Source organism: Ziziphus jujuba, chromosome 4 (assembly GCF_031755915.1).
Source record: "Ziziphus jujuba cultivar Dongzao chromosome 4, ASM3175591v1".
Lineage (NCBI taxonomy): Eukaryota > Viridiplantae > Streptophyta > Magnoliopsida > Rosales > Rhamnaceae > Ziziphus > Ziziphus jujuba.
Genome location: NC_083382.1, coordinates 14,623,455 through 14,684,042, shown reverse-complemented (window position 1 = coordinate 14,684,042; position 60,588 = coordinate 14,623,455). Strand labels below are relative to the sequence as shown.

General features: G+C 28.2%; 5 protein-coding genes and 1 pseudogene across 6 annotated transcripts; all 6 read left to right on the top strand.

The window, feature by feature from the left end:
• The first annotated feature begins 7,228 nt into the window (after positions 1–7,228).
• LOC132803552 (wax ester synthase/diacylglycerol acyltransferase 4-like) lies at positions 7,229–12,158 on the top strand. The gene is made up of 3 exons (XM_060816772.1): positions 7,229–7,378; positions 10,256–10,609; positions 12,009–12,158. Exons 1-3 carry the CDS (start codon positions 7,229–7,231, stop codon positions 12,156–12,158), a joined length of 654 nt encoding a protein of 217 aa, XP_060672755.1.
• Positions 12,159–15,607: 3,449 nt separating this feature from the next.
• LOC132799356 (uncharacterized) lies at positions 15,608–17,169 on the top strand. The gene is made up of 3 exons (XM_060816625.1): positions 15,608–15,723; positions 16,281–16,499; positions 16,595–17,169. The coding sequence occupies exons 1-3, from the start codon at positions 15,670–15,672 to the stop codon at positions 16,676–16,678; spliced, it is 357 nt and encodes a 118-aa protein (XP_060672608.1). The 5' UTR covers positions 15,608–15,669; the 3' UTR covers positions 16,679–17,169.
• A 7,756-nt stretch (positions 17,170–24,925) lies between these two features.
• LOC132803551 (protein ACCELERATED CELL DEATH 6-like) lies at positions 24,926–27,627 on the top strand (annotated as a pseudogene).
• A 5,028-nt stretch (positions 27,628–32,655) lies between these two features.
• On the top strand, positions 32,656–36,359 carry LOC132803550 (cellulose synthase-like protein G2). Its single transcript, XM_060816771.1, has 3 exons — positions 32,656–32,703; positions 35,396–35,746; positions 35,838–36,359. Exons 1-3 carry the CDS (start codon positions 32,656–32,658, stop codon positions 36,357–36,359), a joined length of 921 nt encoding a protein of 306 aa, XP_060672754.1.
• Positions 36,360–39,873: 3,514 nt separating this feature from the next.
• Positions 39,874–42,290, top strand: LOC132803549 (wax ester synthase/diacylglycerol acyltransferase 4-like). The gene is made up of 3 exons (XM_060816770.1): positions 39,874–40,176; positions 41,667–41,804; positions 42,147–42,290. Exons 1-3 carry the CDS (start codon positions 39,874–39,876, stop codon positions 42,288–42,290), a joined length of 585 nt encoding a protein of 194 aa, XP_060672753.1.
• A 2,222-nt stretch (positions 42,291–44,512) lies between these two features.
• Positions 44,513–47,879, top strand: LOC107417298 (uncharacterized). 2 transcript variants are annotated; one of them, XM_060816582.1, is made up of 4 exons: positions 44,513–44,740; positions 45,573–45,731; positions 46,274–46,492; positions 47,626–47,879. In XM_060816582.1, the coding sequence occupies exons 2-4, from the start codon at positions 45,630–45,632 to the stop codon at positions 47,845–47,847; spliced, it is 543 nt and encodes a 180-aa protein (XP_060672565.1). In that variant the 5' UTR covers positions 44,513–44,740; positions 45,573–45,629; the 3' UTR covers positions 47,848–47,879. The 2 variants fall into 2 exon arrangements, with proteins under 2 accessions (XP_060672565.1, XP_060672564.1); XM_060816581.1 differs by lacking the exons at positions 44,513–44,740; positions 45,573–45,731 and having other exon boundaries at positions 45,761–46,492.
• The last annotated feature ends 12,709 nt before the right edge of the window (positions 47,880–60,588 follow it).

Here is a 60,588-nt window from a genome sequence, read left to right as displayed (position 1 = left end):
AATACAAATTTGCGTGCAAGTAACAATTGCATACCCTGAAATTAGCATCTGGAGGGCCACTAGAATGCTCCTCAGCTTTGGACGCATCTTTAGTGCCAACATCTTTAGCGCCGACATCTTTAGCGCCAACTATTGGTGCTACAAGTGGAGGTGACGTGTAGCGCACTTCATGTATGTTAACTGCTATTGTTCACCAGTAATCCATAGTCTTCTCCTCATCGGTAGCATCTAAACTCCAGTGCACAACATACTACATGAAATGAAGAAAGGAAAAAAAAGTAAATTTGGAAACTGACTATGGTAATGTAACTTAAATGTAGTTGTACCATGTAGTCTAAAAAAAATTTGCCTTACATTGTTATTTGAGGTGAACCAATTATGGACAGCAAAATGGTTCGGTTGCCTTGTAGTATGCCATCCAAGGATCCTTGGACAATGGTTTCCCACCGGTCGGCAAATTGGTTACCAAAATCAGGGATTGCTTCAAACCCCCACAACTACAAAATATAAATTATAGGTTATTAAATATAATTTTTAAGTAAACGCTACATGTATTAAATATATTACCGTACCTGAAACGCTAATGGAAAACCTTTTAGGTCATAATACTGTGATTTATTCTTTACTGCACGTCCTCTATGCTGGAATGCATTGTGGAATGAGTTGATCGTCTCCTTGTAGCTCAGAATGCCCCAAGGGTAGGAATTAAATACCTCGATATCAACAACCAAATCAATGAATTTTCTGAGTACACCATGAACTAAGAAATATAGTAACGCAATTCTTACAGCATCCCAATCATCCACAAAAAGTGTATCCTTGAATAATCATTTCAGTTCAGGCGGTTTCAAGTCAGTCCTGTCATCTAGCAACCTCGTTCGCAGCTCATTTCCTTTTGGATTTAGCATATCACACATCGAAGGGTACCTACAAAATTTAAGCCACTAATGAGTGCGAATTCCCACTTCGTAAACCGCACTCCAGATCTGCCGAAGTTAAACTCCAGTACTTCTGGATTGTTGGACACAACTTGTCTGCAAAGCAGGTGATGCACTACCTGACCAGAGAACCGGAGGTTCTTCATGTCAAGTAAGTGTCCAAAACATGTTTGTCTATACTTTTCCAGCTGCTCACTTATGAGGACACTTGTAATTACTTTGTTCGCTTTTATTGAATTCCCGAATGAATGTGCCCTAACTTTAAATATATCGGCATCCTGCAAGATCCGTTCCTTTGGAGCATCGATGGGCTGCAAAATGAATTACATAAATGGAATTGACATCAACGATTTAATCATACCCTATTTTTCCACCCTAACTTGATAATAATAATTTCCAACTAAATCTTAAAACATATGGGTTCACATTTTTGGACAAGTGGTAATTACCGATGTAACCATCGGTAATCAACCTACAATGAACTAAAAAAAATCCCAATGGCCTATCGGCAATTACCGATGGCCATCGGGTGAAGTTTTTCTTGAGTTTTCACATTCATGAATAAATACTGACAGATGTCTTATCATATACCGCACAAAACAACATAAATGAATATAAAACTTACCATATCAGATGGGGGGAGAGGAAAGTGGAACGTGCCCTCGAAGTTTGGCTCTTTCCATCTCAGCTTTGGATTTCTGCCTAGTAGTTCGTCGACGCTTAGAGTCGGGTGCTATTGTGCTACCACCGCGTCTCTTACTTTCCACCTTCTGAACTCCCTTCTTCAGTTGATGTCGCAAGTTCCTCTTTGGTGCCATTATAAAGTACAACCTACAAATGTACATTGACAACATTAATAAACTTTTATCTAAATTTAACAACATTGTCAACTATGTATACATACATATATAAATATCCACAATCCTCAATTTCATACGCTCTCTTCCTAAGGATATTGTGTATGCCATCTACAAAACATTTACTGAACATTTACTGTAGAGCAGTGTGTTTACTTCTAAATCTTTCTATCTTCTTCTTCTTTAATTTTTTTTTCTTTTTTGGGGATAAAGTGTTTGCGTGTTTGCTTCTAGCTAACCATGTACCTAAAATTTTATGCACCGATCTTCTCTCTCTCTCTCTCTCTATATATATATATATATCTATACCTTTAGAAAGTACTAACTCTGGAATTCTCAACTTCAATTCTAATTAATCATAAAGTATTTTTCTCTTATCTTCAAGTACTGATTTTTAGTAATAAATTACCCTAGCAAAAAGGAAGAAGAAAAAACTTAAGAGAAAAAAGAAGGTCTGAAAAGCAACTAAGATTTCTAATGCAGCTATAGTCTAAAGTGGGGTTTTAATAGAGCAACCCACAATTGTGGCCAATTATGATGCTACATGCAGAAGCAGATAAAATGAAATATTGAAATGACTGGAGAGGAAGTAGTCAATTCACCCAAAATAGAAAAACAAGAAAGTGAAGTATAGAGGTGGAAGACTAGATAGAAGCGACGCAACAGCCAGATTGTTATAAGCCAATCAAAAGCAGCCCTTAGACTGTATATATACATATCATATTCATGTTATATTTAATTATTTCTTACCATACAATATATGTCTAAAAAATGTGCACAGAAAGTTGCAGACTATAATCTGAACATATAGGTTAAGCTGGACGGCAACATGTCCACCACTTCTATATGAGTATGTCAACTAATGTAGCTACATCTCTTCCCCATACTGCTTGTGTTTAACTTGATTTGGTTATAAAAGCTCAGACCTACTGACACCTATATATGCTATACAAATCATTCACTTTATATTTATTTTATCTGTATACAAATCCAAAAAGAAATATAATTAGTTTCCTAAGGGTCAAGTACGTTTTTAAAAAAATTCTTCTTTTCAACCCACAAAAGCAGTTTTCTAGACAGAGTTTGAGTATCATGCACTAGTGAGATAACACCTTTAGCTTAAGGATTTAAACTTCGATTAGGGTAAAAATCCTTGTATCCCTAAGTTGTAACAAATACATATATATACATATATTATGTTTTTTTTTTATTACAAACTAACATTATTACAAACTAACATTATTCTTCATCAAATTCATTGATTTCCCTGCCTTCATCCTTTATTTATTTTCCATGCTCAGGGATGTCGATGGAACCCAAAAAAATTTTTTTTTCTATAAAAATTTTTAAAAAAATTTAAAAAAATTAAAAACGACGTGTCATCTGGGTGTCGTTCATCCCAGATGACATGTCGTTCAATCCATCTACAACCTTTGTCCGAGTCGACCCGAACTCGCCTAAACCAGTCCCGATCCGATTCTTGACTCGGTTATTTCTTCCACCTCCGGCCACCGTTCAAGGCCAAACCGGTCCCATTTTTTTTCTCTCTTCATTTCCTACTAATATCCAATATTAATCTATCATAAAACCTAGGTTATAATCACTTCCATACAAAAACCTAAATCTTCAAAAATTCCACATTTTTAACCGGTTCTAAACACTAAACACAAATCACAAGTTTCAAAGTCTCATTGTACTAAATTTGTAAGTATTTAACGGTAAGGCAACAAATAAATACAAAAAATAAAAATAAAAACGCACACGGGTCCACGGCAAGGCAACAAATAAACACAAAAACAAATCAACACCGGTGACGGTAAGGCTAAAAATCCACACAAAAACAAACCCACACCGGTCCCATGGCAACAAATAAACAAAAATATTCAACCAAGTACTTCGGACAATGCTAAGATGAGATGCACTTTTGTTTGGTTTTTCTACGGCAACTTTGGTTTTTTATATTTGTGTATATTCGTGTAAAGACAACTTTGTTTAGAAAAAGTAGATTTTTGTTTTGCTTAAAATATAACAGGATATGTAAGTAATTTTTTTTTTATTTAAGATTACAATGGATATTAAGGGGGGTAGAAAAAACAATATCAAATGAGAAGGCAAAAATCATTAATCTCGTCCCTATGAGCATATTGGGCCAAATTTCCCGGATAGGGTTGGTATGAAAACAAGTTTTTCAATGATATGTACGTACAATTATTGTAGATGTTGGCACTTGTCAGCTCCTGGCTTTTAAAAAGCTGTTTGATGATGAGTTTGACAAGGGTGAACGATTGTTGTGTTTGGACCATAAAAATTATAAAATTATCTTCTTCAATGCATTTTAAAAATTTTGTTGACCAGTGGATGCTGGGAAATTGTCTGCTACTGGGCTTTTGAAAAGCTGTTTGATGATGAGTACGAGGAGGGTGAGTTAGTTTTAGCTAATAAATAGTTAGCTAATAAACAGAAAATGCAATGTTCGTTGATGAGTAAGAGAAATAACTTGGTTGATGGTGTGGGGGGCATGATGAAAAAGGAGCTTGGTCCAGTAGCCAAGCTTTATTTATTTATTATTATTTTTTTTTCAGCCAAGTTATTAGTATTATTATTATTACTATTTTTTCACTTTTTCTACGGTTAAGTGTTTTCTTACTTTTTTTGTTTTGTTTTTTTTTAATAATCAAGTTATATTTTACTTTTCCAAATAGCCAGGCCTTTTCTTAATTTTCCAATAGCCTAACTATTTTTTTTTTTTAATAGGGCTTTTCCAATAACCAACTTTTAATAGAATTTGATATTGCTTTTTAAACATTTGTGCTTAAAAATCTACTTTATATTTTGATGATTATTAGAACATTTATTAATGCAAGAACAAATATGACAAAAACACCATATTTACAAATATTAGGGTCCTCATTCCACCATCCATTGCTTCTAGATTATAACCCTTGTAGTTAGGTTCTTAATTTCATTTTTGTCATCCATTCCACTTTGCATAAAACGACATTCAACTTGCATATTTTCGTTTTGTCTTTGTTAACTGGTTGCATCATCATAGCAATTGAACTTTTCATTATCAAGTGTCCAAATAGAGTAGCAGTTGCATTTTCATAGAAAGCAAAATAAATACAGCTTAGATAGATTGGAAGTTGATTATGAGATTCTTACCTTTGTCTCCTTTCCACAAAAAACTTTCATCTTTTGAATTTTATTAGGTCTCCATTAATTTTACTACTAGCACTTGACGAATGCATTATATGTATGCATTATTATTGTCTTGAGATTTGAGGTTCGATGTATGGCGTTTATATTTAAAATGGGTTGTACGGTTGTAGATGAATATGACCAAATTCGGAGCTACTACTATTGTTGTAAATGACAAGGTTTTGTAAGTTATGTTGGAGCAATCCTACTTTTATAGGTGTAAGGAGTTGTGCCTATGAAGAATTCTGCAAAAAAAATTCCAACGAGGGGTGTGAATGGTACTTTATAAATCTAATCATAGGACTCCAACATTCATTTCTAGCTTTCAAAATTTTTTATTGCATTATCCCAACAATAATGCATTTTCAAATTTTAAGGGGCATGATTGATATATTTTTTAGTATTTTATATTTAAAACAGCTTAAGGGTATTTAAGTTATTTTACAAGGCCATGTAGAAGAGAAAAAGTTTAATTCTGAAGGATGAATAGAAGTTAACACCAGGGAAAGATTTTAATATTTTTTAAACCTAAGGACTAATTCCTAGTAACATTAAACCTGGGGGGCTGGTGTAATATTCCCCTTTCAATATTTTGCAATTTTTGTTTTCAACATTGAAAAGTACAGGTTTAGTTGTTCAATTTTTCAATTTCTGATAGATTTAGTTCAATCTCTAATTTGGAATAAACGAATGGCTAATGGCTTGCCCACATAGATGGGGTTTAGGGATGAAGTTTTTTATATTTGGATTGAGGGCTGGGGTCACGTGACATGTAAATGAATGGAGCTATTACTCATCCATTTCTCAAATTGGAAATTGGATTAATCTACAATAAATTTAAAAATTGAAGCCCTAAATCATTATTTCTAAAAATTGTGGATTTAAATTGCAAATTTTGAAAATCAATATAATTAGTCCAAAGATATGTATCATAGAACCTTCTTACATATATGCCTAAGCAACTTCGTGGTACTAACATAATAATAATAACGATAATTAATAGTTATTAATGCAAAAATTAACAATCAAAGTTGTTCATCCTTATTCACCATTAATGAACATGTAATGGTTGAAAATAAAAAATGTAGTTAGAAAGTCTTTGGAGGCATTGGTGTGGCAACAGCGAAAGACCTTCCAAACGGTCTATTAAAAGATCTCTTTTTTTTTTTTTTTTTTGAAAATTCTATTAAAAGAGATTTTAGAGTTTACATCAAAAACAAAAAATAAATAAAATAAATAAATAAACATGTAAAATTATTATTTCTTCTTACCTTGTATGACCAATTAAGCGTCTTTTACAAGCTTAAATTATGGCTCAATAGGAAATAAAATAAATAAATAAATATATTATTTAGGGATAGAAAATATTCTAATTAGTATTCCTAATCTATTTAAATTTTGACAATTCAAATAAATTTGACTATAGAATCCTAGTTATTTTGTAAGTTGAGTAATTTAGATGTATCTTTTTTTTTTTAATCTAAATATTTACGAAATGATAAATATACCCTGATAAATTATTCTGTAGGATGGGTTTATAATTGAGGTGGTAGGACTGTTAAATTTGAAATTGTCAACTTATTAAGATTTAACACATCACCTATATATATATATATAGATATATATATATCCATATAATCAATGTAAAATTGAGAATTTTTTAATAACAAATTAATCTTGCTTAATTATTGCATGTTTAACATATTCAATTTTCTTATAAAGAATTTTCACTCAAAAAAATATTTTTTTTTATAAAGAATACTTTTATTTTGATCTAAACATTTTGCTGTCCAAAGAAACCCTAAACATTTAACCAAAAAAAAAAATTATATCAAATTATATTTTGCATGCTTAAGGTACATGCTTTTTTTTTTTTTTTTTGGGGTATAATACTTAAACTTTTGTTATGATATATAATACCTATATGTCATACATGTATATATATATATATAGATTGTAGGAGGAGGTATTGTACAATATACATATTTACACTAGTTTCTGTTATGCAAAATAAATTTTCTACTATATGTTCTTCTGTTATACTTTTATTTTTGTTTTAAACATTTTATTTTGACATCTCTCTGCTTTAAAAAGAAATTAAATATGTTAAACATGCTAGAATTAAGCAAATTGATTTGTTAGTAAAAAAACTTACCAATAATAAATTGATGATGTGGATATATAAACAATGTGCTAAATTTTAACATTACTATTATGGAAAAAACAGAGAATAGAATGGAGGATTTTCGAGAGGAAAGAATATTGTTAGAGCCAGTGAGTCCAACAGGGGAGTTCTTGAACAACTCAGTGTTATCAGTTTCAATTCTTGCTGTTTTGGAAATTGAGATTCCCATTACTATTGATATTTCGCAAGCTATGTCTTTGGTTTGTGGTGTTGTGCTTCCCATCAACCCACGTTTCTGTTCCATCATGATGTGCTTTTCCACTCCCTTTTCTTTTCTTCACATCTTTCATTTTAATAAGATTATTATACAATTCTTTTTTTTTTTTTTTGGGGAAATTCATTATTTATTTATTTAGAATTGTATTACTGTGTATATACATATTAAAAAAAATTATATATATATATATATATATTTGAATCATGAGACTTGACCAATTTATTTAGAAAAAAAAAATAAAAAAAAAGAGTAATACTTGCACTTTGACGTACTCTAAAATCACTTAATTTTGTTTTAAAAGCTTTAAAATTAATTTTACCACATTAATATCTTCATTTTCAAAATTGTTACAAATTAATTCAACTCAGTTAAAATTAACTGAGTTCATCAAATAGATATCGCGTGCGGTGCATGTGGCTTGCAAATATAATTTTTTTATTTATTTTTCACATTTTTCCATTTAAAATTTTCAAAAAAATTTAAGATCCCCAAAAAATATATATATATATATCTCATGTTTAAAAAAATTCTTCAAGCCCAAAAAACATTTGGTATTTTTATTGAGCTTTAGGAATTTCTTTTTATTGTCTGTTATTTTTTCTGGGCACTCGAAACTTTTTTAACCACATTGTATTTTTTTAGACCCTTAGATTTTTTTTTTTTAACCATATGGTAATTGGGCTCTCAAAATTTTTTTTACCATGTGATATTTTTGGAATATATATATATATATTTTTTATCTCAGATTTTTTTGTGAATATTTGGCATTTTTTTCTAGCACCCAGAATTTTTTTAACCATGTAATTTTGTTTTTTTTTTTTTTTTTTTGTGCTCTTGGATTTTTTAGAAAATTTAGTATTATTATCGAGCCCTCAAAAAAAAAATTTAAATATCAAGTATTTTTTATCATGCTCTTGAAATTTTCTTTTACCATCTGGTATTTTTTTGAGCTTTTAAATTTTTTTTTTTTGAATATCTGATATTTTTTTGGAGTTTTCAATTTTTTTTATCATTTGGTATTTTTATCATGCTTTCAAAATTTTTGTACCATCTGATTTTTTTTTTTTTTGCTCTCATATTTTTTTAATATTTGATTTTTTTTTTAGCATCTGGTATTCTTTTAGGCACTTAAATCTTTTTTTAATCATCTGATTTTTTTTTTTTTTATGATGTTGAAATTTGTTTTGAACATTTGGTATTTTTTACTATGCCCTCAAAATTATTTTTTTTACCACCTAGTACTTTTTTGAGCTTTTGGAATTTTTTTTAAACATCGGATAGGTTTTTTTGGGGCTCTCAAAATTTTTTTAATTTTTTAAATGAGAAAATCTAAAAAGAAATTAAAAAAATCAGATTTAAAGGTCACATGTGCCACATATAACCCTATTTGATTCATAAATCATGTTTTCTTTAAAATGCTTGGTTTAATTCATAAATTTGTGAAGTTATATATATATATTGAATATTCTTAATTATAGTGTTGCCCACAAATTTTAATCAGAGATAATTTTAATTCGTCGACCTAATATCTCCTTTAAAGATCTCACCCATACATTTTTTATTTTTTATTTTTAGTAATCTCACCTATACATTTGAGTTCTTGTTTGTAATGTTTTTCATTTTTTGACAAAATACTTTAATCTTTAATACGATCTTGTTTAATATCACTAATATCTTTAACACGAAATCATCCAATCAAAACACCAAATGAATTATACTTAAATAGTATATTAAATAAGGAAAACATGCATATACTTGCATAAGGTTTGGTTCGTCTTTTAGTTTTGTTTAGTTTAGTTTGGAATTTTTTTTTTCTTCTTCTTCTTATTTTTATTATTTTACAGTCATTTCAAAGAATTAACTAATAAAAGCTGTACATACCAGGTTGAGGATTCCAATGGAAACAAAAAATGGCAGAATGTGGAAGTGAAGTTTGAAGATCATTTAAATTTCCCAAATTTTCCCTTTGGACTTTCACCAGAATCATATGATAAATATCTTGATGAATATTTATCGAAGATAGCTACCAAAAAATTTCCATAAAACAAACCTCTATGGGAAATTCATATAGTAAAATACCCAACTAGCAAAGCAGCTGGTAATATCATATTCAAGTTTCACCATGCACTTGGCGGTGGCTACTCTTTAATGGGTGCTCTTCTTTCTTCTCTACAAAGAGCTAAAAATCCTTCTTTTCCTCTAACATTTCCTACATGCCAAAGCTCCAAACTTAAAACAAATGGAAGCATAATTCATCGTCTGCCTCAAATTTTCTCTTCGATATTATATACCATAACAGATTTCGGTTGGAGTCTTATAAAAAGCAACTTTTTAAAAGATGATCAATCACCAATAAGGTCTGGGAATTATGTTGGAGTTGAATTTCAGCCAACAATATTAACTACCATGACATTCTCTCTCGATCAAGTGAAATTAATCAAGAATAAGCTTGTAGCCGTAAGATTTGTAGCCGTAAGATTATAACTAACTCTATATAATATATAACAATAAGGCTCTTATCTATGATCTTGAATTAAATTTAATGTTTACGAATGACCTAACACTAATAGGTGCTTCTAAGTGCTAATAAAGGAGCCTATAAGGGTTTATAAACCATTTCTAGACTTTACGTTAATGTAGAATTTGGATAGGAGAATTTATATATATATATATATAAAATTTTGTCAATTTTTTCCCTTAATTAGTATTATGCTTTTTTTAAGAAAATATAACTATTTGAATGCATGCTTGCATGGTTGTTTAAAACTTTGTAAATTATCTTATTTAAATCATTAATTTATTTTGTTAATTAATATTGTATTCATAACTGAATTAATTAATTTCTATTTTAACATGACAGACTATAAACGACAAGATTTGTGGAATAATAATCTTTGGCGCTCAAAAATACATGCAAGAGATTAACGAAGAATCAGCAAACTCGAATTGCACAGCAATTGTGTTGCTGAATACAAGGATGCTTATGGATTATGCTTCTGTTAATGAGATTATGAAACCTGAGTTCAAGACGCCATGGGGAAATCAATTTGCTTTTTTGCATATACCAATTCCCAAATTTGGAAATGATCAATTTTCAAATCCATTGGATATTGTTCGGTATGCCCAAAAAGTAATCGGGAGAAAGAGAAAATCTTTATCTGTTTACCTCAACGGCAGGCTATTGGAGATGGTGAAGAAATTGAAAGGCTATGAGGTGGGTAATTTTTCTCATTAATTAATTTTAAGCTACATATCTAATTTAATTCTAACCCATTAATCACCATTAGAGGATACTTATAATGAGTAAGTTATAGTGAATAACTATGTTAACTTGATATCGTATTCATTATAAGTATCCCCTAATATAACCATATTTCTCTTTTATAAAAACATAAAAGAACCTATATAGTGTAGCCCCAATTTGATTGGACTATACTTAAAATAATCTAGCTTGCCTATTCAATCAAAAGATCCATATTTTATTAGTTTAGCGTCAACAACATTTAAAAACATGAGATGATCGTGAAATTTTCGTTGAAATTTTTATATTTTCAAAGGATGGATAGAAAATTTTAGCCCCACCTAAAAACAGGTTAAATTTTCAAAAATTTCACAGAAATTACTAATATTTCCACAAAATTTCTATTGAAATTTCTATATAATATCCACGTCAATTTTTTTTTTCATAATTTTTATGAAAGTTTCATAAGTTTTCATGAAATTTTTGTGAAATGTTTTCAAAAAATTGAATAAATATTATTTATGTTTAATTGTTTAACTATCCATTATATTTTTTACTATAATAAATTTAATATTTCTATAAATATTATAAAGTAGATATAAATTACAATATAGGCAAACATACAAATATATATGTGAAATAAATGATAAATATTATATTATAGTAATAAAGTATATAACTATTATAAAAATGTGCATGAAATATATTCAATGCAAATATAATTAAATGGATTGATGAAATGCTTATAGTATACAAAATCTATATAATTGGCATATTTACAATTATATGCACAATTATGAAGGAAGTATAACTTTTAATAATTACTTATCATATAAAGAAAAGATCAATAATTTGCATCCACTTAGAAATTTTATGTGGTATTGAAATGACATTCTATGATATATAATATAATTATAATAATTATTTTATATATTTTAATTAATAAATAATTTTACCAAATATATATTTTTTTATTGATAATAATATATTTATGATTATTAATGCTTACAATACATGATTAACTAAAAGAAATACAAAATTCATCCAATAGTTTTTATTTTTATAGTTAGTTTGACATTTAATTAATTAAATAAGTTAATCCAAAAATTTCAATAAAAATTTTTATTTTTTAAAATAATTTTTCATTAATTTTAATCAATTTTATAATTTTTATCCATATTAAATCATTTTTGATATTTTTATAAATATTTTCATATTTTATACTTTTAATATTTGGATCTATATCGATTTTTTGAAAGCTGTGTTAACCCATAATTTTTTTGGTTCCTCTAAGTACAACAAAAGTAACAGGATAATAAAATAATCTTTTTTTATCTGAATTTAAATAAATATGAAAATTATTTTATTCCAGGCAGCAGCAGAGGTCATGTACAACACGGTGACAAATGCAAGCATGGTTATCTCAAATATGATTGGTCCGGTGGAACATATGGCTTTGGCTAATCATCCTTTAAGGACTGATATTATTCCTTGGACGGGACACCCGAGGTACATAAATTGAATCTCGATTTCTTTATTTATTTATTTTTATTTTATGTTTGTGTATACTTGTGTTTCAAGAACTTAAAATACATACTTTACATATGTTTAATTGTAAATTTTTTAATAAAATGGTTTTATATTATCCATTAAACTGGCCAATTTCAGTTGGGAATTTTTTTTTTTAATCATTAACAGTATTATATCATTTTTGTGTGTTCTATTTTTTTATTTTTTTTGGGGGGAAAATTTTTTTTGATGTGTGTGTTGCTTTTATATTAAGTTTTTGTTAGTTAGATCGGTTTTTATTTTATATTATTGTGGGATTTTATAGGACCTGAATATAAGCATTGTGAGTTACATGGGGAAGCTGAGCGTTACCTTTGGAACTAAAGAAGGACATATAGACCTGCAGAAGTTCAAGTCATGCATTGAACAAGCTTTTGACACCATCTTCAAAGCAGCACAAAACTCTTACTAGAACTAGGATTTTTTTTTTTTTTTTAAATGAATAAGGGGACAAGCCTTTGAAAGATAAAACTTAAGGCATAAATTAGTTTCCTTAATATATATTGGATTGCTTCACGATGGACGCTTCACGCCCCATTATACTTGCTAAGACGCATAATTTCGATACATTATTATTATCATTATTTTACATTCTAGTTAGAGTGTGAAACTTCCCCTATAAAATAAATGTGCAACTCTATGTACGGATACATACATATATATATATATATATTTATATATGTATCTATCATTATTATTATTGTTGTTGTTGATATTATTGTTATTATTATTATTATTATTATTATTATTATTTGGTGTATCGTTCCATTTATATATGGAAAAACTTTATCACGTGAACGTAAGGCTAAGTCAAGGTTTTAAAAAAAAATTATAGAAATTTTGTTTTTCCAACAAATAGAAAAGAAATTTAGATCTCGAATGAAAATTGATAAAATTTTTATAATATCTATGAAATTTTTTTATATTTCTTCATAATTTTTATAGAAGTTTTTATTAAAATATCTACATTAATCATTTCATAATTTGGTTAAAAAATTCATAATTTCCATATAAATTTTAAAGTAGAAATTTTGAAAATATCAATTAAATTAATTTTTTTAATTTTTTATTAAAAACTTTATAAACATTATTGATGTTTAGTAAAACTTTTTACTCAACTAAATTTATTGATAGCTTTTTTTTTTTTTTTACATTTTAATTGCCTTACAAAAATTAAGCAAATAAAATATAAAATTTATCAAACAAGTCTACTTATCCCATTCGTAGGAAAAAATTAGTGTTACAAGTCATAGGTCTACCTACTTATTATTATTTTTTTTTACAATAATAATTTTAATATTTGTATAAATATTCTAAAGTAGACAAAAATTAGAGAATAAATAAAAATTGTGTAAACTAAATTTATAATTGTGCATACAGTCAATCAATATCTAATAATAATTATCATCAAGTATAGTCATATTTAATACAAGATCCATATAGTTGGCATATTAACAATTGTATACAAAATTATTAAAGAAAATCTTTTAATAATTACTTCACATATATTATATTTTAAAATAAAAATAAAAAAGAGACTAATCATTTTTAACTATTAAAATGTCTATATTGTATTGAGATGACATTTATAAAATATAATGTAAATGTAATAATTATTTTATATATATCTTAATTAATAAATAATTTTATTAAATATGTTTTTTTTTGTTTTTTTTTTTGCATATTTCTTATTAGCAATTATATATTTATAATCATTAATACTTATTATAAATTAATTGATTTTAGAAAAATATAATATCCATTCAATATTTTTGTAATTTTTATAGTCAATTTGATAATTAATTGATTGAATAGAATAATTCTAAAGTTTAAATAAAAATTTTTATTTTTAAAAATAATTTTTCATCAATTTCTATTATATATATATATATAAGTTTTTATTGATATTTAATAATTTTTAATATTTTTGTGGATATTTTTATATTTTGAATTGTTAATTTTTTCTTCGATATTGATTTTTTAAACTTTGAATTAAATGAATTATATATTTTATAACATTTTATTTATTTTAGAAGATTGGATATAAAATCTTTATATTTTGAATTTATAAAGTAATCAATTAAGTTGTCATATATATATATAAACATTATTGGTAAAGGTCATTGTTAGTAACTGTTCTACATTTGCTACAAAATTGAAAATTAAGAGTTTTAATTGGAAAAGTTTTAAAACATAAAGCCTCCATTGCACCAAAAAAAAAAAAAAAAAAAAAAAAGGGGTGCAAACGAGATGGTAGAGGTAATAAATGCATTTAAACATTTAATTTTATTTTTGCTATATATATATGATATTAACATTGTTTAGGGGGGGAAAAAAATGTCTTTCAAATAGAAAGGCCTCTCTCTCTCTTCTGCCACATTTGTACCGTCCATGCAATGGGTTTTTTCTTCTTCTGCACCAACCAATAATATTGTACAGTATTAGGGGCTATGATATTACCTATTAAGGAGATGAATCGAAACAAAAATATAATATGAGGGGTTATAGTCAAATCTTTCCAAATAGAGATGTTTTCTGCTTAAAAGAAAACAAAAGCAAAAGGGTTGAAATGAAATTTAACTTTAAGAAATTAAAAATTAAAAAAAAAATCCAAAAAATTTATAGCTGCATAAGAAAAGAGAAATGAGAATTGTTTCGGCGACATTGTCTTATTATGCATTTAAATGGTGGAGCAGAAGAGCAAAATAAAGAGGTTAGTGCGAAATGATATTAGTGCATATACATCCTCTTTACCCTTCCAAACTTAGAAGCGAATTCTGTAAACCCCAAAATTCCTTTCGATCTTCGACTACACTTTTCTGTTCCTCTGGCTTCAGTTTCAAGCTGAGCTCTATTGCTTCTTTCCGGTGCTTTTGCAGCAAAAATCATTCACAAGGTGTTTCTGCCAAAGAAAATTTGGAAAAATTGTATTATCTTACCTTGTGTTTATTTTATAATTATTCCCTTTATATTGTTGCATATATGAATGTGGGCAAGCTAATATCTCTGACAATAAAAGCAAGGGCTGATTCCATTTAGCAAGTTGTCTTTTCAAAAAAATATGTTCTTGGCTGTTAAGTAGGTATCCAACAATAATATTGTATAAATCGTAATCTTAACAACTCAAAACTTTTCATTTCATTGCTTATGCACGGTTATAACTTATATGTACCTACTAAAGGGGCTGAGATCATATTGGTAATTTGTTTATCCAATACCCTGGTATAGGGAACATTCTCCAATAAAGAATATGCAAGTGAAAATTTTATGTTAACTACTCAATGTACTTTGATTACGTCTTTTCTTTGTTGTGTTGATCTGAATATTGAATTTGATTCTTTGTGATTCTGAATTATAGAGCTTCTCGGCCCTGGCAGCTGATTCTCCATAGGACAGGGGGAGTGTATGGAGCACTATGGCCTTTTATATTTTCAGTTTACACATTCCTTTTGAGTTTTGGAGGCATGTCTGTGGTTTCTCAAATATTGCAAGAGCCTAATCTTGATCCACAAACTGAGGTCAGCATATTTCTTGACTTTTATGATAATTCTGATTACAACTGCATTCATTTACACTCTTTGATGTTGGATAAATGTTAGACATGATAAGAGAATGATAAAAGGCTTAGTGGAGTACTTTCTTTCCCCCTTACATCTCCACATAAAATTTGCTTACTATGGAATGTTAGACATGGTAAGAGAATGATGAAAACGCACATAAAATTTGCTTAATATGGCAATATCCTCACTCCATGATCATCCATGTAGCCAGGTATGGATTGACAGGTAAATTTTCAGTTTCTATGGTTTGATCTGGGATGGCATCTGCTTGTGTCCCTTCCAATCTTCACTTTTGGAATGAATCTGCTTCTCACGGTTTCTTAAGGCATCAGTTGTATAAGCAGCTATGCAGCTTTTATGACAGTTACGGCTTTCAATGGTGTATGTTAATCAGTCTGTCTCAAACTTTTCAAACTTTACTTTACCTTCTTTTCTTTTTTTTTTTTTTTTTTTTTTTTTTTTTGGTTCCCTCTCTCTCTCTCTCTCTCTCTCTCTCTCTCTCTCTCTTAGTGCAGGCTATATCACTGTTTGTAGCAAAAATTCTTGAGCTCATTGGAACTTTGCTTCTACTTAAATTCACTGTCAAGCCACAATATAATTTCATGAATTTCTTCAAATCTACGGAGTCGTCAAAAGATAGGAACTGGCTGTTGGCATCAGCTATTGGATTTGGGTTTCTTGTCTCATTGGTTTCTATTACATCGTTCCTTGCGGACAAAGCTGTTGAACCCAAGGTTGGTATGACAAACTTATCTCCTTCTGAATTTGTTTTATAAACACTGACTTACTAAAATGGGTACCAAAATTTTTGGACCTGTTACTTCTTCAGCTTATGGCCATATTTTTACGATCATTATTTGGAGATATGAAAGCCAAATGTAGTAGCATTCTCATTTTCAGTCTCAAGAACTGATTAGGTAAATGTCGAAAACAAGTGAAGGAATCATGTCATTTCGTTTGCCCACTCCGCAGGTTTCTTTTGTATTGGTGGATAAAATGTAATAGGCATACAAATTTAATTGGAAGGGAACATGGAAAGTGCTTTTGACAACATTATGATCTCATTTGGTTGTGTTGACCTTTGAATTGTGGAAGACACACTAGTACTTAAAGAGGGGTTTCCAGTTATAGAAGGGAGATCATATCCTTTCGATAGAGCTTAATCAAATGTTTCTGCTATTGGTATATTTTCTTTAACAATTTTTCTGTGATTTTAGCATCATTTGAAATCAGCACCATGCTTAGGATCTAGTTTAATTTAGTCTAGTTTAAGGACAGGTTTGAGTTGCTAGAATAACATTGACTGGTTGTAATTAACATAAACTGGTTTCAGGTTAATAGGACTCCTAGAAAGAGGACAAAAAGGGCATAGATTACTTGATTAGAAAATTATGCCGAGTTAGTCTTACATTAGCTTGGGAACAAATTCTAAGATTTCATTTGTCAGTATTAATGAAAAAAAAAAAAAAAAAAAAACAAAGGGAAAAGTTCCAAAATTTCAAATTACTACTTTTTTGTCACTTTTAATAACTTAAAGCATCCCCTTTTACATTTATTATTTCTTTCAAAAGTTAAAAAATATATTTTGTTTGGGCGGCTCCAAGCCCAAAGATTTCAAATCAATTATTAATTAATAAAATTACTCAATTTATTATCAAATATGTTTTTTTTTAATGGCAATATACATAACAAATATATATGATTATTAATTAATAAAATATTTTATTAGTTTATTTTATTTTATTTTTGAGATAATTGACCTTCAAATAAAAAAAATTAGTTTTTTAGAAAATTTAAAAATAGACCCTTCTTAGCTAGATGTTCACCTTGATAGTATCTTTTTTTTTTTTTTTTTTCTACATCAACTTGGTAGGATATTTAGATAAACCGATTGGAAAAATATTTTTTTTTTCAGTGTAACAATAAATAAATCCATTCAAAATGCTCTACCTATTGTAGGATTTTAATTAATTTATGCAATCTTTTATTCTTCAAGATCGTAGGCTTTAAGATTAGAGTCACTTTTTACATTAGAATTTGTTATTTCGGTAAAATTAATTCGTTACTTGATATGAGAGTCTTTTTTTATTTCTATAGATATTATTCATGGCAACTATAGGCAAGGTTCAAAAAATCAGTATCGATGGAAATATCAAAATTTTAAAATGCGAAAACCTCCATAGAAATATCGAAAAATATTAAATATCGATAAAAAATTATAAAGAATGATGAAAATTCGTTTTAAAAAATGAAAATTTTTACTGACACTTTAGAATTAGCTTATTTAATCTATCAATTATCAAATTGATTATAAAACTTGCTAAAATATTGAATGGATGTTATATTCTTTTTAGTAAATTGATTTATAATATGCTTTAATAACCATAGATAAATTATTATTATTAATAAAAATATGTCAAAAAATATATATATGATAAAATTATTTATTAACTAAAATATATGAAATGATTATTACAATTACATTGTAGTTTATAAATATCATCTTAATACCATATAGAATTTCTGAATGGTTAAAAATCATCGGTTTCTTCTTCATTTTGATTTTGAGATATGAAATGTGAGAAGTAGTTATGAAAACATGTATCTCTCTGATAATTTTGTATAAAATTATTAATATGCCAACCATATGAATCTTGCATTATTAATTGACCATATGTATAACTACTACTCGTTGATGGTTGAGTTTAAGATGGTACCCATGAGTTGCTACTTGATGACATTCCATAAATATCCATTGAATACAAGTTATAAAAATGACTTGCAACCCTCATTGATCCAAAATTCATAGAAATCGAATCCTCTTCTTGTTGTGATATCTCCATGTATATGTTTTATCATTTATTTATCCACATTTGTAAAACAGATATTCCCGGCAATAAGATTTTCTAAGTTCAAAAATATGATTCACAATCTTTGTATTTTTGCTTTATCGATATTTAATAAGTAGAACTTATTAATGTCATTCGATTAAATTCATTTTATTTTGCTTATATCACTAAATGTTTAAAAGGCAATTAAATGGTAAAAAAATTATCAATGACGTTGATTTGATAAATTTTTTTACTAAATATCAATAATATTTATGAATTTTTTTAAAAAATTAAAAAATTTCATGGATATTTATAAAATTTCATAGAAATTTCCATGGAAATTATAGATTTTTTAACTAAATTGTTAAATATTTTATGTGTATATTTTTACAGAAATTTCCATGGAAATTTTGGTAAAATTCTATCTATTTCTATTTGAAATTTAAATTTTATTTCGACCCCTTAAAAAATAAAAAATTTTGAAAAATATTCGACAAAATTTCGGATATTTTAAAGCATGACTGTAGGATCAAGAAGCATAAAGCTTTAGGTTTAATTTGAATTGGCAGGTCTCATTTGTCACGATTTCTTTCACTTCATTTTTTGGATATATAACATAAAAAACATTTTTAATGATGAATATGAATTGCTCGATATGAGATATTGTTTAAATTTAACAATCAATTGTAAAGTATTTTTCATGATAATATGTATAAAAGCTAGTTATGACTATTCATTAATCAAATATTTTATTATTTTATTTTATTTTTGAGATATTGATCCTTAAAAAACAAAAAATAGTGTTTTAGAAAATTTCAACCTTTCGAAGTATAAGATCACGTTGATAGTATTTTTTTTCTTTTTATTTTACTACTTTAGCGTAATAGAGTATTTAGATAGATATATTAGAAATGTAATTTTTTTTTTTAGTATAGCAATAGACAGAGCTATAAGAGATTTTCTAACTAGAGTAGGATTTTAATTAATTTAAACTTACTTTTATTCTTCAGAATCATAGACTTTATATTAAAATCACTTTTTATATTAGAGTTCGTTACTTTAATAAAATAAATTTGTCACTTGATATGAAAGTCCTTCTTGGTTTCTATAGATATTATGTATAGTAACTTTAGGAACAAAAAGCATAAAGCTTTAAGTTTAATTTGAACTAGTTAGTCCTATTTGTCATGCTTTCTTTCTCTTTTCTCTAGTTGGAAGATCTTTTATTTCACTTTATTCGTCGGTTACATTACATATAAGAATATTTTCAATAATAAATGTGAAGTACTATATACATGATATAGAAATTTACACTGTTTAAATTTAAAAGTCAATTGTAAATTTTTTTTAATAGTGATATGCATAAAAATTATTTATAACTATTAATTAATTAATTAATTAATTATTTTATTTTATTTTATTTAAGATAATTGACCTTTAAAGAAAAAAAAATTACTTTTTAGAAAATTTCAAAACATACCTTTCTGAAGTTGAGGTTTATCTTGAGAGTATCTTTTTTTTTTTTAATTTTTTTTTTGTTTGCCACTTTAGATTGACAGGGTTTTTTATTTTTCTTTTCCACATTAGCTTCTTAGGGTGTTTAGACAAACCCATTGAAAAAAATAAATTTTTTTAGTGTAGTAATATATGGGGCCATTGGATATACTTTACCTATTTTAGGATTTTAATTGATTTATGTTTTTATTCTTTAGAATTTGAGGCCTTACAATCTCTCTTCATACTAGAATTTGTTACTTCAACTAAATAAATTTGTTACCTGATATTTGAATCCCTCTTGATTTCTACAGATATATTCATAGTAACTTTAGAACAAGAAGAATAGAGCTTTAGGTTTAACTGAATTAGCTAGCACCATTTATCATGTTTTCTTTCTCTTTTTTCTAGCTGGCAGACTTTCTCTTTTGTTTTAATGGTCAATTGTAATTTTTTAAATGGTAATATGCATAAAAACTATTTTAAAGCTACTAATTAATTAAATATTTTACTAGTTTATTTATTTATTTTAAGACAATTGACCTTTTACGAAAAAATTTTAGTTTTTAAAAATTTCAAAACACACTCTTCTAAAGTAGAGGGTCACTTGACTGTACATCAATGTGATACTATGTTTTTAGCTTTTTGTTTTCTTCCTTTTTCACATTAGCTTGGTTCGTTTAGATAGATCCATTGGAGAAGTAATTTTTTTTTTTTTTTTTTTTTAGCATAGCAAAAGATAGAGCCATTGGAGATGCTCCATTTATTGTAGGATTTTAATTAATTTTTGTATTCTTTTAATCTTTTGAATTTTAGGCTTAAGATTAGAGTTTATAGTAGAATTTGCTTCTTTAATAAAATAAATTTGTTACCTAATATTAGAATCTCACTTGATTTTTATAGATATTATTCATAGCAACTTTAGGAACAAAAAGCATAAAGCTTTAGGTAGTCCCATTTGTAATGTTTTATTTCTGTTTTTTCTAGTTGGTTGACTTTCTATTTTGCTTTATTCTTTGCATACATAAAATATAAAAATGTGAATTGCACTGGCATAAAAATTGAATTTCTTAAATTTGATAGCCAAATGTAAATCCTTTTATATGCATAAATTTCTTTTTATGGCTATTAATTAATGAATATTTTATTAGTTTATTTTATTTGTATTTTTTTGAGATAATTGACCTTTTAAAAAAAATTTTGTTTTTTAGAAAATTTCAAAACATACCATTCCGAAGTAGAGGATTACCTTGAAAATACCTTCTTTTTTTTTCCCACTTTAGCTTTGTAGGATGTTTAGACAGAATAGGTGGAAATAATTTTTTCTTTTTAGTGTAGAAATATATTAAGCTGTTGGAGATACTCTAACTATTGTATATTTTAATTAATTTACGCTTTCTTTTATTCTTCAGCATCCTAGGCTTTAGATTATAGTACATCTTTATATTAGAAATCATTACTTCAATATAATAAATTTGTTACCTGATATTAAATTCCCTCATGATTTCTATAGATATTATTCATTGTAACTTTAGGAACAAGAAGCATAAGCCCTTAGGTTTAATTTGAATCAGCTAGTCCCATTTGTTAAGTTTTCTTTCTCTTTATTTTATTTTATTTTTTTATTTGGTGGACCATCTTTTTCTATTTAATCTTTGGATACATAATATTTTAGAACATTTTCAATGATAAATATGAATTGCTCCATATGCGGCATAGAAATTGACACTTTTTAAATTTAATAGTCAAATTATAATTCTTTTTAATAGTAATATGCATAAAATCTACTTGAGTTAATTAACCTTTTAAGAATTTTTTTTTTTTTAAGAAAATTTCAAAACAGATCCTTCCAAAGTAGATGCTCACATTATTAGCATTTATTTATATATTTTATTTGCTACATTAGCTTGATAGAGTTTTTTTTTTTTTTTTTTGGGCGTTTTAGACTTCATTTTTGTAATGTGTTTAAACAAACCCATTGGAGTAATTTGTTTTTAGTGTAGCTATTGATAAAGGCATTGAAGATGCTTACCTCTTGTAGGATTTCAATTAATTTATGCTTTCTTTTATTCTTTAGATTAGAGTCCTTTTTTAGACTAGAGTCCTTCTTTATTTTGAAGATGCTTTGCTTTAGATTAGAGTCCTTCTTTATATTAGAATTCGTTACTTTAGAGTCTCTCTTGGTTTCTATGGATATTATTCATAGTAACTTTATGAACAAGAAGCATAAAGCTTTTTAGGTTTAATTTGAATAAGCTAGTTGCATTTGTCATGTTTTCTTTCTCTTTTAGCAGACATTTTATTTTGCTTTATTCTTTGGATACATAACATATCAGAACATTTTTAATGACGAATATAAATTGCTCTAAATGTAGTATAGAAATTGATATTTGTCTAAATTTAACAATCAATTGTAAATTTTTTTAATGGTAATATGCATAAAAATTATTTATCATTATTAATTAATTAAGTGTTTTATTATATTTTTGAAATAATTGAACTTGCGAAGAAAATATTCTGTTTTTTAAGAAAATTTCAAAACAGATCCTTCCAAAATAGGGATCACCTTGATAATATCTGTAACTTTAGGAACAAGAAGCATAAGCCCTTAGGTTTAATTTGAATCAGCTAGTCCTATTTGTTAAGTTTTCTTTCTCTTTATTTTATTTTATTTTTTTATTTGGTGGACCTTCTTTTTCTATTTAATCTTTGGATACATAATATTTTAGAACATTTTCAATGATAAATATGAATTGCTCCATATGCGGCATAGAAATTGACACTTTTTAAATTTAATAGTCAAATTATAATTCTTTTTAATAGTAATATGCATAAAATCTATTTGAGTTAATTAACCTTTTAAGAATTTTTTTTTTAAGAAAATTTCAAAACAGATCCTTCCAAAGTAGATGCTCACATTATTAGCATTTATTTATTTATTTTATTTGCTACATTAGCTTGATAGAGTTTTTTTTTTTTTTTTTTGCCTTTTAGACTTCATTTTTGTAATGTGTTTAAACAAACCCATTGGAGAAGTAATTTGTTTTTAGTGTAGCTATTGATAAAGCCATTGAAGATGCTTACCTCTTGTAGGATTTCAATTAATTTATGCTTTCTTTTATTCTTTAGATTAGAGTCCTTTTTTAGACTAGAGTCCTTCTTTATTTTGAAGATGCTTTGCTTTAGATTAGAGTCCTTCTTTATATTAGAATTCGTTACTTTAGAGTCTCTCTTGGTTTCTATAGATATTATTCATAGTAACTTTATGAACAAGAAGCATAAAGCTTTTTAGGTTTAATTTGAATAAGCTAGTTGCATTTGTCATGTTTTCTTTCTCTTTTAGCAGACATTTTATTTTGCTTTATTCTTTGGATACATAACATATCAGAACATTTTTAATGACGAATATAAATTGCTCTATATGTAGTATAGAAATTGATATTTGTCTAAATTTAACAATCAATTGTAAATATTTTTAATGGTAATATGCATAAAAATTATTTATCATTATTAATTAATTAAGTGTTTTATTATATTTTTGAAATAATTGAACTTGCAAAGAAAATATTCTGTTTTTTAAGAAAATTTCAAAACAGATCCTTCCAAAATAGGGATCACCTTGATAATATCTGTATTTGTTTTTTTAGGCCACATCAACTTGATAGGTGGGTTTATTTTTATTTTATTATATATATATCTATATATATATATATATATATATATATATATTTTTGTGGAAAATTACCTTCTGCAGTGACTCAACCGAGTGTTTTAGCCCCCCCCCCCAAAAAAAAAAACAAAAAAAAATTAAACAAATAAATAAAATAAACTTAGTGTTGTATAAATTTATATGCTGGATTTGAATTTATAATTTGCACCAATATTTTAGGAAAACGTACCAAAGTGCTGTTGTTTTTTTGGCAAATTTTAGATTGAGGTGTATGAAGCAACTATATATGCTTTCAACTCCTTCTAATCTAATTGATAGTCTTGTTGCTGATGGTCGATGCTTGAGACGTTATAGTTCTATTAGTCTTGCGAGGCAGTTTTATTTTAGATATGGGGTTTTGCCCCCATTATTACCCCTCCGCACGCACGGAAAAAACAAATAAATAAAATAAACCTACGTTTTTCAATTTATTTTAGAAAGAATTAGATGTATACATGACCAACATGAATTGATATTAGAATTGCTTTTTTTTAATTGGTTACTTCTTGCATTTTTATTTTAAGTTTTCATTACAAAAAATAATAATAATAATAATAATTGAATATTTTTAATTAATAACTACCAATTTAATAGGAGATTCCATTTAGTAATGGTCACTAGTTGTAGACAAAATAGCCAATTTTTTTAAAAATCAAAGCTCTAACAGATAAACAGGGCTCGAAATCCAATACAATATCATTTCGGAAAAAATGTACAAACAATAGGAACCTTTTTTTTTTTTTTTTGGCTAGTCTCCCATTAAATATGATTTTAATAGTAAATCTTTTTTAATTAACATTAGAATTATATCAAAAATTAGAATTTGAAATTTAATTGGCGAAGAATTCACTGATACATTAAAGTTCTATTTAAAAAAGTAAAACTCCACAAAACCAAAACATGTTTTTAGCATCAGGTGATAGCTAGGAGAGAGAGAGAGAGAGAGAGAGAGTGTGTGTGTGTGTGTGTATATATGAATATATGAATTATGAATAAGAGAATAGAGGTGTGACCCCCACAAATTCGGAGTACAGATCACCCAACCATACTACAATGCATTTTAAACAAACTATCGTCGACGATATGCAGCTGCGCCACAAAAAATCAAAACAAGCTGGGAAGATCTTTAAACCTAATAAATCCAAATCGTCATCCCAAGCTGCGGAATATGAACACATGAGGAACCAAATGAAGAATCAGAGCATGAAATTCATGCCTCCTCAACTCTACAGGGCTGTTACCACCAACGACATTGATTTCTTCCACTACCGTTCACCAAATCGTGATTTGGAGATTTCTCTTTTCGAGCAACAAACACCTCGAGGAGATACACTCCTTCATGTTGCAGCAAGCTTAGGCTATGATCAGCTTGTTCGAGAGATCCTCAAGAATTCTCCGAAACTAGTTACACTGAAGAACTCCGCAGGCTATCTCCCTCTCCATGTTGTTGCTAGTTCCGGACACCTTTCCGCACTCAAAATTTTGCTAGTCTCTGGAGAAAAGTTAAATCTTTCTAATTCTTGTAGTACCAGCACTAGTACTAGTAGTAGCAATGTGCTGCTAATAAGAGAGACGAATAATGACAAAGAGACAGCCTTGCATTTGGCATTGAAGAATCGACACAAAGGGATCGCCCAAATGTTGTTCGAGAAAGATCCAAAAGTGACACACTATGTGAACAGGGAAGGAAAATCTCCTCTGTATATGGCGGCTGAAGCTGGTTACATGGAGCTTTTTAAGGCCATGATGGAGCATCAAGATGGAAATAACCCTGATGATCTTATGAAACAAAAAGTTGTCCATGTTTGCATTGATGGAAAGAATGGAGATATGTAGTCATAATTGTCCTTATCTGTTATTGTCTTTATTGATCTATGTATATATAGAAATTTTGTTACAGTGTGGGGTATGCAAGTCTTATTACCGATGAAAGAACATAATAATAAGGCAAGATATATATATATATATATAGGAAATTAATTATCTCAAATTAAGATTGTTTTATAACACCAGGTATTTTGGACATTTTATTGCTAAAGAAGTGGATATCTGCCTTTACATCGGTTGATGAAAGAGGGAGAAATTCTCTCTCCTATGCGGCACTAGTAGGTTATACGGAAGGAGTTAAACGTATACTAATTGAGTTTAGAGAATCTTCTTATGTAGCTGATGAAAATGGCTTCTTTCCCATTCACATGGCATGTAGTAAAGGTCATATAGATATAATCAAAGAGTTTCTGCAGCATTGTCCTGATTCAGGAGAGCTGAACAATAATCAAAATCAGAATATTCTTCATCTAGCCGCAAAGAATGGAAGGGTCAAAGCAGTAAGATATATGCTAAAGAATCCTCAACTTCAAATTTTGATAAATGAAAGAGATTACGAAGGAAACACTCCTTTACACTTGGCCACAAAAGGTAGTCATCCTATGGTTGTTAGCATTTTGACATGGGATTCCAGAATTGACTTACAACTCATGAATGACGAAGGAAAGACGGCTCTTGACGTTGCTAAGAGTTTTAGCCCCAGGATGCCCCCATTTCGTGAGGTGTAATTCATTTTCTATTCAATTCAACTCTTATGTAATGTGTACCTTTCAAACCTTTAACACTTGATATATTACTAGATATCTAATATAAAGTGAGAATTATGTTTTTAACAGATCAAAATTGTATACGTATATGCTAACTAAATCTGCTATGGAGGATGAGCATGCCCAAATTATATCCAAAACAGCAAAATTGTGCAGACACATACACATGCAAAATTTAAATTTCCAAAGGCTTATGTCTCACATAGCAAAATTATGAAGATGTACGCATACACATACAAAAATTTAGATCTCTAAGGACCTTTTATTGGACTTTTAAGTTTAGTCTAATCAAACAACCTTTATTAAACATACATTCATCATCTTCTTTACTTTCTTATGCTAAAATCAGATTTTTGTTTTAAAAACACACATGTAAAGCCCAAAGATCAATAAAATTAGTTTCTTTCCCCCCCCCCCTCTCTCTCTCTCTCTCTCTCTCCTTGCTTCATACATACTTGCAAGAAAATAAATAAATAAATAAATAATGCCTGCTTTGCAGCAATTGACATGGAAAGCCTTGAGGCACGTCGGTGCTCCACGAGCTCAGAGCACAATCATTGGCATGCCTATTGACCCCCAAAACTCAAAACCAGAAGAGAATACTAAAGAACAAGTGCCGATAGAGACAAGATATGCGGAATTTTACAAGGATAGAGTTAATACTCAAGAGTAGACGGAGACAAGATACGTGGAATTTTACAAGGATAGAGTTAATACTCTTCTGTTAGTTGCAACGCTTATTGTCACCGTAACTTTCGCTGCCGGATTCTCGGTGCCCGACAACCATGATGATAGCACGGAGCCAAGCCATGGAATAATGAGACACTCAGTCTACAACAAGTTCATGTTTCATACATGCATAATCAGCAACTACATTGCTTTTTATAGCTCCTCTACAGCTGCTGTTGCCATAATTTGGTCACAATTAGGTGATCTTAATTTGGCAATTACCTCCCTTAGATTCGCGGTACCATTGTTGGGATTAGCTCTGACCATGGTCTCGATAGCATTCATGGCGGGAGTTTATCTGGTAGTGAGCAAAAACATAGGGCTTGCCTTTTTTGTCTTAGTCATGGGCTTGATTGGCGTCCTTGCTGTGTCACTGCTATTTGCTCCACTTTTTTTCCCAAGTTCCTCACTCCATCGCATTACACGCTACATTTTATATTATCCCTTCCATTTGTTGGTAATAGTTACAAGGAGTGATATTGTCGATGACAATAATATAATCTAAACAATATGGTTGTGATGCTATACTATTTAGTGTGATTTCTTGTGTATTGTAGTGAATTTTCACTTATATAATAATTTTTCTTCAACTACAATGGGTTTATACCAATGGTCATTATCATTTCCATTTGGGCTTGGCCCATTGAAATTAATCGATTGAAGGACAAGTATGTGGTATAATTTAGACAAATTATTCAAAAAGGAAAAACTTACATAGATTAAGATTTATTTTGTTTTTGTTAAAGACATTGAAAATATTTTTAGCAAAAAGAAAAAAAAAAGTTATTGATAATCTTCAAAAATTAAATAAAATATATATATACATATTTATTTTCTTTATGGTCACCTATATGTGCTAAACAAGCAAAAACACTAACCATATTTTAAAAGTACATTATTATCATCTTACTTAAGTTTTAAAATTGTAGGATTCTAGAGTAAGTGCATAATACGCAATGCCATTCCTATATTTATTTTGCCAAACAAAGTAACAGCGAATGATACAGCTAGTTGCCTATGATTACACATTCAATTTGTAAATAGCTCCCTTGTATTTTGATCATGACATCATTCAAAAAACAATCACAGAATTTGATAAGTTATACTTGGACGCAATCACGTTCTTCGTAATTTTTCCATTTATTGAGGATTGAATCCCTCCTAGGCTAACATTTTCCACCTATAAAAATTTACTCAAACAACTAGAATAACTAGTGGCGGACCCTTTTTTTTTTTTTTTTTCCCCAAGGGGCAACTACATAATGAATCATAGATTATTTTCTAGTACGTAGTTTTAAAAAAATAATAACATAAGCAAAAAATGCAACAAATTTAGTTTAGGTAACTAAAGTCCAACTGATTATGATATTCGTTATACCAAATATTTTTTCAGACCAAAATAATTAAAAGGCTAACAAGGCTTTTTTGGAAAATATATGTTCGATCAGATTGCTCTACTGATCATGAAATGTTTGTTTTAATGGTAAACTATTATTTCAAATTTAAAATAATTTTAAAGATATATAACTAATTAAAAAATAAATTAACAATGAAAAAATAATAATAGAAATTGTCACTAAAACCAAAGCTTACAATGTAATTACAACCAAAAAAAAAAGTTAATAAATACTATATTGTTGAAAATGTATATTTCTAATTTTAATTATAGACTTATTTGCTAATAATTAGTAGCTGATAATAATGTTATAACTAAGAAATTGCAAAAAAAATATTATCATAAGTATAATATAAATTTAGATAATTGAGATATGAAAGATATAAAAAGTATATATATATATATATATATTAAATAAATAAATGAGAAGATAATAAATATGCAAAAGATAATGAATATAAATGAAATAAAAAACTAAAACCAAAAATTAAATTAAAAAAAAATCACAATGAAAGTATTCTGCTGGCTTAGGTGTGGAGCATAAGTATAATAGATAGGGTAAATTGGTAAATGAAGTTAACAAAATTAACCGGTTTAGTGATGTCTCACTTTAGGTATGATCAAATAAACTTTCAATTTCATGACTATGGAACTTGAATATTTGCTCTTTTAGTTAGAGTCAAATTTTTTATAACTTATCTATTAACATTATTATAGAATTTGAATTTTTGTTTTTTTGATCAGAATTAAATTCCTTACCAACCTATGTATTAGCATTTAATTAAACACGCATACTATATAAAGATGGAGTTTTGTTTCACAAAGTGATGCAGTCCAGCATAAAATGAGCAACAACATACCTTCCCAAATGTGGGAAGACATGTGATGACCCCATATAAACTGAGTACATCTCCCAATAAAATAATACTATATATATTTTTATGAGATTGGCCTTGGCATTTCATAAAGAATTTAGATAAATATATTCGTTAAAAGGTACAGTGTCTAATATTAGTGTATAAATTATGACCTTAACTACAAATAACTTCTTATTGCTTATGCATAATTAGGTATACATATTCTAGAACCAAGATAATTTATTCAATTATTTTTCATATAAAAAATTACTTGGTTTTATGGAACACTCATATAAAGAAACTTGGAATACTTATTAATTATATGATATTTTTTGTTATTAATGTGATATTATGTGTATATGTACAATGGTGGACCCATCGAAATTTACTCCCCACAAAAAGAAAAAAGAAAAAAAAAGACTCATTGGTTCAAAAGAAATTAAAAAGCATTGAAAAATAACGAAACTAGTTTTGTTAACAATTAATCAACCAAAGTAAATTTAAAATAAGAAAAAATCTAAAATATAGATATCATAGATACACAAAAGATATATAATGAAATCATGTAGATCCAAGAGCATTTTCAATGGTTTTTTTTATTACTTATGTGGTAAAAAATTTAAAAGGCATTGATACTTGGGTAGTATAATATTTATCAAAAAAAAATTTTTTTTTCAAACCATTTGAGCCTATATGATCCGCTGATATAATCAAACGGATCACAATATGTTTTTTTAACACATTTTTAATTCGTAAATTTAACAATCCGGACGTCTGGAAACTAGAACCTGCCAAACTTGCTCTAATTGGTTCGTTCACCTTCTTTTTCTCTAGAACATGTTTCACATTTTCCTGTCCCTTCTCATTTTTTGACTTCTAAAATAGAGTTAATTTCAAATTAAATGTCTCTAATATAGAGTTAATTTGATAAGAAAGATGTTAATATTTAGCTGAAACAATAGTAATACTTAGATTATCAAATCTGTATTAAATTTTGAATACCAAATAATGCAACATTATTTTGTTAAATTCACTGAATTTATATGTTTAAATTATATTGATTAGTTTACATCGATTGAAAATTTTAAAAATATATAAATTTTTTGAATTATTTCATTCATTAAATTAACCTATTAAATTAACTTTTTGAAATGGAACTTTCAGCTTTAACAAATAACATTAAAGCACTAAGATAAATTGATAATTTTTGCATAATTTAATGAGATATTGGTATGGATGGGTAAATGCAACCATATGTGTATGTCCAATTATTTAATCAAAGAGATATTGATGTAGATGGGAAAATGAACTCATACCGGTAATAGCCAATTAAATTAGCATGAAAGTATATAAACTTTATTTTTGGTGTCCATATTAGTTTATCACACCTAATGTGTAAAATCAACTCGCAAATGTACGAATCATTTTCAAGTAATAAAGTGGAAAAATAGGATTGTCGTACCCAAGGAATTAAGAATTAAGTAATAAAGATAATTACGTTTTGATAATATTTGAATTAAAATTTAAGATGACAATTGAAAATAAGTAAACTAAATCAAACAAAAGCAATCAATTAAAATTAGATCAATTTCAAATAAAGAGAGTGTTAAATTAATAATTATGAATACTAGGGCATTTGATTTCACCACTAACTATTCCAATTTAATTACTTAAATATGTGAATTTAATTAACTAGTAATTTTGTTAACCACACTTAATCAAAAAATTAATCAAAAGTAGTTTGCACTCACAATTGATAATATTCACATAACTTAATTTATTCCTTCCGGTCTATAAATTAAATCATGCAAATTCATTAAACATAGATTAAGCAAATAATATGGCATGAGACATTACTATTTTTCAATCAATTATGCATTCATGTAAATCATTGGAGATCCATAATATTATCCTTTTCCAAGCTCAAATACTATTAAAATCATTCATTCCTTCCGGCTTATGAAAGCATTAAGCATACCAATGATTTATTAACAAAACATATTACTAATTAAACAAAACTCAACATATATTAAAGTAATTAAACATTCATAATTAGGGCTACATCATAGCCCTAGCTATGAAAATTAATTCATGAAAAAAATAAATTCAACATTCATAATTATTAAAAATAATAAGGTTCACAATTAAAGAGAAAAGAGAAGAAAATAAAAACTAGTGAAGAAATTCTCCTCCAAGAGCTTTCAAAGTCGTAGCCTTCTTCTCCAAGCAAGCCCATGTCTCTGTCCCTCCTCCAAGCTCTCCAATTGATCTTCTAAAACTCTAAAACTTTAAAATCCTAGAATCCTTAAGAGAACCTTAGAAACTCCCAAAATTTGATTTGTTTATATTTAAACCTCCTAAAAGCTCTTAAATAACTCTCTAAACTTCTTTATCTTCCTTCAATGTGGTGGGGGCTATATATTTAGGACCTTGAGAACCTTTTTCTTTATTTATTTTCAATGTGGGAGTCTTGGAAGATACATTTTTTAGGCTATCAAAAGGGTTGGACGAATTTCATGTGTAAAAAGGAAACTTGATATTATTTGCTCTCCAATACTTTCCTTTTCTCTAATTCTTTCTAAAAAAATGGTTAATTAGTCTAATTTATCCTTAATGAAGCATGTGACATGATATGTGCCTCATTAATGATAAATTAACCAATTATTGCCATTTGTCTTTATCTTGACTCTCAAATTGCCTTGATTCCCTCTTTTGATAATTGGTGGAGATTTAACTAGAATATTCATTTTTATAAATTCCAAACTTTAAATGATGATAACTCTTTGCACGCATTTCGAAATTCAAAAATAATGTGATATTTGAAATCTTCAGATCGTGATGATTCATATGACATCCACTTCCATCATGAAATTCCCGATAGAATCTTTATGGAATCTTCAAGATATCTTTTTGGAATCTTTTTAATGCTTAGTCCGTTCGAGCTCAATCTTGCTTCCCATCATAATTCGACCCAAGGAATCCATTTTTATGGTTATTTTCTTAAAATTCTTCCTCTCTCACCTAGATTAAGAAAAATACATAATTAAGTATCTTTCTATATCAAATTAACACAAACTAACAAATATTAAGCTATAAATATGGTATAAAATTATCAATATTTTAGACCTAACAACACCCATGGTAATTTGTGTATTTAATTAAGGATATATATCTTCATGTGGTTAAAAGTACTGATATACAATAATTATGTATGTATATTTAACTCGTAAAATAAAAGAGTACAAATGGTTTCATTTTTCCCATAATTAAAATGATATAAATGAACAAGAATGCTTTCTATTTCGGTCCGTTCAACTGGAAAACTCTGGTAATTAAATCGGTTAGATGGATGACAAATTATTAATTCAAACTTGTTTGAATTTAATAGCATAATTTCACGTTGAGGATAGTAAGTAAACAATGATACACAACCAATAAATTGATGCAAATAGGGGAGTCGTGTGATTTAGAATGGGAACCTGCATGTGAAAAATGAGAATTTAATGGCTTGGACTAACTAGTTTTGTCAGGACCCGTCCAAAATTCCTCACCGGAACCCTAGACAAACCCTGATCCTAGGGAAACTCTACCCAGTCCTCCAATGGAAATTCCGGCAGAACCTCCCCTAAGGGTTGAACTTACCACAATTTTTCCTGCACTGAAAATACACTTCTATATATACCACCTTATTCCTCCCACATTACTACAATTTAAGTTCCACAATTGGCAGCACTTCAATAACAATTATACAAAAAAAAATATAATGGAATTAATTCAATAAATAACCAATTAAAATATACCATCATAGATTCTCGTCCGTCCACACCACCCACTTAGTGCTACACATGACAATTACACTTCAATATCATGTTAAAAATATGCCAATGCATAACATAGAAAGAAAGGTAAAACAACATCACATTAACAACAAAATAAAAATAATAACAACGTTTTAACGATATTGGTATTAATGTAACTTGCCCAAGGGCTACCACATAACCACACCTGCCAAAGGGCTATCTCACCTACCCAAAGGCTACCACTTGTCCGAGAATTATTATACTTGCCCGATGGCTATCTTTCTTACCCATAGGTTGTTATACTTATCCGAAGGTATCATATGGTAGTAATAACAATATACTAACATTGATTAAGAATATTGGTAAGAAATTAAATCACAGTTAGATAACATAACATAAATACATAAAAATCATATCTTAAAATCCATAGCATAAAATGAAATATGCACACTCGTAATGGAGATACGTACGATACCTTCTAACATACTACGTGATCCATGATTCCAGCTGTCGCCACACCTTACTACCAATACAAACCAGGGTGGTTACCTATATTGGCCATCCGATCCCCTGGACTCGTAGGCAACATGATTATAGGGCTAGCTCTACATGGACCACATTTGTTCGCCGCCTCCGTATGGTGCGGTATATACAGAATAATATCAAATAATATAACATACAAATATATGTACGAACACACACACACACACACACATATATATATATATATATATATATATATATATACTTGATGCACCATACTATATACCAGTGGTGCCCTCCGATACCCAGCGTCCTGAGCACCGTCAGGCGGGAGGTTAAAGAGAGAAACTTGCATACGGTCACTTTGGCGTCCCGACAGCGCCGCTGCTAAAACCGTCATCCCAGCCATGGAGGGGGGCGGTTGATGCACATTCCATAAAACTTGCCTGCCCTTGGTCCAATGGCAACTCACGGGAGACATTACAACTTGCGCACTAATCACATCCACATCCACCTGTGCGCTAACCACATCCACAACTACATAACACCGGTACGTGTATGGGTGCATCTAAAATAAATAACCATATTTATTATTAAAATATGCAATTTTTTCCAAAATTCACCATGGGAATTATACCATTTTTTGAATTCACTGTCCCACATTTTTTTCCTTAATAACACCAGCATAAGTCCACCGATAATAATATACAATTAATTATTTTCCCCAAATCGTAAAATCAATCAAATAATATTCCAAGGATATAATTATATGATTTGAGACCACCAAACTTAAACCAATATTTTCTTCAAAATATTTAAACCAAATCATACCCAAAAATAATATTAAAATCCAAATACACTTAATTAAATGAAAACACCTTGCTCATACGTAATGAATACAATTAAATCACAATAATAAAAATCAAGAATTCTTTAATAAACCAAATTTCCATTTAGCATCAATAAACATAATAAAATTTAAATCATAATTTCATAAAATTTGTCTCTTCCACAATAATTCAATATAATCAATTTCGCAAATCTTCAAATTAATTCATACTAAATGTCAGTAGAATCACATACAATTCCACAAATAATTAAGCATATAAAGATACATTTTATTAGCTGTTATAACTTCATAGTAACCTCCCAGTACGTGGAAGAAGCTAAGAATTTCGCCTCCTTTATCAATGAATTGGTAGATTCACTGTCATTGTTACCATTTTATTTGTGTGATCATCCGCTATTCATTCTGTTTACAGAAAATGTATAGACGAGAGAAAACACAAGAGACATCATACAAGTGTGAAAAGAAAATCCATTCTCGAGCAAATAGAGCGCTCAATCGACGAGGCTGACAAACATTCATGTGGTGAAGTTGGTGGAGAGCTTTGTCAGCCTCATCGATTGAAGCTCTATTTGCTCAAGAATACTCGAAAAGAATGATGGGTATTTCTTTTCACGCTTGTATGATCTCTCTTGTGTTTTTCTCGTCTATACATTTTCTGTAAACAGAGTCTATACATTTTCTGTAAACAGAATGAATAGCAGATGATCACACAAATAAAATGGTAACAATGACAGTGAATCTACCAATTCATTGATAAAGGAGGCAAAATTCTTAGCTTCTTCCACGTATGCAGATCAAACAAAATGGGGTAAAGAGGTAAGAGTGAAATCGATGGACAATTCATTTTCCTTGTTAGTTCTTTCATTGATTATTTTTTGGCAAACCAGGTGGGTTTTCTGTATTATGCAGTTGCAGAAGATTACTTGACGAGGTTCACTTTACAGTGCAAAGGTTGGACTTCTGTGTTTCATGCCACATCAGTGCCCCAATTTTTGGGCACTGCCACAACGAATTTGAATGACCTATTGACTCAAGGCATTGGATGGAGCTCTGGATTGATGGATGTTGGTCTCTCTAAGTTTTTCGCTTTTATATATGGTCCTTCAAAAATGTCTTTTCTCGGGAAAATGTGCTATGCTGAGCTTTCATTCTTCCCTCTCTATTGCCTGCCTCTTTGGTGCTTTGCTACTGTCCCTAAACTCTGTCTATTGAATGGCACCTCTATATATTTTTTTGAGGTATAACATCTTGAAATGATATAAATGTTTGAATTCGAGTTTTTAATATAATGTGATTTCCCCTAATATGAAATTCTATATGGTGTAACAGGTCTCAAACCCATTTTTTATCATATTTCCTTTCATATTTATGTCATCGAGCATTATACTTTTGTATGAAATATTCATAACTGGAAGATCATTTCGATCATGGATAAACGAACAAAGAATATGGATGATAAAATCGATTACTTCTCACTTGTATGGATGTTTGGATGCATTCATGAAGAGAATTGGCATGAGAAAAACCAGTTTCTTGGTGACAAACAAAGTCGATGATGATGAACAAGCTATGCTATACACAAAGGGTTTGATTGATTTCCGAACTTCAGCAATGTTTCTTGCTCCACTGGTAACCCTAATGATGTTGAACATGGTTTCCTTTGTTGTGGGAATGGCAAGGCTAGTCCTTGTGGGAGATTTGGAGAAATGGTTTCTTCAAGTTTTGATACCATTTTATATCTTAGTAATGAGTTTTCCTATCATGGAAGGACAAGGGAAGAATTCCTCCATCAATGGCCATTTTCTCCGCTTCTGTTACATTGCCCTTGATTTTATTGCCACTAGGATCTAGATTTTTAATGTATTAAATATCATATTACTTAGGTACCTATTTCTTTTTTTTAAGATGCATAATAATTATATATATATATATATATATTTCAATGTAAAAAATAAAGCTATGTCTGTTAGCTTTCTAATTTTATGAAATTTATATTTGGTTTTAGCGATTGTCATGTGTTGAATTAATTGCGATGGATAAGAAAACTGAGAGATATATAACAAATCTTTTTGGAATATTAATTAAGTGCATGCATAAAGGCTACTAACATGCAATGTGTAATCTTTAGGGAACAATTTGTAAAGGATACAACTTAAAAACAAATATTATCAAACTCCTTGTTTCAATTTATTTGGTTCTCATCCTCTCTCGCATCTAGACCTTTTTAATTAGTGAATAGAAAAATCTGAAATGATATAGACCAACAAGATATACAGATGAACACTGGTTGACCAAAAAATAAAGATATAGATAGAAATTGAAAACTCAAGATGATTTTTCTTTTTTTTTTTTTTTTTTTTGGGTGCTATTTTGGGTGAACATAAGCATGAAAAGACCATCTACATTTACCACACTGTGCTATACACTTATAGATTAAACTGTATAACATATCAAATTCCTGAATAACACAATTTAAAAAAAGTTAAGTGAGATTGATGATCTAAGGAGCCAGGGCTTGGTTGTACTCCCAAGTGTGAAGGCGATATCCATGTACACCATATTGAAAAGCCCCTCCAAATAGATGGTTGAAACCTCACCTTTCTCTTTTTTTCCATTTATAGAGCGTACAAAAACAGTTGCAACTCACATGCATCATCTCAAACATTTCACCGCCACCATCAAAGAATCGGATGGCAGCCAGGCAAAAGCCATTAATATAGTTCCCTATGCCCACCCCACCATGACTCGAACGCAGCACGTCTTGGCTTGGGTAGCACCGGCATTAATATAGTTTGTTTTATTTGGTCGACTTTTGTGTATTAAAGGACAGAGTATTAAGTGGGAAGACGCATCCTCCTTAAAGTAATAAATACGTGACGAGGAAAAATAAACAAGGCAAAAAGTATTGAATAACGTGAGCGAGTTTAACATTACTATTGTGGAAAAAACAGAGAATAGAATGGAGGATTTTCGGGAGGAAAAAATATATATATATATCTCATATTCAAAAAAATTCTTCAAGACTAAAAAACATTTGGTATTTTTATTGAGCTTTATGAATTTTTTTGACTGTCTGTTATTTTTTCTGGGCACTTGAAACTTTTTTAACCATATGGTAGTTTTTTAGACCCTTAGATTTTTTTTTTTTTTAACCATATGGTAATTGGGCTCTCAAAATTTTTTTTACCATGTGATATTTTTGGAATATATATATTTTTTTATATCTCGAATTTTTTTTTAATATTTGGCATTTTTTTCTAGCACCCATAATTTTTTTAACCATCAAATTTTTTTTTTTTTTTGTGCTCTTGGAATTCTTTGAACATTTAGTATTATTATCGAGCCCTCAAAAACAATTTTGAATATCAAGTATTTTTTATCATGCTCTTGAAATTTTTCTTACCATCTGGTATTTTTTTGAGCTTTTAAATAATTTTTTTGAATATTTGATTTTTTTGGAGTTTTCAATTTTCTTTATCATTTGGTATTTTTATCATGCTCTCAAAATTTTTGTACCATCTGATTTTTTTTTTTTTTGGCTCTCATAATTTTTTAATATTTGATTTTTTTTTTTTTTAACATCTGGTATTCTTTTAGGCACTTAAATCTTTTTTTAACCATCTGATTTTTTTTTATGATCTTGAAATTTGTTTTGAACATTTGGTATTTTTTATTATGCCCTCAAAATTATTTTTTTTACCACCTAGTACTTTTTTGAGCTTTTGGAATTTTTTTTAAACATCGGATAGGTTTTTTTGGGGCTCTCAATTTTTTTTTTAATTTTTTAAATGAGAAAATCTAAAAAGAAATTAAAAAATCAGATTTAAAGGTCACATGTGCCACATATGACCCTATTTGATTCATAAATCATGCTTTCTTTAAAATGCTTGGTTTAATTCATAAATTTGTAAAGTTATATATATATATATATTGAATATTCTTAATTATAGTGTTGCCCACAAATCTTAATCAGAGATAATTTTAATTCGTCGACGTAATTTCTCCTTCAAAGATCTCACCCATACATTTTTTATTTTTTATTTTTAGTAATCTCACCTATACATTTGAGTTCTTGTGTGTAATTTTTTTTTTTTCATTTTTTGACAAAATACTTTAATCTTTAATATGATCTTGTTTAATATCACTAATATCTTTAACACGAAATCATCCAATCAAAACACTAAATGAATTATACTTAAATAGTATATTAAATAAGGAAAACATGCATATACTTGCATAAGGTTTGGTTCGTCTTTTAGTTTTGTTTAGTTTAGTTTAGATTTTTTTCTTCTTCTTCTTCTTATTATTATTATTTTATGGTCATTTCAAAGAATTAATTAATAAAAGTCGTACATACCAGGTTGAGGATTCCAATGGAAACAAAAAATGGTAAAATGTGGAAGTGAAGTTTGAAGATCATTTAAATTTCTCAAAATTTTCCTTCTAACTTTCACCAGAATCATATGATAAATACTTGATGAATATTTATCGGAGATAGCTACCCAAAAATTTCCACAAAACAAACCTCTATGGGAAATTCATATAGTAAAATACCCAACTAGCAAAGCAGCTGGTAATATCATATTCAAGTTTCACCATGCACTTGGCGATGGCTACTCTTTAATGGGTGCTCTTCTTTCTTGTCTACAAAGAGCTAAAAATCCTTCTCTTCCTCTAACATTTCCTACACTTCAAAGCTCCAAACTTAAAAGAAATAGAAGCATAATTCATCGTCTGCCTCAAATTTTCTCTTCGATATTATATACCATACTAGAATTCGTTGGAGTCTTATAAAGAGCAACTTTTTAAAAGATGATCAATCACCAATAAGGTCTGGGAATTATGTTGGAGTTGAATTTCAGCCAACAATATTAACTACCATGATGTTCTCTCTCGATCAAGTGAAATTAATCAAGAATAAGCTTGCAGTAGGAAGATTATAACTAACTCTATATAATATATACAATAAGGCTCTTATCTATGATCTTGAATTAAATTTAATGTTTATGAATAACCTAACACTAATAGGCACTTCTAAGTGCTAATAGAGGAGCCTACAAGGGTTTATAAACCGTTTCTAGACTTTATGTTAATGTAGTATTTGGATAGGAGGATTTTAATAGATATATAAAATTTTGTCAATTTTTTCCCTTAATTAGTAGTATGCTTTTTTTTAGCAAATATAACTATTTGAATGCATGCTTGCATGGTTGTTTAAAATGTTGTAAATTATCTTATTTAAATCATTAATTTAATTTGTTAATTAATATTGTATTCATAACTGAATTAATTAATTTCTATTTTAACATAGCATACTATAAACGACGTGATTTGTGGAATAATATTCTTTGGCGCTCGACTATACATGCAAGAGATTAACGAAGAATCAACAAACTCGAATTGCATAGCAATTGTGTTGTTGAATACAACGATGCTTATGGATTATGCTTCTGTTAATGAGATGATGAAACCTGATTCCAAAACGCCATGGGGAAATCGATTTGCTTTTTTGCATATACCAATTCCCAAAATCAGAAATGATCAATTTTCAAATCCATTGGATATTGTTCGGTATGCCCAAAAAGTAATGGGGAGAAAGAGAAAATCTTTATCTGTTTACCTCAACGGCAGGCTATTGGAGATGGTGAAGAAACTTAAAGGCTATGAGGTGGGTAATTTTTCTCATTAATTAATTTTAAACTACATATCTAATTTAATTCTAACCCATTAATCACCATTAGAGGATACTTATAATGAGTAAGTTATAGTTAATAACTATGTTAATTTGATATCGTATTCATTATAAGTATCCTCTAATATAACCATATTTCTCTTTTATAAAAACATAAAAGAACATATATAGTGTAGCCCCAATTTGGTTGGACTATACTTTAAATAATCGAGCTTGCCTATTCATCAAAAGATCCATATTTTATTAGTTTAGCGTCAACAACATTTAAAAACATGAGATGATCGTGAAAATTTCTTTGAAATTTTTATATTTTCAAAGGATGGATAGGAAATTTTAGCCCTACCTAAAAAAAGGTTAAATTTTCAAAATTTTTCACAGAAATTACTATATTTCCACAAAATTTCTATTGAAATTTCAATATAATATCCACGTCAATTGTTTTTTTCATAATTTTTATCAAAGTTTCAGAAGTTTTCATGAAAGTTTTGTGAAAATTTTTCAAAAAATTTGACAAATATTGTTTATGTTTAATTGTTTAACTATCCATTATATTTTTTACTATAATAAATTTGATATTTCTATAAATATTATAAAGTAGATATAAATTACAATATAGGCAAAAATACAAATATATATGTGAAATAAATGATAAATATTATATTATAATAATAAAGTATATAAATATTATAAAAATGTGCATGAAATATTTTCACTGCAAATATAGTTAAATGAATTGATGAAATGATTATAGTATGTTATTAAGCAGTAACTCATTAGTACTGTTTCAAACTCAACTATAAGAAAATAATAATTTTCCATATAGTCAACTGATATCATATAATGATTATAAAAAAAATATAGCCACATTAATACAAAATCTATATAATTGGTGTATTTTCAATTATATTCACAATTATGAAGAAAATATAACTTTTAATAATTACTTCTCATATAAAGAAAAGATCAATAATTTTTATCCACCTAGAAATTCTATAATATATAATATAATCATAATAATTATTTTATATATTTTAATTAATAAATAGTTTTACCAAATATGTATTTTTTATTGATAATAATATATTTATGATGATTAATGCTTACAATACATGATTAACTAAAAGAAATACAAAATTCATCCAATATTTTTGTAATTTTTATAGCTAGTTTGACATTTAATTAATTAAATAAGTTAATCCAAAAATTTCACTAAAAATCTTTATTTTAAATAAATTTTTATTAATTTTAATCAATTTTATAATTTTTATCGATATTAAATAATTTTTGATATTTTTATAAATAGTTTCATATTTTATACTTTTAATATTTGGATGTATATTGATTTTTTGGAAGTTGTGTTAACCCATAATTTTTTTGGTTCCCCTAAGCACAGCAAAAGTACCAGGATAATAAAATAATCTTTCTTTATCTGAATTTAAATAAATATGAAAATTATTTTATTCTAGGCAGCGGCAAAGGTCATGTACAACACGATGACAAATGCAACCATGGTTATTTCAAATATGATTGGTCTGGTGGAACAGATGGCTCTGGCTAATCATCCTGTTAAGGGCTTATATTATTCCCTGGCCGGGACACCCGAGGTACATAAATTGAATCCCGATTTCTTTATTTATTTATTTTTATTTTATGTTTGTGTATACTTGTGTTTCAAAAACTTAAAATACATACTGTACATATGTTTAATTGTAAATTTTTTTAATAAAATGGTTTTATATTATTCGTTAAACTGGCCAATGGTAGTTGGAATTTTTTTTTTTTAATCATTAACAGTATTATATCATTTTTATGTGTTCTATTTTGTTTTGTTTTTTTTTTTTTTTTTTTTGTTTTGGTAAATTTTTTTTTGATGTGTGTGTTGCTTTTATATTAAGTTTTTATTAATTAGATAGGTTTTTATTTTATATTATTGTTGGATTTTGTAGGACCTGGAGATAAGCATTGTGAGTTACATGGGGAAGCTGAGCGTTACCTTTGGAGCTAAAGAAGGGCGTATAGACCTGCAGAAGTTCAAGTCATGCATTGAACAAGCTTTTGACACCATCTTCAAAGCAGCACAAAACTTTTAATAGGACTAGGATTTTTTTTTTTTTTTAAATGAATAATAGGACAAGCCTTTGAAAGATAAATCGTAAGGCATAAATTAGTTTCCTTAATATATATTGGATTGCTTCACGATGGACGCTTCACGCCCCATTATATTTGCTAAGACGTATAATTTCGATACATTATTATTATTATTTTACATTTTAGTTAGAGTGTGAAACTTCTTCTATAAAATAAATGTGCAACTCTATGTGTGGATACATATATATATATATATATATATATATATTTATCTTTATATACGTGCCTATCAATATTATTATTGTTGTTGTTGATATTATTGCTATTATTATTATTATTATTTGTGTATAGTTCCATTTATATTTGAGAAAATTTTATCACGTGAATGTAAGGCTAAGTCAAAGTTAAAAAAAAAAAAATTATAGAAATTTTGTTTTTCCAACAAATAGAAAGGAAATTTAGATCTCGAATCAAAATTGATAAAATTTTTATAAAATCTATGAAATTTTTTTATATTTTTTCATAATTTATATAGAAGTTTTTATTAAAATATCTACATTAATTCTTTTATAATTTCGTTAAAAAAATTATAATTTCCATATAAATTTTGAAGTAGAAAATTTGAAAATATCAATTAAATTAATTTTTTTTAATTTTTATTAAAAACTTTATAAACATTATTGATGTTTAGTAAAACTTTTTACTCAACTAAATTTATTGATAGCTCTTTTTTTTTTTTTTTTTGGCCTTTTAATTGCCTTACAAAAATTAAGCAAATAAAATATAAAATTTATCAAACAAGTCTACTTATCCCATTCGTAGGAAAAATTAGTGTTATAAGTCACAAGTTTACCTATTTATTATTATTTTTTTTACAATAATAATTTTAATATTTGTATAAATATTATAAAGTAGACAAAAATTAGAGAATAAATAAAAACTGTGTAAACTAAATTTATAATTGTGCATACAGTTAATCGATATCTAATAATGATTATCGTCAAGTATAGTCATATTTAATACAAGATTCATATGGTTGACATATTAACAATTACATACAAAATTATTAAAGAAAATATTTTAATAATTACTTCACATATATTATATTTTAAAATGAAAATAAAAAAGAGGCTAATAATTTTTAACCATTAAAAGGTCTATATTGTATTAAGATGATATTTATAAAATATAACGTAAATGTAATAATTATTTTATATATATCTTAATTAATAAATAATTTTATTAAATATGTTTTTTTTTCTTTTTTGCATATTTCTTATTAGCAATTATATATTTATAATCATTAATGCTTATCATAAATTAATTAGTTTTAGAAAAGTATAATATTCATTCAATATTTTTGTAATTTTTATAATCAATTTGATAATTAATATATTGAATAGACTAATTCTAAAGTTTAAATAAAAATTTTTATTTTTAAAAATAAATTTTCATCAATTTCTATCATATATATAAGTTTTTATCGATATTTAATAATTTTTAATATTTTTATGGATATTTTTATATTTTGAATTATTAATTTTTTCCTCGATATCGATTTTTTAAACTTTGAATCAAATGAACTATGTTTTTTTATAATTTTTTATTTATTTTAGAAGATGGGATATAAAATCTTTACAATTTAAATTTATAAAGTAATCAATTAAGTTGTCATATATATATATATATATATAAATTTTATTGGTAAAGGTCATTGTTAGTAACTGTTCTACATTTGCTACAAAATTGAAAATTAAGAGTTTTAATTGGAAATTTTTAAATTATAAACCCATGGTAGAGGTAATAAATGCTTTTAAACATTTAATTTTATTTTTGCTATATATATGATATTAACATGCTTTAGGGGGGAAAAAAATGTCTTTCAAATAGAAAGGCCTCTTTCGCCCTTGTGCCACATATGTACCGTCCATGCGATGGGTTGTTTTTTTCTTCTGCACCATCCAATAATATTGCATAGTATTAGGGGCTATGATATTAACTATTAAGGAGATGAATTGAAACAAAAATATAATATGAGGGGTTATAGTCAAATCTTTCCAAATAGGGACGTTTTCTGCTTAAAAGAAAACAAAAGCAAAAGGGTTGAAATGAAATTTAACTTTAAGAAATTAAAAATTAAAAAAAAAAATCCAAAAAATTTATAGCTGCATAAGAAAAGAGAAACGAGAATTGTTTCGGCGACATTGTCTTATTATTCATTTAAATGGTGGAGCAGAAGAGCAAAATAAATAAGTTAGTGCGAAATGATATTAGTGCATATACATCCTCTTTACCCTTCCAAACTTAGAAGTGAATTCTGTAAACCCCAAAATTCCTTTCTATCTTCGACTACACTTTTCTGTTCCTCTGGCTCAGTTTCAAGCTGAGCTCTATTGCTTCTTTCCGGTGCTTTTGCAGGAAAAATCAAAACACCCACGAAGCCTCTTCTCAGGTAGAATCGGTTTTCCCTGTAAAAAAATAATAATAATAATAATAAAAATAAAAATTCATTGCAACTCAGTTCCATTTACTGTGTAATAATTTGGACAAAACCGTTGTTATTCGATGAACTCGTTATTACATTTACTCCTATATACTAATCTAATTAAACGGAAAACCCATTCTGGGGATTTATGAAATTTGGTGTATTGTAGATTGTTTTTGCAAAGCGGTTCTCTGGTTTTGATGCGTAAAATTAAAAAATAAAAAATACATAAAAAAAAAAAGGGAAATCGGCAATAGAAAAGTGTTTTTGCCGTTTTGATTTTTGAAATGGGTTTTCCATAAATAATAATCCGACACTCTGTCCTTTCTCATTCACGAGGTGTTTCTGCCAAAGAAAATTTGGAAAAACTGTATTATCTTAACTTGTGTTTATTTTATAATTATTCCCTTTATATTGTTGCATATATGAATGTGGGCAAGCTAATATCTCTGACAATAAAAGCAAGGGCTGATTCCATTTAGCAAGTTGTCTTTTCAAAAATATGTTCTTGGCTTTTAAATTGGTATATCCAACAATAATATTGTATAAATCATAATCTTAACAACTCAAAACTTTTCATTTCATTGCTTATGCACGGTTATAACTTATATGTACCTACTAATGGGGCTGAGATCATATTTGTAATTTGTTTATCCAATACCCTGGTATAGGGAACACTCTCCATTAAAGAATATGCAAGCGAAATTTTATGTTACTCAATGTACTTTGATTACCTTTTGAGTTCTTTGTTGTGTTGATCTGAATATTGAATTTGATTCTTTGTCATTCTGAATTATAGAGCTTCTCGGCTCTGGCAGCTGATTCTTCATGGGACAGGGGGAGTGTATGGAGCACTATGGCCTTTTATATGTTCTGTTTATACATTCCTTTGAGTTTTGGAGGCATGTCTGTGGTTTCTCAAATATTGCAAGAGCCTAATCTTGATCCACAAACTGAGGTCGGCATATTTCTTGACTTTTATGATAATTCTGATTACAACTGTATTCATTTACACTCTTTGATGTTGGATAAATGTTAGACATGATAAGAGAATGACAAAAGGCTTAGGGGAGTACTTTCTTTCCCCCTTACATCTCCACATAAAATTTGCTTACTATGGAATGTCAGACATGGTAAGAGAATGATGAAAACACAAATAAAATTTGTTTAATATGGCAATATCCTCACTCCATGATCATCCATGTAGCCAGGTATGGATTGACAAGTAAATTTTCAGTTTCTATGGTTTGATCTGGGATGGCATCTGCTTGTGTCCCTTCCAATCTTCACTTTTGGAATGAATCTGCTCCTCAAGGTTTCTTAAGGCATCAGTTGTATAAGCAGCTATGCAGCTTTTATGACAGTTTAGGCTTTCAATGGTGTATGTTAATCATTCTGTCTCAAACTTTTCAAACTTTACCTTTTCTTTTTTTTTTGGTTCCCTCTCCCTCCCTCCCTCTCTCTCTCTCTCTCTCTCTCTCTCTCTCTCTCTTAGTGCAGGCAATATCACTGCTTGTAGCACAGATTCTTAGGCTCATTGGAACTTTGCTTCTACTTAAATTCACTGTCAAGCCACAATATAATTTCATGAACTTCTTCAAAGCTACAGATTTGTCAAAAGATAGGAACTGGCTATTGGCATCAGCTATTGGATTTGGGTTTCTTTTCTCATTGGTTTCTATTATGTCGTTCCTTGCAGACAAAGCCTTTGAACTCAAGGTTGGCATGACAAACTTATCTCCTTCTGAATTTGTTGTATAAACACTAACTTACTAAAATGGGTACCAAAATTTTTGGATCTGTTACTTCAGCTTATGGCCATATTTTTCCGGTCATTATTTGGAGATATGAAAGCCAAATGTAGTAGCATTCTCATTTTCAGTCTCAAGAACTGATTAGGTAAATGTTGAAAACAAGTGAAGGAATCATGTCATTTCTTTTGCCCAGTCCACATGTTTCTATTGTATTGTTGGATAAAATGTAATAGGCATACTAATTTAATTGGAACAGAACATGGAAAGTGCTTTTGACAAAATTACGATCTCATTTGGTTGTGTTGACCTTTGAATTGTGGAAGACACACTAGTACTTAAAGATGGGTTTCCAGTTATAGAAGGGAGATCATATCCTTTCGATAGAGCTTAATAAAATGTTTCTGCTATTGGTATATTTTCTTTAACAATTTTTCTGTGATTTTAGCATCATTTGAAATCAGCACCATGCTTAGGATCTAGTTTAATTTAGTCTAGTTTAAAGACAGGTTTGAATTGCTAGAATAACATTGACCGGTTGTAATTAACATAAACTGGTGCAGGTTAATAGGACTCTTAGAAAGAGGTCTAAAAGGGCATAGATTACTTTATTAGAAAATTATGCCGAGTTAGTCTTACATTAGCTTGGGAACAAATTTTAAGATTTCATTTGTCAGTAACTTTCTCTCTCGAGCTTTTCAAGTCTGCTAATTTTTCCAATCCATTTTTGTTTCTCAAGTATAAAAATTATTCATTATTCTACTTTTATGGGTCGCCACTCTTTGTTCCACCTATACAGGGGCCATTTTACCTAATTTTTTCAAAAATCTGCATCGGAGCATTATACATCTGATCCCCATAAGGTTTAAATAATGTATTATGGTGAATTTTTGGCTTATTCTCTAGCTGCTCTAGATTTTCCTATAGGGTTACTTATTCTTTATATTTTATTAGTTTTCTTGATTGCATATGATTCATGTTACTTTAAGACATGTTAATTAGCGGGGTCACAAAAAAGGATGTGGTTTGAAAGTTGTGTAAATACTGTTACACTAGTCTATCATCTTAGCTATTCTACACTGAATTGATTAATGCTAACAGGCTGTCAACAACCCTGTAGTCAAGGAAATACTTGTCAGCGCCAACATCTCAATGGCTACTTTTGTTCTTGTATGCTGCTTTATCACTCCCGTACTGGAAGAAATCGTATACAGAGGATTTTTATTGGCATCGATTTCTACCACAATGAAATGGCCGCATGCAATTCTCGCGAGCTCCACTGTTTTTGCTGCAGCTCATTTATCTAATTTTGCTTTTAATTAATAAAATAATATTTTTTTAAAAAAAATTTAGAAAGATTCTTGTTTATTTTGTTTGTTTTTAGATTTTTTAAAAATTAAATTAAAAAATAAAATTAATACATATTTAACAATAAAATAAATAATTTTAATATTATAAAATTTATGTGATTAAAAAAATATTTCTAATTAATAGATCTAATGAGTTTATTATCTATTATTATATTTTATCTGTTAAAATTTATTAATTTATTAAATTTTATTGAATGATATTTATACGAATGGTCAATTTAAATCCATCAATTACAATGTGAGTTTACTGCTACATCTAATTTATTAGAACCGGTTCAAATAAAATCCAAACCCAAAAAAGTCTGATTGTAAAGACCAAATACATATGAAGTCAACACTTATTTCAGCCAAAAAAAAAAAAAAAAGGTCAACAGTTCATCGGTGGACCAAAAATCATGCTTTCAATGTGGGTGAAGTGGAAGGCTGGATGTTGATTGGCCGATCGGCTGATGGACTAGCGTAGTCGTACACCCAGAAAACTTTAGTCCCCATGATATTTTGGCCCGCTACTAAATTTTTAATTCAGAGTTAATGACAAAAAAAAAAAAAAAAACACAAAGGGAAAAGTTCCAAAATTTCAAATTACTACTTTTTTGCCACTTTTAATAACTTAAAGCATTCCCTTTTACATTTATTATTTCTTTCAAAAGTTAAAAAATATATTTTGTTTGGGGCGGCTCCAAGCCCAAACATTTCAAATCAATTATTAATTAATAAAATTATTCAATTTATTGTCAAATATGTTTTTTTTTTAATGGCAATATACATAACAAATATGTATGATTATTAATTAATGAAATATTTTATTAGTTTATTTTATTTTATTTTTGAGATAATTGACCTTCAAATAAAAAAAAATAGTTTTTTAGAAAATTTAAAAATAAACCCTTCTTAGCTAGATGTTCACCTTGATAGTATCTTTTTTTGGGCACATCAGCTTAGGTGTTTTTTTTTTCTTTTCTTTTTTTTTTTTTTTCTTTTCTACATCAACTTGGTAGGATATTTAGATAAACCGATTGGAAATTTTTTTTTTCAGTGTAACAATAAATAAATCCATTCAAAATGATCTACCTATTGTAGGATTTTAATTAATTTATGCAATCTTTTATTCTTCAAGATCGTAGGCTTTAAGATTAGAGTCACTTTTTACATTAGAATTTGTTATTTCAGTAAAATTAATTTGTTACTTGATATGAAAGTTTTTTAATTTCTATAGATATTATTCATGGTAACTATAGGCAAGGTTTAAAAAATCAGTATTGATGGAAATATCAAAAGTTTAAAATACGAAAACTTCTATAGAAATATCGAAAAATATTAAATATCGATAAAAAATTATAAAGAATGATGGAAATTTATTTTAAAAAATGAAAAATTTTACTGACACTTTAGAATTAGCTTATTTAATCTATCAATTATCAAATTGATTATAAAACTTGCTAAAATATTGAATGGATGTTATATTCTTTTTAGTAAATTGATTTATAATAAGCTTTAATAACCATAGATAAATTATTATTATTAATAAAAAAATATCAAAAAATATATATATGATAAAATTATTTATTAACTAAAATATATGAAATGATTATTACAATTACATTGTAGTTCATAAATATCATCTTAATACCATATAGAATTTCTGAATGGTTAAAAATTATCGGTTTCTTCTTCATTTTGATTTTGAGATGTAAAATGTGAGAAGTAGTTATGAAAACATGTATCTCCCTGATAATTTTATATAAAATTATTAATATGCCAACCATATGAATCTTGCATTATTAATTGACTATGTGTATAACTACTACTCTTTGATGGTTGAGTTTAAGATGCTACCCATGAGTTGCTACTTGATGACATTCCATAAATATCCATTGAATACAAGTTATAAAAATGACTTGCAACCCTCATTGATTCAAAATTCATAGAAATCGAATCATTTCCTTGTTGTGACATCTCCATGTATATGTTTCATCATCTATTTATCCACATTTATAAAACAGATATTTCCGGCAATAAGATTTTTCAAGTTCAAAAATATGATTCACAATCTTTGTATTTTTGCTTTATCGATATTTAATAAGTAGAACTTATTAATGTCATTCGATTCAATTCATTTTATTTTGCTTATATCACTAAATGTTTAAAAGGTAATTAAATGGTAAAAAAATTATCAATGAAGTTGATTTGATAAATTTTTTTACTAAATATCAATAATATTTATGAATTTTTTTAAAAAATTAAAAAATTTCATGGATATTTATAAAATTTCATAGAAATTTCCATGGAAATTATAGATTTTTTAAGTAAATTGTTAAATATTTTATGTGTATATTTTTACAGAAATTTCCATGGAAATTTTGGTAAAATTTTAGAAATTTCAATGGATATTATAGAAATTTTATCCATTTATATTTGAAATCTAAATTTTATTTCGACCCCTTAAAAAATAAAAACTTTCGAAAAAATTTCAACAAAATTTTGGATATTTTAAAGCATGACTGTAGGATCAAGAAGCATAAAGCTTTAGGTTTAATTTGAATTGGCAAGTCTCATTTGTCAAGATTTCTTTCACTTCATTTTTTGGATATATAACATATAAAAACATTTTTAATGATGAATATGAATCGCTCCATATGAGATATTGTTTAAATTTAACAATCAATTGTAAAGTATTTTTAATGATAATATGTATAAAAGCTAGTTATGACTATTCATTAATCAAATATTTTATTATTTTATTTTATTTTTGAGATATTGACCCTTAAAAAATAAAAAATAGTGTTTTAGAAAATTTCAACCTTTTGAAGTATAAGGTCACGTTGATAATATGTTTTTCTTTTTATTTTACCACTTTAGCTTAATAGAGTATTTAGATAGATATATTAGAAACGTAATTTTTTTTTAGTATAGCAATAGATAGAGCTATAGGAGATTTTCTAACTAGAGTAGGATTTTAATTAATTTAAACTTACATTTATTCTTCAGAATCTTAGACTTTATATTAAAATCTCTTTTTATATTAGAGTTCGTTATTTTAATAAAATAAATTTGTCACTTGATATTAGAGTCCTTCTTGGTTTCTATAGATATTATGCATAGTAACTTTAGGAACAAAAAGCATAAAGCTTTAAGTTTAATTTGAACTAGTTAGTCCTATTTGTCATGCTTTCTTTCTCTTTTCTTTAGTTGGAAGATCTTTTATTTCCCTTTATTCGTCGGTTACATTACATATAAGAATATTTTCAATAATAAATGTAAAGTACTATATACGTGATATAGAAATTTAGACTGTTTAAATTTAAAAGTCAATTGTAAATTTTTTTTAATAGTGATATGCATAAAAATTATTTATAACTATTAATTAATAATTATTTTATTTTATTTAAGATAATTGACCTTTAAAGAAAAAAAAAATTACTTTTTAGAAAATTTCAAAACATACCTTTCTAACGTTGAGGTTTATCTTGAGAGTATCTTTTTTTTTTTTTTTTTTTTTTGCCACTTAAGATTGGCAGGGTTTTTTATTTTTCTTTTCCACATTAGCTTCTTAGGGTGTTTAGACAAACCCATTGAAAAAAATAAATTTTTTTAGTGTAGTAATATATGGGGCCATTGGATATACTTTACCTATTTTAGGATTTTAATTGATTTATGTTTTTATTCTTTAGAATTTGAGGCCTTACAATCTCTCTTTATACTAGAATTTGTTACTTCAACTAAATAAATTTGTTACCTGATATTTGAATCCCTCTTGATTTCTACATATATATTCATAGTAACTTTAGAACAAGAAGAATAGAGCTTTAGGTTTAACTGAATTAGCTAGCACCATTTATCATGTTTTCTTTCTCTTTTTTCTAGCTGGCAGACTTTCTCTTTTGTTTTATTCTTTGGATACACAACATATAAGAACATTTTTAACTATAAATGTGAATTGCTCTATATGTGGCGTTGAAATTGATTCTATCTAAATTTAATGGTCAATTGTAATTTTTTAAATGGTAATATGCATAAAAACTATTTTAAAGCTACTAATTAATTAAATATTTTACTAGTTTATTTATTTATTTTAAGACAATTGACCTTTTACGAAAAAATTTTATTTTTTAAAAATTTCAAAACAAACTCTTCTAAAGTAGAGGGTCACTTGATAGTACATCAATGTGATACTATGTTTTTAGCTTTTTGTTTTCTTCTTTTTTCACATCAGCTTGGTTCGGTTTAGATAGACTCATTGGAGAAGTAATTTTTTTTTTTTTTTTAGCATAGCAAAAAATAGAGCCATTGGAGATGCTCTATTTACTGTAGGATTTTAATTAATTTTTGTATTCTTTTAATCTTTTGAATTTTAGGCTTAAAATTAGAGTTTATAGTAGAATTTGCTTCTTTAATAAAATAAATTTGTTACTTAATATTAGAATCTCACTTGATTTTTATAGATATTATTCATAGAAACTTTAGGAACAAAAAGCATAAAGCTTTAGGTAGTCCCATTTGTAATGTTTTATTTCTGTTTTTTTCGAGTTGGTTGACTTTCTATTTTGCTTTATTCTTTGCATACATAAAATATAAAAATGTGAATTGCACTATTTATGGCATAAAAATTGAATTTCTTAAGTTTGATAGCCAAATGTAAATCTTTTTATATGCATAAATTTTTTTTATGGCTATTAATTAATTAATATTTTATTAGTTTATTTTATTTGTATTTTTTTGAGATAATTGACCTTTTAAAAAAAATTTCTTTTTTAGAAAATTTCAAAACATACCATTCCGAAGTAGAGGATTACCTTGAAAATATCTTTTTTTTATTTTTTATTTTTTTTCCCACTTTAGCTTTGTAGGATGTTTAGACAGAATAGGCCGAAATAATTTTTTCTTTTTAGTGTAGAAATATATTGAGCTGTTGGAGATACTCTAACTATTGTATATTTTAATTAATTTACGCTTTCTTTTATTCTTTAGAATCCTAGGCTTTAGATTATAGTACATCTTTATATTAGAATTCATTACTTCAATATAATAAATTTGTTACTTGATATTAAATTCCCTCATGATTTCTATAGATATTATTCATTATAACTTTAGGAACAAGAAGCATAAGGCCTTAGGTTTAATTTGAATCAGCTAGTCCCATTTGTTAAGTTTTCTTTCTCTTTATTTTTTTTTTGTTTTTTTATTTGGCGGACCTTCTTTTTCTATTTAATCTTTGGATACATAATATTTTAGAACATTTTCAATGATAAATATGAATTGCTCCATATGCGGCATAGAAATTGACACTTTTTAAATTTAATAGTAAAATATAATTTTTTTTAATAGTAATATGCATAAAATCTATTTGAGTTAATTAACCTTTTAAGAATTTTTTTTTTTTTAAGAAAATTTCAAAACAGATCCTTCCAAAGTAGATGCTCACATTATTAGCATTTATTTATTTATTTTATTTGCTACAATAGCTTGATAGAGTTTTTTTTTTTTTTTTTTTTTTTTGGGCCTTTTAGACTCGTTTTTGTAATGTGTTTAAACAAACCCATTGGAGAAGTAATTTGTTTCTAGTGTAGCTATTGATAAAGCCATTGAAGATGCTTTACCTCTTGTAGGATTTCAATTAATTTATGCTTTCTTTTATTCTTTAGATTAGAGTCCTTCTTTATATTGAAGATGCTTTGCTTTAGATTAGAGTCCTTCTTTATATTAGAATTCGTTACTTTAGAGTCTCTCTTGATTTCTATAGATATTATTCATAGTAACTTTATGAACAAGAAGCATAAAGCTTTTTAGGTTTAATTTGAATAAGCTAGTCGCATTTGTCATGTTTTCTTTCTCTTGTAGCAGACATTTTATTTTGCTTTATTCTTTGGCTACATAACATATCAGAACATTTTTAATGATGAATATAAATTGCTCTATATGTAGTATAGAAATTGATATTTATCTAAATTTAACAATCAATCGTAAATTTTTTTAATGGTAATATGCATAAAAATTATTTATCATTATTAATTAATTAAGTGTTTTATTATATTTTTGAAAAAATTGAACTTGTGAAGAAAATATTCTGTTTTTTAAGAAAATTTCTAAACAGATCCTTCCAAAATAGGGATCACCTTGATAATATCTGTATTTGTTTTTTTAGGCCACATCAACTTGATAGGTGGGTTTATTTTTATTTTATTATATATAAATATATTATTTTTTTGTGGAAAATTACCTTCTGCACTGACTCAACCGAGTGTTTTATCCCCAACCAAAAAAATATAAAAAATAAATAAATAAATAAATAAATAAACGAAAAAAGAAAAGTATACAAATAAATAAAATAAACTTAGTGTTGTATAAATTTATTTGCTGGATTTGAATTTATAATTTTCACCAATATTTTAGGAAAACGTACCAAAGTGCTGTTGTTTTTTTGGCAAATTTTAGATTGAGGTGTATGAAGCAACTATATATGCTTTCAACTCCTTCTAATCTAATTGATAGTCTTGTTGCTGATGGTCGATGCTTGAGACGTTATAGTTCTATTAGTCTTGCGAGGCAGTTTTATTTTAGTTATGGGGTTTTGCCCCCATTATTACCCCTCCGCACGCACGGAAAAAACAAATAAATAAGATAAACCTACGTTTTTCAATTTATTTTAGAAAGTTAAAAAATTAGATGTATACATGACCAACATGAATTGATGTTAGAATTGCTTTTTTAAAAGGAGAGATGCTATTTGTTATTATGAATTAGTGTGATCCAAATTTTATTTATCAATTTAATTGGTTACTTCTTGCATTTTTATATTAAGTTTTCATTACAAATAATAATAATAATAATAATAATAATAATTGAATATTTTTAATTAATAACTACCAAATTAATAGGAGATTCCATTTAATAATGGTCACTAGTTGTAGGCAAAATAGCAAATTTTTTTAAAAATCAAAGCTCTAACAGATAAAAAGGGCTCGAAATCCAATACAATATCATTTCGGAAAAAAAGTACAAACAATAGGAACTTTTTTTTTTTTTTTGGTTAGTCTCCCATTAAATATGATTTTAGTAGTAAATCTTTTTTAATTAACATTAGAATTATATCAAAAATTAGAATTTGAAATTTAATTGGCGAAGAATTCACTGATATGTTAAAGTTCTATTTAAAAAAGTAAAACTCAACAAAACCAGAAACGTGTTTTTAGCATCAGGTGATAGCTAGGAGAGAGAGAGAGAGAGGGAGAGAGAGAGAGTGTGTGTGTGTGTATATATGAATATATGAATTATGAATAAGAGAATAGAGGTGTGACCTGCACAAATTCGGAGTACAGATCACCCGACCATACTACAATGCCTATTAAATAAAATATCGTCGGCGATCTGCAGCTGCACCATGAAAAATCAAAACAAGCTGGCAAGATCTTTAAACTTAATAAATCCAAATCGTCATCCCAAGCTGTGGAATATGAACACATGAGGAACCAAATGAAGAATCAGAGCATGAAATTCATGCCTCCTCAACTCTACAGGGCTGTTACCACCAACGACATTGATTTCTTCCACTACCGTTCACCAGATCGTGATTTGGAGATTTCTCTTTTCGAGCAACAAACACCTCGAGGAGATACACTCTTTCATGTTGCAGCAAGCTTAGGCTATGATCAGCTCGTTCAAGAGATCCTCAAGAATTCTCCGAAACTTGTTACATTGAAGAACTCCGCAGGCTATCTCCCTCTCCATGTTGCTGCTAGTTCCGGGCACCTTTAAACACTCAAAATTTTGCTAGTCTCTGAAGAAAAGTTAAATCTTTCTGATTCTTGTAGTACCAGTGCTAGTACTAGTATTAGCAATGTGCTGCTAATAAGAGAGACGAATAATGACAAAGAGACACCCTTGCATTTGGCATTGAAGAATTGACACAAAGGGATCGCCCGAATGTTGTTCGAGAAAGATCCAAAAGTGACACATTATGTGAATAGGGACGGAAAATCTCCTCTGTATCTTGCTGCTGAATCTGGTTACATGGAGCTTTTTAAGGCCATGATGGAGGATCAAGATGGAAATAACCCTGATGATCTTATGAAACAAAAAGTTGTCCATGTTTGCATTGATGGAAAGAATGGAGGTATGTAGTCATAATTGTCCTTATCTGTTATTGTCTCTATTGATCTATGTATATATAGAAATTTTGTTACAGTGTGGGGTATGCAAATCTTATTACCGACGAAAGAACATAATAATAAGGCAAGATATATATATATATATATATATAGGAAATTAATTATCTCAAATTAAGATTGTTTAATAACACCAGGTATTTTAGACATTTTATTGCTAAAGAAATGGATATCTGCCTTTACATGGGTTGATGAAAGAGGGAGAAATTCTCTCTCCTATGCGGCACTAGTAGGTTATACGGAAGGAGTTAAACGTATACTAATTGAGTTTAGAGAATCTTCTTACGTAGCTGATGAAAATGGCTTCTTTCCCATTCAAATGGCATCTAGTAAAGGTCATATAGATATAATCAAAGAGTTTCTGCAGCATTGTCCCGATTCAAGAGAGCTGAACAATAATCAAAATTAGAATATTCTTCATCTAGCCGCAAAGAATGGAAGGGCCAAAGCAGTAAGATATATGCTAAGGAATCCTCAACTTCAAATTTTGATAAATGAAAGAGATTGCAAAGGAAACACTCCTTTACACTTGGCCACAAAAGGTAGTCATCCAATGGTTGTTAGCATTTTGACATGGGATTCCAGAATTGACTTACAACTCATGAATGACGAAGGAAAGACGGCTCTTCACGTTGCTGAGAGTTTTAGCCCCAGGATGCCCCCATTTCGTGAGGTATAAATCATTTTCTATTCAATTAAACTCTTATGTAATGTGTACCTTTCAAACCTTTAACACTTGATATATTACTAGATATCTAATATAAAGTGAGAATTATGTTTTTAACAGATCAAAATTGTATACGTATATGCTAACTAAATCTGCTATGGAGGATGAGCATGCCCAAATTATATCCAAAACAGCAAACTTATGCAGACACATACACATGTAAAATTTAAATTTCGAAGGGCTTATGTCTCACATTGCAAATTTATGAAGATGTATGCATACACATACAAAAATTTAGATCTCTAAAGACCTTGTATTGGACTTTTAAGTTTAGTCTAATCAAACAACCTTTATTAAACATACATTCATCATCTTCTTTACTTTCATATGCTAAAATCAGATTTTTGTTTTAAGAACACACATGTAAAGCCCAAAGATCAACAAAATTAGTTTCTTTTTTTTTTTCTTTTTTTTCCCCTCTCTCTCTCTCTCTCTCCTTGCTTCATACATATTTACTTGCAAGAAAAAAAAAACATAAATAAATAAACCCGAAGAGAATACTGAAGAACAAGTGCCGATAGAGATAAGATACGCGGAATTTTACAAGGATAGAGTTAATACTCAAGAGCAGACAGAGACAAGATACGTGGAATTTTACAAGGATAGAGTTAATACTCTTCTGTTAGTTGCAACGCTTATTGTCACCGTAACTTTCGCTGCCGGATTCTCGATGCCCGGCAACCATGATGATAGCTCGGAGCCAAGCCATGGAATAATGAGAAACTCAGTCTACAACAAGTTCATGTTTCATACATGCATAATCAGCAACTACATTGCTTTTTATAGCTCCTCTACAGCTGTTGTTGCCATAATTTGGTCACAATTGGTGATCTTAATTTGGCAATTACCTCCCTTAGATTTGCGGTACCATTGTTGGGATTAGCTCTGACCATGGTCTCGATAGCATTCATGGCAGGAGTTTATCTGGTAGTGAGCAAAAACATAGGCCTTGCCATTTTTTGCTGTGTCACTGCTATTTGCTCCACTTTTTTTCCCAAGTTCCTCACTCCATCGCATTACACGCTACATTTTATATTATCCCTTCCATTTGTTGGTAATAGTTACAAGGAGTGATATTGTTGATGACAATAATATAATCTAAACAATATGGTTGTGATGCTATAGTATTTAATGTGATTTCTTGTGTATTGTAGTGAATTTTCACTTATGTAACTATTTTTCTTCAACTACAATGGGTTTATACCAATGGTTATCATCATTTCCATTTGGGCTTGGCCCATTGAAATTAATCGATTGAAGGACAAGTATGTGGTATAATTTAGTCAAATTATCCAAAAAGGAAAAACTTACGTAGATTAATATTTATTTTGTTTTTGTTAAAGACATTAAAAATATTTTTAGCAAAAAGAAAAAAAAATGTTATTGAAAATCTTCAAAAATTAAATAAAATATATATACATATTTATTTTCTTTATGGTCACCTATACGTGCTAAACAAGCAAAAACACTAACTATATTTTAAAAGTACATTATTATCATCTTACTTAAGTTTGAAAATTGTAGGATTCTAGAGTAAGTGCATAATACACAATGCCATTCCTATATTTATTTTGCCAAACAAAGTAACAGCAAATGATACAGCTAGTTGCCTATGACTACACATTCAATTTGTAAATAGCTCCCTTGTATTTTGATCATGACATCATTCAAAAAACAATCACAGAATTTGATAAGTTATACTTGGACGCAATCACGTTCTTCGTAATTTTTCCATTTATTGAGGATTGAATCCCTCCTGGGCTAACATTTTCCACCTATAAAAATTTACTCAAACAACTAGAATAACTAGTGGCGGACCCTTTTTTTCTTTTTTCCCCCCAAGGGGCAACTACATAATGAATCATAGATTATTTTCTAGGACGTAGTTTTAAAAAAATAATAACATAAGCAAAAAATGCAGCAAATTTAGTTTAGGTAACTAAGTCCAACTGATTATGATATTCGTTATACCAAATTTTTTTTCAGACCAAAATGATTAAAAGGCTAACAAGGCTTTTTTGGCAAATATATGTTCGATCATATTGCTCTACTGATCATGAAATGTTTGTTTTAACGGTAAACTATTATTTCAAATTTAAAATAATTTTAAAGATATATAACTAATTAAAAAATAAATTAACAATGAAAAAATTATAATAGAAATTGTCTCTAAAACCAAAGCTTACAATGTAATTACAACAAAAAAAAAAGTTAATAAATACTATATTATTGAAAATGTATATTTCTAATTTTAATTATAGATTTATTTGCTAATAATTAGTAGCTGATAATAATGTTATAACTAAGAAATTGCAAAAAAAATATTATCATAAGTATAATATAAATTTAGATAATTGAGATATGAAAGATGTAAAAAGTATATATATATATATATATATTAAATAAATAAAAGAAGATAGTAAATATGCAAAAGATAATGAATATAAATGAAATAAAAAACTAAAACCAAAAATTAAATTAAAAAAAAAATCACAATGAAAGTATTCTGCTGGCTTAGGTGTGGTGTCAGGACCCGTCCAGAATTCCTTCCCCGGAACCCTAGACAGCCCTGATCCCAGGGAAACCCTACCGAACCCTCCAACGGAAAATCCGACAGAGCCTCCCCTAAGGGATTTACTTACCACAATTTACCTGCACTGAAAACACACTTCTAAAAACATCCCCTTATTCCTCCCACATTACTACAGATTGATTCCACAAATTACAGCACTCCAAAATAAATACAGTAATCCAGTGCATAATAAATACAACAAGAGTGAAAGAAATATTACAACTGCAATAAAAGAATAAACGGGTACTGCCGAACTAAAACAGCGAGGAAGATCAAGTCCGCTCCGAATGAACACCGACAACCTGGTACCTAGAGGAACGGAATTTAAGAGTGTGAGATGCTAATCATCTCAGTGAGCGACCCTACTACTATACCATATAATATCACAGTAATAAGTATAAATAATAATTATTTGGAAATAATAATTTCTCTCAAAACCCTTACAATTCTCTCAGTTGGAAAGGTTCCCCTTTTAAAACAATTTCACAAAACCCTTTATCCATATTCCCCGAAAACCAAGACATCAATTAAATACCAGAAGCGGTAACAATTATATTTTTAATTCCAATTCAGTTTCCAAACATTTTATTTTTAAAACACAGTTCTGTAAATCATTTGATGCACCCACTATATACCAGTGGCGCCAACAGTACCCAGCGTCCCAAGGTACCGCCAGACAGGAGGTTATAGAAAGAAACCGGCATACGGTCGCGTGGCGTCCCACTGCGCCGCTGCTAACCTGGTGTCCCGGCCAAAGGGGGGTGGCCGCCCTCTCCGATGGCATCCACAGGACACCCTCATAATATCACCTGCGCGCTACTCACACCCACCTGCGCGCTAATCATATCCGTGTGCACAATATCCATATCACATATACCATATCACATAATCAGAACACCAGTACGTGCACGGTGCATCTAAAAATCATAAAATCCACAATTTAAATTATAAAACAAATTTCACATTTTTCATAAACATAGCGGGCATAATCCATCCGCTTGAACCGGGAAATTCTCCACAATTTCCTTATAATCCATACCATAAATTCCATGATTTTCAAATCCACCAACTCCCAAATCCATCAATTCAAATATCCACATTTTCCCAATAGCATAAATAATGCTCAAAATATCATAATCAAATCTCATAATATTTCATGGGCATATTTTATAAAAATTGAAATCACCAACATAACCAAATATTTCCCTTGAAATATTTGAAATTCAAATCGTG

What these genes read in the sequence shown, in the direction of transcription:
- LOC132803549 (XM_060816770.1), top strand. Translation starts at nt 39,874, where the DNA reads ATGCAAGAGATTAACGAAGAATCAACAAACTCGAATTGCATAGCAATT. An exon ending in AGAAACTTAAAGGCTATGAG is followed by an intron (nt 40,177 to 41,666) that starts GTGGGTAATTTT and finishes ATTTTATTCTAG; the next exon opens with GCAGCGGCAAAGGTCATGTA. An exon ending in CCCTGGCCGGGACACCCGAG is followed by an intron (nt 41,805 to 42,146) that starts GTACATAAATTG and finishes TGGATTTTGTAG; the next exon opens with GACCTGGAGATAAGCATTGT.
- LOC107417298 (XM_060816581.1), top strand. Translation starts at nt 46,031, where the DNA reads ATGGCATCTGCTTGTGTCCCTTCCAATCTTCACTTTTGGAATGAATCT. An exon ending in ACAAAGCCTTTGAACTCAAG is followed by an intron (nt 46,493 to 47,625) that starts GTTGGCATGACA and finishes TAATGCTAACAG; the next exon opens with GCTGTCAACAACCCTGTAGT.
- LOC132803550 (XM_060816771.1), top strand. Translation starts at nt 32,656, where the DNA reads ATGAACAAGAATGCTTTCTATTTCGGTCCGTTCAACTGGAAAACTCTG. An exon ending in CGTTCAACTGGAAAACTCTG is followed by an intron (nt 32,704 to 35,395) that starts GTAATTAAATCG and finishes TTGGCAAACCAG; the next exon opens with GTGGGTTTTCTGTATTATGC. An exon ending in CCTCTATATATTTTTTTGAG is followed by an intron (nt 35,747 to 35,837) that starts GTATAACATCTT and finishes ATGGTGTAACAG; the next exon opens with GTCTCAAACCCATTTTTTAT.
- LOC132803552 (XM_060816772.1), top strand. Translation starts at nt 7,229, where the DNA reads ATGGAGGATTTTCGAGAGGAAAGAATATTGTTAGAGCCAGTGAGTCCA. An exon ending in TTTCGCAAGCTATGTCTTTG is followed by an intron (nt 7,379 to 10,255) that starts GTTTGTGGTGTT and finishes TTAACATGACAG; the next exon opens with ACTATAAACGACAAGATTTG. An exon ending in AGAAATTGAAAGGCTATGAG is followed by an intron (nt 10,610 to 12,008) that starts GTGGGTAATTTT and finishes ATTTTATTCCAG; the next exon opens with GCAGCAGCAGAGGTCATGTA.
- LOC132799356 (XM_060816625.1), top strand. Translation starts at nt 15,670, where the DNA reads ATGTCTGTGGTTTCTCAAATATTGCAAGAGCCTAATCTTGATCCACAA. An exon ending in ATCTTGATCCACAAACTGAG is followed by an intron (nt 15,724 to 16,280) that starts GTCAGCATATTT and finishes CTCTTAGTGCAG; the next exon opens with GCTATATCACTGTTTGTAGC. An exon ending in ACAAAGCTGTTGAACCCAAG is followed by an intron (nt 16,500 to 16,594) that starts GTTGGTATGACA and finishes TTACTTCTTCAG; the next exon opens with CTTATGGCCATATTTTTACG.